Consider the following 70,151-nt stretch of genomic DNA (forward strand, 5'->3'; position numbering starts at 1 on the left):
GTGCTGTCAGCTCTGAGTCTGCTTCAGCTCCTCGGTCCCTCTGCCCCTTCCCCACTGGTTCTGTCTCTCTCTCTAAATAAATAATTAACTTAAAAAAAGAGATTTATCCATGTTCATTCCAGCCAACAGTTTCTGGGATTTCTTATCTTCTCATTAGAAAATCGGTATCATTGTTCGCTAAACATACATTTGCTAACTCAATGAATAAAAGTTACGTCTCACTTGCATTTCATTGAGGGAAGTCTGTCTTTGCAGGCATTTATTTAGCACCCACTACAGTAAGTACTTTACTGGACATTTCTATAGATACCACCCACTTAAAGTTCACAACAGTCTTTTGAGGCAGGTGCCCTTATCCCCTTTCAGTGAACGAGGCAGCTGAGGCTCGGGTAAACTGAGGGTCCCTGCTGAGCTCGGCCACACACCAGCAGTGAGGCTGGGGGGTGTTCCCAACCTCTCTGAGCTCAAGAATACTAACGTTCTGAATCTCTGCAAGTCTTGGCGATCCTTCCGGTGATCCCAGAACTTTGAGTCCCACGCTCACATACCCCGTGTTGGACCAGAAAGCCAGGAGGACGCTGTCCCATTCCTCTCTCAAGTACAAGGAAGCCCCACCAGCTCACAGATCGAGACTGTCCTCTGGGAACTAGCTGGAAAAGAGCCTACCACCATGAGTAGGCGCTCAATGAGGAGGGGTGTCTACCACATAGGGTGGAACCTTAGCAAATGCTCGTTGAATTAATGAATATAAAGAAGGTCATCACTACCCACTCATGATCCCACGGCTCCTTCCTTCATCGCCATTTCTGCCTTGGGACCTTTGCACAAGCCGGAAGTCCCCTCTGGCTGAAATGCTCCTCCTCCCAACTTTTTACCTGGTTAATTCCTACTCGGCGTTCAGGGCTCTGCTCAGAAGTCACCTCCTCTAGACCGAGTTAGGACCCCTCATCTTACCCTTTTGTGACCTCACGCATGCTGCCTTCATCGGTCTTCCTGCCTCTGCAATCCACTGATTTTGCAGATGATCACCTAAGGGCTGTTTCTCTCACTAGACCGGAAGTTCCAGAAGGATACAACCTATCATCTTGTTCACTACTGTGAACAATAATTGCAGTAAATGCACATGTCCAGTCCAGAGCAAGTATCCACCAAATACATTACAGGAACGGAGCAATTTACATCGTGTCTCCTGACATCTACATAATGATAAAACTACACGAATATTTAGATAGGACAACCTTAACCCTACCAATTCGGTGAGAAGATCCTTGGTAACCATTGTTTGGAACCCAAAGCAGTTCATTTGCATCCGTTATGGAATGAGATGTCCCTTCTCTGATTTATGAAACTTGCCCTGAACATGTTTTTATTGATTTTCCAACGCCAGCAACTATTTGAGTGCTGTGCCCAGAGAGGGGGGTGGTGGTGTTAATTCAGTACTCTTGTGACGTTCTTGGGAAGAAATAAGACTGACTGCCTGCCTTGTACAGTTGGGGAATTAGTTTGGGAAGCTAATTTTTCCAAAGGCAACCTTTTTTTTTTTCTTTCTTTCTTTCTTCAGAAGAAATACCTATTTAGAGCACAATCAGAATTTATTCGGCGAAACTTCACTAATTCATTCTCTGCAGGGACACGAATGCCACTGACCTAGTTTCTCCACTGCACCTAAAAGAAGCTGAATTGTCATTTCTGTATAATTAATTCACGCTTCTTGGGAGTTCTCTGCCTAGGAAAGGTTGGGGGCGGGGAGTATGATTAAATGAGTAATTTGTAATCAACAATCTAATTGTTCCTGTTGCAAGGGGATGTGATCTCTCTGATGGTTCTTGATCATTTGAAAGGCGCAGGCACGGAAATTATAAACGTTTTTAAACATCGTGCCATGAATTCCCTCACGAGTTTGTAGCTCTGTTCCGCCTTATAGGTATTCTACAGGAAGAACTCACAAATCCTCAATGTGTGCGTTGAAAATAAATATCCGTGGAAGGCCCACAAGGTCGCTTGCATCGGGACCTCCAGAACACTCACTTCCAACAATTAAGGTCAAAGAAAGAGATCCTTCAGAAAACTCCAGCACGGGGTGTTCTATGCGGTACGACCGGTACATCTTTTGATCAGTTGAGATTCCTGACGGTTTTTCTTGTCCGATGCCGGCACGAATTCAGTGAAAATCAATTAACTCCATTCCAGGGACACAGGCCAGTGGATAAACATATTCACAGCTCCACCACACTCGGACAAAGAAAACAGGACGAAAAACGCACCTGCAAGAGAACTTCTTCCTATTCCCTCCACCTAACTTCCCCTCTATTCAATCAGCAGAAAGAACAAGGAAAATAAAAGGGGGGATCCAAGTCCCTTATACTTTTTTAAGCACATGGTATTTATTAGGCATTAATTGGCGCACAAATACACGAAATGGTTACTTAATTCTCACCCCACCCCCGTAGCAACATCAAAAGACGTGATCGCATGAAGACACTCACGTACAAACATACACACTCGCTCATACTTGGACATACTTAGCCTCACATATTACCCTGTTCTCTTTATTAGGGTCAGTTTAAAAAAAAAAAATTTTTTTTTTAATCAAGAAAGCAAAGCACATTCAAAAGAAAAAAAAAACGCAAACTTGGTTTTGAGTATTCATAAAATTAAAAGCTCTTGGCCAGCTCCCATGCTGGATTTCATTTCATGTTATTACTTAATTAGAATTCCTATTTATAAATAAATAGTACCAGTAAAATATTACATCTGAAGAACCCTGCAATAACATTTTACTTACACGCTTATTTTTTTTTTTTAATACTGTTTTCTGCTTTCAATAACCACAGTTTGGTGTCGGCATCTGGCGTTGGTATGATCACTTTGGAGAAAACCAATCGGCGAGCACGTCTCACCCTTTCTCTAGGAACGGCGGGCCTCGCGTGGCGTCCGGGCCGGGTCGCCGGCGACGGTGACGGACATTTGGAAGCTTGGGGCTGGCTTTGTGTTTTATCAGGACGAATATTTGCTTTGGCCTTTTTGCAACGCTTGTCGGCACAGAGCTTGCTCCTGGCTTATCACAGTTCTGCCCGCGTGTAACCCAAGGCTTTTTAAGTTTTTCAAAGCAAGCTTTCCGGTCGGGAAGCTATAGGCCACGTCCTAGCGACAGACGGCTGGAAAGACACAGAGCTGGGACGACGGGAGGGCTGAGTAAGATAGGAGGCCAGACGGAGTGCAACGCTATGCTGACCCCGCTGGTAAAGAAGAAGGGCCAAGCGGGGCTCCGCGAGGCCCGGCAAGGTGGGAAAAGTCGGACAAAGGCCAGGACGTAGGGAACTTTCTTGAGAACATCACGTGGCAGAGGTAGGTAATTTCTTAGTCAAGGGCAGGGTGGCGAATCTCCGGTTCCGGCCGTGGTGTACGTGAGGGGAACCCCCACAAGTACATATAGGAAACACACTTGCCTCAGACCTCCCCCCCTCCCCCCCCATAAGGGACTGGGTCCCATTAAGAAAATTGAAAGAAAAAATATATTATTATTTATTATATAACAACGTCAACATTAACACTGAGACAGGAAAGACTCCAGCCACACCTTTAGGCTAAAACCCTCGATAAGGCAAAGGCCTTTGGAGGCCAAAAGAAGGAATCACGGAGGACTCCCGGAGGAGGCGTGAACATGGCCGGCCGCCGCGTGGAGTGGTCGTGGCAGGTGGGGTGCATCTTGGTTTTTTTTGTTTGGCTTTTTTTTGTCTTTTTTTTTTTTTTTTAAGTGTTGAAACAACAAAGTCGCCTTTTTTGAATTGTGGTTTCGAGCTACTGATTAGATCAGCGTCCAGGGCTCTCGAGGGCAGACGTGAACGCTGTGGAGGAGAAACGCCCCCCGCGGGGGTCCTCTCTGCTTCCGTCTGTCTCCCGCTCCCTCTCTCTCTCTCTCTCTCTCCCCGGCCAACGTCTGTGACGAAGCAGCCCTCCCTTTAGCTGTTCTCGCTCCACTCTGGCACCATGCCGACCCCGTGCACAGGGTGGTACTGATGTGGGGACAGGGTCCTCGGCACGCCGTGAGGATACAGGAACTCGGACGGCTGAAGGCCGCCGGGGGACTGGAGGCCAGTCTGAGGCCCGCACTGCCTGACCGCAGGCTGGTGGGCCGCGGAGGGCTGGTGCTGGAACATTCCCTCTCCGAGCTGCGGGGAGCCGTGGTTGGCCACGCCAGCCAGCCGGGGGACCAGGGGCCCCGAGGTGAAGTGAGCAGGGAAGGGCTGGTAGGGCAGCCGGTCCATGGGCTGCACCGTGGTGACCGTGCAACTGCTGTAGGAAGGCATGCCGGACCACGTGTTGCAGCTGATGTCCTCCAGGCTGGGCACCGGCTCGCTGGGGGGCACGGAGCTGGCGTACATGCAGGCGTGCCGCTGGGCCGACTCTGTCCTGTAGGAGGCACCCAGGGCCTGCTGCTGGGGGTAGCCAGAGCGGTAGAAAGGGTCCTCAGGGCTGGGCGACGTCTCCATGTAAGGCTTCTTATACGGGTGGTCCGTGGTAGAACATTCTTCATCTGCTAAGACAGGAGGAGAGAGACCAGTGAGGCCCCGGGACCAGCCACCCCTCATTCTGAAGGCGGAGGGGGACCTCGGGCCCAAGGTGTGAAGAATCAAGTCCGGGAGACTCAGCTCCAACCTCCTCTCTGATTAAAAAAAAAAGAAAGAAAGAAAGAAAAGAAAAGACAAGGAAAGGAAAGGAAAGGAAGAAAAGAAAAAAAGAAAAGAAAAGAAAAGAAAAGAAAGGAAAGAAAAAAGAAAAGAGGGAGGGGAGGCGCCTGGGTGGCTCAGTCGGTTAAGCGTCCGACTTCGGCTCGGGTCACGATCTCACAGTCCGTGAGTTCGAGCCCCGCATTGGGCTCTGGGCTGACAGCTCGGAGCCTGGAGCCTGCTTCGGAGTCCGTCTCTCTCTCTCTCCCCCTCTCAAAAATAAATAAACATTAAATAAGTTGTTTCAAGTAAATAAGAATGATAAAGTAAAATAAAATAAAATAAAACAAAATAAAGAGGGTAGAGACCTCGAGCAAACAGGCTGACCTTTCTGAGCTCAGTTTCATCTATAACATGGAAAGGACAGTAACGACACGCTTCTACTTTTCCACTTTTCACGGTGAAGGGAGGTGTTGAGAAGGAGACGGAAAAATACAGATTAAGCAACTTAGTCCAGAGCTTGGTACAAGAAAGAAAAAAGAAAAAAAAACACCCAATAAGTAACAACTATCACTCTTTCCTTCCCTCCGCTCTGGCACGTATGTTCCATGAAGGCGGGACACTGTCCTACCCATCACGATATTCCCAGATTCCGGTACATTCTGCGTGCGCAAAACAGTAATAACACCGTCAACAACAACAGTAAAAACAAACGCCAGCAGCGTTTCCCCTGCCTGGTGCTGTTCCAAGCTGTCTCCGGAAGGTACCCTGTGACGTGGGTTCTGGGATTATCCTCATGCTGCAGATGGCAAAAAGGAAGCACACAGAGGTTCGGAAACTCGCCCGAGGCCTCACGCGCGTGGCTGATCAACAGGGGAGCGAGGGTTGCAATTCAAGGGAGCTTACTGCAAGTCTCTGCCCTGCGGTACTACACTACCCAAAAAGCCATGCGCTAAAATACCCGTGCGACAGATGGGAAGGACAGATGGACACGTCGTGCACACACGGCTGGGTGCTCGGACGCCGCCCCAGCTCCTCTCCCGATGCCTCCGTGAGCAAGGCTCAGTTAACATCTGCAGAGCTGGTACAACGTAACGTCAGTCCACTCCCTTCCCCAGACAGTAGTCCCCGGCGTAGGGCAGTGGAGGTACTTCTGTCCCTGGAAGAGGGTCTCCCTTCGTGACTCTGGGGTCACTGCCTCGTTTGGGAACAAAAGTGCGGGGCTGTGTCCTGGAAATACCCACTGAAATACAAAGTTTGGAAAACAGCACGTGCCTGGCACAGCTTCGCGTGCAGTTTGCGGAGCTCACGGGTCCCCTAAAATCCAGACCCCGAGTTAAGGAGCGGAGATGTATGTGAGTTTCGATCTCGTTCTTCTGCTTAATGCCTGTGTGACACCAGCAGGGCGTCTGCCCTCTCGGAGACTCGTTTTTAGCGTCTCTGAATCCGAGTTAATGCTATTTACCTCACCAGGCAGCTAAGAATTAAATAAAATCAAGCATGTAAATCTCCCAATAGCTTTCGTCAAGAGCAGCTCTTGTTGCAATGGTAACACCACCAGTTGGTCCCTCGGCAGACCTGATGTAGATTAACACGCCTCCAGGTGTTTCCTTTAGGGAGGCAATATTTGAGAACTTCTACCAAGGTGTAAACCCCAACACAGATTCATTCATTCCTTAGCTGGAATTTCAGCCCCCAGCCCGGAGATTTTCCGTCCTCATCTTCCAATCTCTTTCAAATCAATAAATGTTAAGAAATCTGTCTGTCGTGGGGCGCCTGGGCGGCTCAGTCGGCTGAGGGTCCGACTTCGGCTCAGGTCGTGACCTCACAGTTCGTGGGTTCGAGCCCCGCGTCGGGCTCTGTGCTGACAGCTCGGAGCCTGGAGCCTGTTTCGGATTCTGTGTCTCCCTCTCTCTCTCTGTCCTTCCTTGCTCGTGTTCTGTCTCTCTCTCAAAATTAAATGTTAAAAAAAGAAAGAAAAGAAAAGAAGAAAGAAAGAGGAAGAAAGAAAGAAATATGTCTGTCGTTGGGGGGTGTAAAGAAGAAACAAATACTGGAACATTCCTCCCCCTCACTGTGATGGCCAACGGCCTGGCGGTGAGGGCAAAGAACAAAATGGGAAGAGATACGAGTTATTATTTATGTAGCACCTCCTAAGTGACCTTACCCTAATCTCTCAGTAATTCTTCAAGATGGCTGCTCTCCAGCCTGTCTCAGCGGCAGAAACCGAAGCTTGGTGAAGTGACCTTCCCGAGGTCACACAGGGAAGGGGCAGAGGCGGGACTCGAGGTCAGGTCTGGCTTCCTTTGCCAACCACACCTTGCTTCCAGCGCTCCAGATTCCTCATATCCAAGGCCACTCACCCAGTCATCCAACAGAGACGTACTGAGCCCCTACCAAGTGCCAGGCGGTGGGTGGATAGAGAGGTCAATGAACAGTCATGGTCCTGCTCAGCGCACATGGCGGGGGCGGGGGGGGCCCTCTCCAGCCCACCCTGAACAGCGAAGGTGGGAGGCTAACAGCCTGTGAGCCTGTGCACGGGGGGTGGTCCTTGCTAGAAAGCTCCAAGTGACTCATTCACCCCACAGGGAGTCCTTTGGTTTTGCACTGGATTTTAAAACAGCTCCCCAACTCGGATAGGGTGGCCTGAGTTTAGGTTCCACCAAACACTTGCCCTGGTATCAAGCTCGGGAGTGACCCTCACAGGTAGTAAAAAAAAAAAAAAAAAAAAAATCTCCCCAATCAAAACACATCTACGCTGGGATCGTACCCGCCTCACAGCAAGCGCGTTGTTAGCTAGACTCTTTCTGGGACACATCTGGGCCCCAGAGGACGCCCACGCCTGTGTCCAAAAGAAAGGGAAAAAATGCGGCCGCTCTTCCAGGTGCTTCGTCTACATCATGCCAACCATCCGAACGTTCGAAGCCATCCAGATGAGCCGGTGGCCACATTTCTCACCTTTCCACGGGGCATCTCTCTGGCATCTTGAAGACATTGTTACACGCAACCTTTTCTGTCCTCCCCACCTCCTCCCTTGGTCCCATCGTGCCTCCGTGCTTCCTTCCAACCCCACCCCCACCCCCGCCGCCGGATCCATAAATCTGAATGTTTCCATTGTTGCTAGAATCATAACCTTTGGGTTTTCCATTTAACCAGGGCGTTCCCGTTTTCAATAATAAAAAGTACAGCTGCAGGGTACCCTTGGCAAGAGAAAAAAAAACAAGGCAAACTAACCATTCCCGAGTTTCTGATCCCCTTCCAGATTTGTTACAAGTAGAAAAAAAGGAAGAATAATATGAAAAAGGCCGAGGCGCATTTTGGAAAATCGTAAAATTACACATTCCAGTCTTTAATAACCCAAAGATCTGATGCAGAGTCCTAAGGAAAAGCAAAACGCTGGCTTGTTCACGAAAGCGGGTCCTGAACATTCTCACATTCCTCTTGGACCTCATCACATTGTCAAGAAATTCCGAAGCACGGATCCAGATTTCAAGTGGGTCGCGATAAATGGTTTGGATGTGATCCCTGTGTCCTTTTGGGTTGCGGCTTGATTTCCTTCTCTTTCTTGGGAGCCTGATAACCAACCGGTCAACTGCAAAGACCTCTTTCCCAGCCAAGCCTACTTTCCACGGCCCGGGAACGCGCTGTAGTCAGCCATCAAGTCTTCCGTGAGACGGGTCCAACAGCTCAGGTTCAGGAAGTTGAAGAACAAGAATGCTCAGTCGTAGTCCACCTGTCCTGAACCCCGCGGTGTCTCCTGAATTACGGGAAAGCTCTTATGGGATGCTGAGCACCCGTCACCTCATTGCCCCGTGAAAATCCCCGGCCCCTTGCGTCTTTCTGGCGGCTTTTGATTCTGGACCACGTGGCTTTGATGATAAATCCAGACCACAGATTTTAGGGCGCGGTCACGTCTCTGACTCTCCCTCGGCTATGTGACCTTGGGCAAACCACTTTACCATTCCAATTTCTGTTTTTGACTATATAGGAGGCTAATACTTAACTTTGTTGTAGGAATGCACGTAAGAAGTGTGCTTTAGTTTCTATCTTCCTTGCCCATCATGTGTTCAAATCTTAGCTGTCCAGGGACGACGTGTCTACTCTCCTTTCCCTCTGGACGATGGGACAGATGGCCCTGGGAAGGCTGCCCCATGCTGGAGGGTGTCTGGGTGGATTCGAGCCGGAAAACCCACAAGCCTGCTTTGAAATCGCTATTCCCGTTAAGGACATTTGTCACCATTCCCAAACAGGTCACTTCCCTCGCTGACTGGGTTCACTCAGATGAAAGACTATGGTCACCAGCCACTGGGCTGAGTGACCTTGAGCAAGTCAGAAGCGGAACTATAGTTCGGTCCCTCCGGGTCACAAAACCGTGCTCTTTCAGAGGGCTTAGCCTTTCGGCTTTCACGAAACCCGCTGTGTTCAGAAAATACGAAAGGGTGGTAACCTTGACCTGGATGGATGGGTGGGTGGATGGATGGGTATAGATGGGTGGGTGGTTGGACGGATGGATGGACAGATGGATGGATGAAGAATGGTGCGTGTACCCGTAATGTTAGCTCTTAGCCCAACGTGGAAAAGACCGGAATGGTACTGTAGGGAGATCGTCAACTGGGAACCAAAAGACCCCAGTCTGCCCCTCACTTAACCACCACCTGAAAATCATAAATTCATCCACTTGATTACTATCTGTCTCCCCAATGAGAGTACAGGTTTCGGGAGAGCAGGGACCCCGGCCACCTTGCCCCCCGACCCCGGCTTATCCCCCATATTCAGCACAGTGCCCCGGACACAGTAAGAGCTCAACCGGTATTTCTTTGACAAATGCGTCCCCGATCTGCCACTCACCAGCCCCGTGACCTTGGGAAGCGAACCCAACCTCTTGGTCCCCTGTTGACCCTGCAAAATGTTGAGCCCCCTCCCCGCTCAGGGGTTACAGCGCGGGTCCAAGGAAGGAAGCAATGTGAAATTCCTCGAAAAAGCACACAGCGCCGACAAAATGCACCCTGCAAAACTATATCCCCCGCCCTTCCTCCCACCTCTGACTTGCCTTTGAAGGGCCAAGGCAGTATATGGCTTTGCTTTAAATCTTTATTTGGGTTGCCTCTGATATCTAAATGTGGGAAGGCGGTGGGGGGGGGGGGGGCTGTCAGGGTGGGAGGGGGAACAAGAGACAGACAAGTGTTCTCCCAGGCCCCGGGGTCCTGGATTTGATTGAGTGGCGTTGATAAAAGACCTTCCCAGCTCTTTTGGTTCCATCCATCGGGAGAGATAGTTGGGAGACAGCTGGGTCCAAACACAAGAAGCCCTCCGGCCGGCCTGGCCCTTTGACATTTCATTGGGCCTGCCTCCTGGGCTCGTTGGAAAGGAGACAGACAATGAGGGGAAGTCAGATAGTGGGACAGGCAGGGGACCGGGGGGAGGGGGGGGGGCGGGGAAAGCCACCCATGGAGTCACCACTTCGCGGGACTCCCAAACTGGAAGGAAACCTGGCTGATTCCTTATCACCTTACAATGGAGGCTGATGATGAATTGCTTTTTGTCGTCTCCATCTCCGAGGCACGCAGGACAGACAGAGCTTGGCTGGAATGCTGTCCCTGGGAGCTCCCTTTTGGGGGGAGGGTGGCGGGGGGTGAGAAGGGCAGAGGTTTCCCGCCCCCCCCCGGCCCCCACCCCCACTTCACAGGCACCAGCACTTTGCAGATCTCCTGTGCAGCATTAGCCCACTGTGGTCATCAGTTATGTCACCACGCGGGACGACATCCGACCCTCTCGCCACCGTGAGCTTCAGAAGCGCAGAGCGGCGGCCAGCTAAAGGGCACTGCGCCCTTAGACCATCTCGTCCCATCTCACCGCAACCCTACGGGGGAGGTGCTGTTATCACACTCGTAGTTTTGCAGAAGAGGGAGTTAGGGCTGAGAAAGCGGGGGGGGGGGGGGGGGGGGTTGCCCGCAGCCGGAAAGCGTCAGCTGCTGTGACCTCCTGTCACAGACTGGTCGCCACCCCACTGGCTTCGCCCGTGGCCATCTCAAGCTGACCCTGAGCTCACCTGAGGACCCGCCGAGTGCCCTGTGCGGGTCACCTGCTCCCATCACGGGAGGGGGTCCATTCCCCCCCGGCATTCAAAGCCTTCAGACTCTCCCCCGCCGCCTCCAGGAGAAAAAGCATTGACACGGATGCTGCTGTAAATATCGAGCCTTAAAGAAGTGCCTTGATTCTTTTTAACTTCTTCCTCCCCTTCTTCTGGTCTGGCATTAATCGACAGAACTCCCTAATTCAAACCCGGTGAGCTCTTCATCCGTGTGTCTGACCCAGTCTCGGTCTCGAGACGGGTCTCTAGCGGAGGATGGCGTTTTGAGATCGTAGCTGATACTGCTGACCAGGCATGGGTTCAAATTCTGCCCCCCGGGAGCCTTCGGCACGTGCGTTTACCTTTCCGGGCCTCAGTTTCCCCACCTGTAAAGCGGGTGAATAACCGCACCTACCTAGCAGCGTTGTTGAAAGGTCGTGGTGGAGAGCCTGGGCGGGGCACCCTTACACAGAACACAGAACAGCATCTCCGTGCAGGGTCCTGTGGCCCAGGTGACATCCTCAACCCCTGCTGGGGCCTGGAGAGGCAGACATTTTTGCACGCATCTGGTCTCCAGGCCACGCAGCAGCGGACACGCTGGGAGCCGGGCCAGGGGTTCTGTTGGGGTGATATCATTGTTCCACCCTTCGGGATCCAAGGAGTGTGGATGGGCTTCAGATTCAACCTGGAAAACAGCCTCACCCGGATCAGCACCCCAGCCCCGGGCTTGAACCAACGACGGCCTTTCTCTCCGTCAAACTGCGAGATCGGTACACGTCCAATAGTCAAACCGTGCGACTCTCCTCAAGTAACCTCGGCTCACAGAACACTGCCAAAGCATCTGTTTCCATCAGTTGTTAGTGAGTTGGTATATATATATATTTTTTTTTTCAGATGTTCCAGACACTGGGCACTGGAATTCCAAAGGCATTGAGTTGGCTACTGAGGCTGGGAGACACATCCAGGCCACACTGGGCCCGCCGGAGCAAACCAGTGACTGCTTATTGGGTCCACCTTGTGCTAAATACGACAAGCACGAGGGACGCCTGGGTGGCTCAGTCGGTTAAACGTCCGACTTCGGCTCGGGTCACGATCTCGAAGTCCGTGAGTTCGAGCCCCGCATCGGGCTCTGTGCCGACAGCCTGGAGCCTGCTTCGGATTCTGTGGCTCCCTCTCTCTCTGCCCCTCCCCCACCTGCACGGTCTCTGTCTCTCTCAAATAAATAAAATAAAACTTAAACAATATATATATATACGACAAGCCCAATTTCATGACATCCTCACACCAAGCCTATAAGTCTAATCGTGAGCCCAAATCTATAGATTAGAAAAAATAAGGCTCAGAACAGTTAAGTAACTTGCCCCTAACCATAAAAATTTGCAACTGGCAAAGGTAGGATTCATCCCAATTGTATGTAGTTCCCTCCGTCCTGTATCTTTCTCGAAGCTTCACTGGGACGGGAGCCTTACCACCTCCCCCTCCACGGACACACTTCCTAGAGCGACAGCCGTAACCAGAGCCAACACCTGCCGGGTGCTCACCGAGTATCAGGTGCTCTCGGGAACTCGGCACCATTTACAAAGCGAGAAACTGAGGCACAGAGACGCCAGGACACCTGGCTAAGGCCACACAAGAAGCTGGCGGCAGAGCTGAGACTCGAGCCTGGGTCCTCCAGCCCCGTTGCCCACGCTGTCCCCACCGTGCCTGTCTGCCACTCACACAAGCAACGGTTCCAGTAAAGCTGAACTCAGCCACACACCCCACCCCCCCCCCCATGTCAACCACTTTGATTCTGGCTCGAAAAATATGCCACCAGAAATTCCCTTCGGTATGATAGGCCTAGACTCAGATGACTCAGGAAAAGTCCCCATTTCTCATTCGGCCAAGAAAACTACGCAGCGTCTCAGACAGAGTTCAAACCAGATTTAAAGACAAAATGCAAAGGAGAGAAAAACAACCCGTTGTGATTTTTCTCCTTTCTTTCTTTTTTGGGTGTTGGTTTGGATCTAGAAAGGCAAGAAGACGAGCTCAGAATCCACCCACCCAAGAGAAACCGTAGCACATAAACCAAAGCACATCCAACTGTAAGAAAGCTCCCTGCAGCATGGCTCGCGGGAGGCAACGAAAATGCTGGAAGCAACCACCGTGTCTGCCAGTGGGGGTGGAAAAGCAGACGCGGCTTCACCCTTTGCGGGCAACGCTCTCCCTTCGGCAACTAAAAAGCACGAGGCAGCTCTAGGCTCGGGAAAAGATCCTCCGCGGCATAGTCTCAAGTTTAGGAAATGCAAGTTGCGATATTCAGACGGCAGAGCATCAGCCGTTAGAAGCAAAAACAAAACCATTTTTAAGTGCTTGTGCGTGCGGGTGTAAACGAATCAAATAAGACGGGACGTTTCAAATACACTTTCCCCAAGGAAGGGGCCAGAACTGGAGGAGACATGTCAAGTTCTACAGATATGGTTTGAGTGTCTTACAACCTCCGTGAGTTTTTATATTGCTTACGTTTTTGAAATAAGCAAATGTAGTTGTGTGTACCTCTCTTCCCCCAAGGAAAGGAAGGAAAAACAGAAAGGCAAGGTGGGCAGGCAGGGAGTACCACACTCACCTTTCCTCTTGGTGCAGTGATAAATCTGGCTGTGCTCCTGGGGCAGTGGGTATGGGTTGGGCGGGGGCAGGAGATCCTGGGAGGGGCCGGATACACCATTCTCGCACTGGTACTGGGACCCCAAGTTGGACGAGGAGGACAGAGCTCGAGGCTCACTGCTGAAAGGACTGTGGTTGGAGGCTACTTTCTGTCTTACTGTGCTCCTGGGAACCACGGGATATTCTTTACTGAAAGAGAGAAGGTGAGAAATACTGTGGATCAGTGCCCCCCATACAGGTGCCCCCCGCTGGCTGAGCCACGGGATCAGAGAATCCACCAGAAATGTGTCACAGCATAAGAAACAAAGGCGTCTTTGATGAGTGAAGCGATCCACTTGTACTCAAGTGCATCAAATAAACACACATATATTTAGGCACTAACTTTTCATGCCTTATACGTTAGGCAAGTGGGTTTACGTATAGTTCTGTATGTATACTGAAAGTTAAATGAGCTCCACCGCTGAGGAACCCTCTTCATGATCAATGAACACACAGCGTCTTGAAATACTTCAATCTGTTACGTATGTCTTTGAATTCCCTAATTCACAAGCTAAAAGAGGTGAGTAGTCGGGGTCACTTAGGCTTAACTCCCGGGTTTCCATCTTTAAAACAGCGCTCAGGTCTTTGGTCAACATTAGGAAAAAGGTAGTTGATCCTCTAGAATAGTCAGGAACGATCTCCAGGTACCCTAATCTGTGCCTTACAATTTCCTTTTGAGCTGTTCTACTGGTCACCACTGACATCATATTTAACTTCTCCTCCGTGCCTGGGTTGTCCCATCTGTGAAACAAGGATAGTAAAAATCCCCAGTTCAAAGGATCGTTGAGGGAAAAAAAAGAAATTCATACGTGTGAAAGACGGAACAGTAGCTGGCACAGAGCGAGCGTTCAACAAACGACGGCCGTCATCATTACTGTGGTCGTTTTGAGAGAGTAAGGAGAGAGAAAGAGAGGAGGGAAGGCAGAACAGGGCCAAAGGAAACAGAGAACAGAGCACAGGATCTAGGACTGGGCAGGCCCAGGTTCAGGCCCCCCCCCCCATCACTTATAGACTGTGTGCCCCTCTGAGCCTCAGGCGTCACACGGGGAAACTGAGTAGAAGAAAATCCAGTGACAGCCTACGAAGAGCATCCTCCCAGGTGCTCAGAATCTGGTTTCTCACACTTGTCCGGCTCGCACGCGCCACATTCCCTTGCCTTCAGCTTTCACACCAGGAATTCCCACGCCTTTCCTCATAAGAGCTTGGGAATTTCACCAGGAACCTCCCCCCGGGGAAGGAGGGAGCCCCACAGGAAGCCGGGTAGGTGAGGAGTGTCAGAAAAAGAGTCTGCAGAGGAGTCGGGAGGAGGGGTGGCTCTACGATAAAAGGGAGAATTGAGGGGCGCCGGGGTGGCTCAGTCGGTTAAGTGTCGGACTCTTGATTTCAGCTCAGCTCACGATCTCAAGGTTCGTGAGTTCGAGCCCCACCCCGGGGTCCATGCTGACCGCAACAAGCCTGCTTGGGATTCTCTCTCTCCCTCTCTCTGCCCCTCCCCTGCTCATGCTCTCTCTGTCTCTCAAAATAAATAAATAAATAAAACTCTTTTTTAAATTTTAATAAGTAAATAATTTTAATTTTTTAATGTTGATTTATTTTTGAGAGAGAGAGAGAGACAAAGCATGAGCAGGGGAGGGGCAGAGAGAGGGGGAGACACAAAATCCAAAGCAGGCCCCAGGCTCCGAGCTGTCAGCACAGAGCCGGACGCGGGGCTCGAACTCACCAACCGCGAGATCGTGACCCGAGCCGAAGTCAGACGTTTAACCGACTGCGCCACCCAGGCGCCCCGATAATTACTTTCAAAACAGGAAGAACTGAGAGGAACATCTGTGCTCATAAGAAGATTAGAGTCTGACCCCCAGCGTGTGCTCATCCATGCAGGGAAGGGGGCTGCTGACATCTGGAGTGGGGAGAGGAAATCGGGGACAGGAAAACCACAATCAGTGTGCAGGCTGATGGAGGGGTGATCCATCCCATCGTTACTGGAAGGCGACTGGATAGCATCCCCCCTTTTTTTTTTTAATATACAATAATGCAGATCCAGCAATCCAATTACGATGAATTTCCCTAAGAAGTTGACCAGGTCAGTGCGCAAAGACATAAGCCTGAGGCTTTTCCCTGCAGCCCAGGGCAAAACTAGAAATGGCTGAAATGCCCTCATTAATGGCTAAGTAAACTCTGACAGAGCCGAGCAATGGACTATTACACAGAATTGAAAAAGAATGAGGAGGGGCACCTGGGTGGCTCGGTCGGTTAAGCGTCCGGCTTTGGCTTTCGGCTCAGGTCATGATCTTGCGGTCCGTGAGTTTGAGCCCTGCTTCAGCTGAGCTCAAGCCCCACTTCGGGATTCTCTCTCTCTCTCCCCCTCTCTCTCTCTCTGCCCCTCGCTCACTCACACTCTCTCTTAAAGAACTAATACATAATAAAAATACTTCCATCACTGTTGTTTAATACAACTGGTGTTCTTCTGCAATCCACACAATTGCTACGATGCGTCGAATCGTGTTACTCTGAGAAGTGACACGTCAGTTTCACGAGGCCACCAGAGAGGCCCATGCCACCAAACAGGCTGCGACCGCCTCCCGAGAAGAAAAACGTATCAGTAAATCCCAAACTCAGCTGTGATTTTTGCCATAAACCAAACTCTTCTTTTACGAATCACGTTTTTCAATCCGTTTTTCGCCAAGTGCGTTTAGCCTCACTCTGAGCGACGAGATCTGCAAAGCGACGGCAACTGTAGAGCAACTGAAATAAATACTCATTGAACTCAAAGAGGGGCGCCTGGGTGGCTCAGTCGGTTAAGCGGCCGACTTCGGCCGACTTCTGTGCCGACAGCTCGGAGCCTGGAGCCTGCTTCCGACTCTGCGTCTCCCGCTCTCTCTCCCCCTCCCCCACTGACAACTGTCTCTCTGAAATATACACAAACATTTAAAAACAAATTAAAGGGGCGCCTGGGTGGCTCAGTCGGTTGAGCGTCCGACTTCGGCTCAGGTCATGATCTCACAGTCTGTGAGTTCGAGCCCCGCATCGGGCTCTGTGCTGATGGCTCAGAGCCTGGAGCCTGCTTCCGATTCTGTGTCTCCCTCTCTCTCTGCCCCTCCCCTGCTCATGCTCTGTCTCTCTCTGCCTCAAAAATAAATAAAAACATTAGGAAAAAAAATTTTTTAATAAAATAAAAAATTAAAATTTTTTTAAAAACTAAAAAAAAAATAAAAATAAATCTACGTTTAAAAAGAGCGCACGTGGGGTGCCTGGGTGGCGCAGTCGGTTAAGCGTCCGACTTCAGCCAGGTCACGATCTCGCGGTCCGTGAGTTCGAGCCCCGCGTCGGGCTCTGGGCTGATGGCTCAGAGCCTGGAGCCTGTTTCCGATTCTGTGTCTCCCTCTCTCTCTGCCCCTCGCCCGTTCATGCTCTGTCTCTCTCTGTCCCAAAAATAAATAAACGTTGAAAAAAAAAATTTTTTTTAAAAAATAAAAAATAAAAAAAATAAAAAGCGCACGTGAAATCATGTTACGTCCAAAGAGCGCTGCATCTAGCACATTCTGAAGGGTGAGCTGCATTGGCCCTCTCCATCCTTTCTGTGACCCTTAGGAAGTAGGGACTGGTTTTGTCCCCACTTTACAGATTAGGAAGCCAAGGCCCTGGGAGAAGAAGCAACTTGCTGCCCCTGGTCACGGAGCTAGAAGGACCCACCACCAGGACTCTACCCCAGGCGTCCCCTAACGACTTCTCCGCAGGCTCCTGATGGTGTCTTTCCATTCTCAGAACACAGTATACTTTCAGGAGAGCAGGGACCGGGGCCCAAGATTCCTCTCCCGCTTCTCCCACCCCTCGGGGGCTGGAATGATCTCCACCCTGGCCCCGGACTTTGTTTGTCACGCGAAAACACGTCAGAGTAGCCAGGCAGGGGATGCAGAGCATCCACCAAGTTTCCATGAGGGCACAGAACCCTCACGACACCCGGGGGTCCCCTGGCGGAGCTTTCCCGTGCTCTGGGCCATCTCAGAACCCAAGCTGGAGCCGTCCTGAGCAGCCACAACACTCAGAACCCCCTCCTGGGGCCAGAGGCCTGAAAGGAATAGAATTAGCTTTACGGTCCTCTCTTTGAGGTTCCAGCTACGTAATGGAAAGAAGAAGAAAAAGAAGAAGAAGAAGAAAAAGAAGAAGAAGAAGAAAAATTAGAATAATAATAAAACATTACAAAAGTTGTCAACTCTTGCTGGCAATTCTGTTCGGGTCTGCTTAGTTCCAGAGCTGGGCTGCCAGAGCTCCGACAGGAAGGGGGAAATCTCTTTCAGTCGTACGTTCTTAATGGGGAAGGTTATTTTTTTTTAATTAAAGAAAACAACTCCCAAAAAATGTTGGCCGAGGGATTTTACAAGAGAATATATCAATGGACTCCGTGGAATTCTCCCCTCCAGTGCTGCCAACTTGCAAAACAACTCTCTGCAAAGGCCAAACCCTGCTTTTGATTACTGACACTCCCAGAAGTGGGAAAGCCACATTATCCCAACAGCCGCTTGTCCCTCACAGCTTGTTTCTCTGCAAGGCGCTTGAGACATCATCCCCACCGTCAATCAGGAACACCTCCCTCTCGGTGCCTGGCGTGCAACGTCCCCAAGCCCATCTGACAGGTGTCAAAACAGGAGCGTGCAACGGCGAAGCGTCCCCTCCATCGGTACGGGGTCGACACAAAGGGGGGAAAGCGCCGGCAATCCACCAACACGGGGCGGGGGGGGGATTTTCCCCGGGCTCCCCAATGCACCAAAGGAACGCGGTCAGTAGCAACAAGAAGGTGTCTAACGTCCTTGCAGCGGGGAAGACAAATTGTCTTCCTCTACAGCTCGAGAGCGGCAGTGAGGAATCCAGCGCGCTTGGGGCGCCTGGGTTAAGCCTCCGACTGCGGCTCGGGTCACGATCTCACCGTTCGTGGGTTCGAGCCCCGCGTCGGGCTCTGGGCCGACAGCTCGGAGCCTGGAGCCCGCTTCGGATTCTGCGTTTCCCTCTCTCCCTGCCCCACCCCCGCTCACGCTCTGTCTCTGTCTCTCAAAAACCGAATAAACGTTAAAAAAACAAGAAGAAAGAATCCAGGGCACAAAGGGGGTAAAGGTAAAAGTTGAAAAGCCCTTGTGCATCTAGGAAGAGGGCAGCAACAAAGTGCTGGGGGTTTTGTTTTGTTTTGTTTTGTTCCAGCCTTACCCTCATCTTCCGGGCGATGAACTGAAGCCTTACCCTCATTTGATCCGGGCGATATGCCCACCTCACCGATAGGATTACATGCACTTCAGAGGTAAAGAAGCTGAGGCTCAGAGAGGTCAAGCAACTTTCCCCAGATGGCACAGCAGAGGATAAAGCCGAGCTTCTCCCGGGCTCAGTGCTATTCCAAAGCTCTTACCAACTCACTTACACTCGATCGCAGGGAATTGTTGCCTTCACAACAACAGCCTGGGCAACACGGCCGCCCTGTTGCATAAGGCATCCTGGTGGCAGCAGCTGGAGATGGGCTGCATCGGGCAACATCAAGTTCTACTGGTCAACCTGTCAATCCTACCGTTTGAGCGGCCTTGAGTTTACCGAAGGTCACCCCCCCGCCCGCACCCCTGCTCTCTGCCAGCCGCGGCCACATCCTCAAGGACGGGCTGTGCTCAGTCCGGGCTCGCCCGACACAAGCCGGGGTCCTCAGCCCCTCCGCTCGCCCTGGGTGCCGGCGCCCCGCAGAGCAGCTTCTCCCCGGCTCGGGCCCCCGCTCACATTCTGTTCCACGTGAGCGAGTGCAGTGAATGACGCCATTGTCGCCGGGGCTGGGCTGTAAAACGTTACAAGGGAATACTGCGATCCGCGGCCAAACTGCCCGCCGCCAGCTAATGAACGCCCCCGAGAAGGTCTTCCACTGCAGCCAACTGAATCGGCCTTTTCACGGGAGCAGGTGGCAGGGGTGCTGGGTGCTGGGGGGGAGGGGTGTTGTCGCTCCCCCCCCCCGCCCCCAACCCCCGCCAAGCCCAGCGAGCCCTTCTCAAACAACCGAAGCAGCTTGCTGGGGCAAGACTGGGATTGCAAAATCCCTGTCCCCGCGGAGCAAATCCCTCCTCTGCTGGAACCTTAATCTGTGATTAAAATTCCCACCATCCCACAAGGGCCTTGGCGATTTATTCACTCTCTAGTACCCTCAGGGGCGCTCTTCTGATCTCACGTGCGTGGACGCTTGGGGGGACCGGGGACAGCTCAGCCCAGGCAGGACAGAGCTCAGCACACAGAGGGCTTTGCCATTATTTTTATGACTCAGTTCATGCCGCACCAGCACGCTGCAGAAAGCGCGGTGAGAACCGGGCGCGCTAAGAAGTTGGACACCCTCTCCCACCGCTGGTTCAACAACCGGGGCTGCAGGATTCGAGGGGGCACCAAGAAATTCAAAGGCGCCTCTCCCTCTGTGGCTGTGAGCCCCCACCTTACGGCACTTCAGTTTGAGAACTCGGGGCTCCCCGGTTGAATCTCCGGGTAACTGAATATCAGGGTGGTCATGTGGAGTCAGGGCTCTGAAGTCAGGCCTCGTGGACGTGCCTCACCAGCCACAAACGTGGCCACGGTGGAGCTGGCTAGCTTCCACCTTTCTCTGAGCCTCAGTTTTCTGTCTGTAAAATGGGAACAGTAAAATCCACTGCCTCTTGGGATTGTAAAACAATACGATGCGTGGAAAGGCTGAGCCCGTAGGCGGGACACACAGCTCGATGAGCACCAGCTTACAAATCGCCCGTTACTCGATTCTGAAGCAGAGATACCTCCCTTGCCCGGGCTCTGATTGGTCTAGGAACCCCCCCTACTCTGCCCAAACATCAGATATTTAGAACTTGTCAATGTTTCCAGAGAGAGGGCCATTCTTGTTATCACCTCCTCAAAAGCGGTCCAGAGACAGCTCTGGGATCACAGAGAAAGCGCTGAATAGTTTCATGGACCGCTGATGACATCAATCTTTGCCTCAGTTTCTCCACTCACAGAACGGGACGACCAAGGCCCACGTCACATAGCATAGCTGTGAGCCCCCAAAGTAAGAGCTAGGATGTGAGGCTACGGACAGGAAAGGTCAGTGCAAACGAAACTTTCGATGGGGCTCACGGTAAGGGTACAATCCGCCTTGGTTCAGTCTCCTAAAACTATCAGTTTCAACAAGTTTAACCATGTCTTTGTTTTACTAGTTTTTTTTTTTTTTTTTTTTTTTTTTTTTTTTAATGATTTTAGACGGAGGATGGGAAGGTGGAGGGGACTTTCTGAGGTCCGGCCTCGGTCTTTCTGGAAGCCGGAAGACTGGGAGGGCCCGGACTAACAGATCTTCCTCAAACTGCTTCCTATACCAGAGGGGATTGTTTTGAGGCTTTTGTTCTGAGGGGACGCACGCAGGGGCCCCTCGGTCATGCAGAAAGAAGTAAGTCAAGGAGCTGCTGGTGACCTTCAGTTCGAACAACGACCTTGGCAAAGCCACCCAAAAGCAACCACTTCTGCAAGAATGCTAAATGGCCTGTGTACTAATATAAAAATCTGTCTCTCCCCCTAAAAACAGACACAAACACCTATGAGGGAACGGGTCTCTAGGGAGACTAACTTCTTTTTTTTTTTTTTTTTTAATTTTTTTTCTTCAACGTTTTTATTTTTTTTTTGGGGGGGACAGAGAGAGACAGAACATGAACGGGGGAGGGGCAGAGAGAGAGGGAGACACAGAATCGGAAACAGGCTCCAGGCTCTGAGCCATCAGCCCAGAGCCTGACGCGGGGCTCGAACTCACGGACCGCGAGATCGTGACCTGGCTGAAGTCGGACGCTTAACTGACTGCGCCACCCAGGCGCCCCAAGGGAGACTAACTTCTGATGTGAGAACATGACTGGGATGGGGCAGCTGAGATACAGGGCTTAGAGTGAGGATGGCTAGAGATTGGAGTGGGTTTCAAGCTTGGCTGCACAGTACAACCACCTGGGAGAATTAAAGGGAAACAAATGTTCACTCCGGGTGAAATAGTTAAAGGAGATTAAGAATGCATTCACTGTGGGGGCGCCTGGGTGGCTCAGTCGGTTGAGCGTCCGACTTCGGCTCGGGTCATGATCTCGCAGCTCGTGGGTTCGAGCCCCGCGTCAGGCTCTGTGCTGACAGCTCAGAGCCCTGAGCCTGCTTCGGATTCTGTGTCTCCCTCTCTCTCTGCCCCTAACCCACTCGCATTCTGTCTCTCTCTCAAAAATAAAAATAAACATTAAAAAAAAAATGAATGCACTTATTTTCATGAGCACTGAATATATCGAATTGTTGAATCACTATCCTGTACACCTGAAACTAATAGAACACCATGTATTAATTATGCTTCAATTTAAAAAAAGTATTTCAGCAAAGAAAAGGAATACTGACTCCTGAGTCCACCCCACCCCCCACCCCCGCAAGAGTCTGATGTCATTGTTCCGTGGTGCAGCCTGGACTTGGCGATCTTAAAAAGCTCCCCAGGAGAAAGAAGCCTTATGCAAAAAGAGTGCACGCTATAAGCATCCATTTATACCAAATTCTGTAACAGAAAAAACCCACAGTAGAAAGGAAATAAAAGTCGAATTGCTTCTGGTGGGGACGTGGGGGCAGGAATTAATTGGGATGGGGCATGAGGGAAGTTTCTGGGGTGGGGGAATGTTCTATATTACGATGGGGGCTTGGGTTTCATTTCACAGGAATGTGCGTTTGTCAAAAAGCGAATGGTGCCCTTATGGTTTGTGCATTTCACTGTATGTAACTTTACCTAAAATAGAGATTTGTGAGCAAAAATGGAGTCTTAGTTAATGATACGCATGAAGCATAGAGGAGTGGAATATACTCGTGTCTGCCACTGCCACTCAGTATGAAATGCATAAAAAATAAAATTGATGGATGGATGGGGTGGTGGATTGATGGACAGATAGATTGGTGGGTGGATGGATGGATAGATGGACTGGTGGATGGGTGGATGGGTGGATGGATGGAGGGAAAGACGGACTGGTCAATGGATGGATGGATGGATGGATGGATGGATGGATGGATGGAAAGACGGACTGGTCAATGAATGGATGAGCAGATGGATGGATGGATGAATGGATAGATGGACTGGTGGACGGTGGATGGGTGGATCGATGGAGGGAAAGACGGACTGGTCAATGGATGGATGGTGGATGGATGGATGGATGGATGGATGGAAAGACGGACTGGTCAATGGATGGATGGGCAGATGGATGGATGGATGGATGGATGGATGGATGGATGGACTGGTGGATGGGTGGATGAGTGGATGGATGGATGGAAAGACGGACTGGTCAATGGATGGATGGATGGATGGATGGATGGATGGATGGATGGAAAGACGGACTGGTCAATGAATGGATGGGCAGATGGATGGATGGATGGATGGATGATGGACTGGTGGATGGGTGGATGGTAGATGGATGAATGGGTGGATGGATGGATGGAAAGACAGACTGGTCAATGGACGGACGGGTGGATGGATGGATGAATGGATGGATAGATGGACTGGTGGATGGTAGATGAAGGGATGGGTGGATGGGTGGGTGGATAGATGGACTGGCCAATGGATGGATGGATGGATGGATGGATGGAAAGACAGACTGGTCAATGGATGGATGGGTGGATGGATGGATGGATGGATGGAAAGACAGACTGGTCAATGGATGGATGGGTGGATGGATGGATGGACAGATGGACTCATGGATGGTGGATGGTAGATGGATGGATGGGTGGATGGGTGGATGGGTAGGTGGATAGATGGACTGGCCGATGGATGGATGGATGGAAAGATGGACTGGTCAATGGATTGATGGGAGGATGGGTGGGTGGATGGATGGATGGATGGATGGGTGGTCAGATGGCTGATAGGGCAAATATGTAACAAAATATTAACTGTAGAATGTAAGCAGCAGATTTGTGGGTGCTCACTGTACCCTTCTTCCACGTTTTCTGTATGTTTTACAGTTTTCATAACAAAACACTGGGGAAGCACTGCGGGTACTTCTCACATTCAGCCAAAGTTGAGCGCTTACAACAAAGGGTTAGGTTTTACGCAACAGCCCAGCACACGGGATCTATTTCCAGATCTATTTCACACATTTACCTGAACACCCGTGCCCGTTCTGTAGAGCCAGGGGATTACCCAGGTGCGAGCAGGGGACCCCCTCCATCAGAAAACGTGCCAAAGGGCCGTTTCTGAGCCCTCCCTAGAGCCACCGATTCAGAACCTCTGAGGAGGAAACCCAGAAATCTGCTTTTCTTAACAAGCTCCCCACCCCCAGGTAATTTTGATGTCTGCCAAAAGTCTGAGAAGCGCTATTCGCACGTGAATGCGTGATGTGCCCACAGACACTGTCCCTGAAGAGAAGGTATGCCGGAGGGGGGGGCGGGGACAGTGCTGCAGATGAGCAAGAAAAGGTCGAGGGAGGGGTGTTCTCAGCATCCATATCCCTGCCGGTCAACCAGGAGCCAACATGGGACCCCCTTGGGACAAACCTCGATTTCACAACTTAGGCCGGCTTGGCTTCCCAAACACAACCCCCTCTTATTTTCCATAAGTTCACACTTCTCTGGGGGAAGCCGCGTGGCTAGCCAAAAATACAGCAAGGAGTGGGGAGTTCATGCCATCTCCGGAATGTTGTCTTGCAAATCACTCCTCATTAACCGGGCATTCCGATTACCTTTAACCACAAGCATGGGGCTACAAGAGCGCTAAGCCGTTTGAAAAGTGACCGTTTGAGGTTAAGGGCTCAACATTCATTTAAAATCAGCAAGCCGGGGCTGGAGAAGGAGGGAAGGTGCCAATGGAAGGGCTTTAACCTTTTAGGGCGGCGGTGGGGGGGGGGGCCCTGAATCCTTCGAAATCGTTTGCAAATGTTTTTTTTTTTTCCTATTTGTATCTTGTGAGTTGTTCAGAGAGTCCCTGGCTTTCATCGGATTTTCAAAAGGGACCCTGATTAAGAAGCCCAGCCCTGGAGAAAAAGATGGAGGGGACTCTAAGGAGCGCAGAGGCAGGTGAAACGTGGGTTTCCAGCGTGGGTGGGCGGAGCCGGCCTGGGAGAGACAACAGGAACCTACTGGGTGGAGCTGGGACATCCTGGGCCCTAAGCTTTCCTAGCCGCTGGCTGGCTGGGGGGCGGGGGGCTTCAAATCCAGGCCAGCGAAGCAGAGCCTCAGGGTGTCCCGGCTCCAGACAGGCTCTGAAGCCACCACTGTCCATCGAGTGTGACAAACCCCAATGACGCTGCATAAATGGCCCTCTGTGCAAGGTGACCCAAGAAGTGTGGGGGAAGCGGTGGGGAGCAAGGGGGAGTCTCTCCACCCTCAAGGGGCCGAGCTCACAGCCAGGCCTCTGCGACCTGACTCGCCATGGGGCCCTGGGCTGGCCAAGCCGGCGTCTGGCTTCACGAGGGCACGGGCCCCGTCTCAACGTCGGCCTGACATCAGTCCGGCCTCAGTCTGGGCCCCATCCCCTGCCAGATGCCTCCGTGCATGTCGGGGTGGGCTTAAAACACGCGGACACCCTCTTCGACTCTCCTCCCTAGAGGGGGGATCCCTGCGCCTCAGATCGGGCCCCACTCCAGTGAGTCCCGTGCAAGCCACGGGATGCGGCAGGAGTAACACTACGTGTTTTCAAGACCCGGTACGCAAGAGTCTCACGGCTCCCTCCTGGTCCTCTTGGGAGGAGCCGGCAGCCCGGGGAGGAGCCTGACTCCGCGGAGTCCGCCACGCGGGGCGGGCCGCACACACCGGCTGAGGTCCCAGCCGAAAGGCAGCACCAGCTGCCGATCACAGCTGCGTGCCATCCCGGACGCCCGGACGCGTGACTTCAGCTACCTGCCGCCCCAGCCAACACCTGGCTGCAGGCGAGAAGTGCCCAGACGAGCCCTTTCCAAGTTCCCGACCCGCAAATCACGAATGAGACGAGCGGGGTGACTTCCTGCTTCACCCGGCACACATGGCAGCCAGCCACGCCTGGTCTTTTCAGCATCAGTGCTTCTGACGAGCAGCAGCACCGAGCGAGGGCCAGCAGATGGGCACTCTGAGGTCGCCTGCATTTCCTTGGCCCTTTAGCGGGCCGTGGTGGCACAGAGCAAGCGGGGTCTAGCGCTCAAGCTGTCCCGGATTTAGTCACGCACACGGAACAGAAGGCATAGCCTTCCAGCCCGTCCCAGCGAAGCCTGGGCGTCACCTGTTACCTTGCAATAGCAATCAGGATGCGCCCATTATCTCATTCACCCAGGCAACAGCCCTGGAGGTGGCTTCTATAGTCATCCCCCATTTTACAGATGAGGCAGCCGAGGCTCAGTGGAGTAGGGGAGCCCTGGAGCTACTCCATGGGGTGGCCCCGATCCCAACTCCAGAACTTTCCCCCAGTGGACCCCGTTCCCCGGGAGATTCACCTTTGCATCCTCAGGACCCGGCGTCGAGCGAGCCCTTCACAAACGTGTGTTTGCTGAATAACGGATCGACAGATCAGAAACTGCATGGATTAATGAGTCTCTGGTCCTCAGTTTCCCCTTCTGCAAAAGGGACAACACTGGGGGGCAGGCTGTCTCCTGTGGTCCCTTCTGTCTGGAGCATCCTATGCTTCTTGGAGCAGCTGTGCCCCCTAATGCCACCATGTCACTGGGCCACCCCGGCTGGCTTTCAGAGACCTTCAGAACGTGACCCCTACTCTAGACCCCAAGACTTGTAGATCACTGCCCACTTCTACCCTGATCCAACCCAGAAAACCCTTGTTCCCAACAGGGCAAATGCCACTCTTCCCACAAAGCCTGACTCCCCCCCCTCCCCCCCCCCCCCCGCTCCTTCCCCCATCTCCCCTCCCCCCAGGGCTCCCACCTCCTGCCCCCCAGCGGCCTTGGCCTTGGTCCCCAGCACCTGCTGACTCTTAGAAAGTTCACAACCTGCCTGAACACATCTTAAAGACTGGAGCAAAGTTCAAAGAAAGCCATGTTCTATGGAAAACCAGGCTCTAGATCATTTCAAACAGCAGTGAAGCTCCCACGCCTTTCTTGTTAGGATGCGCATTTACGGGTATTTCCCAAATTTCGGCCATTTGCATAGGACCTTGACAAGTTCGACAAACGTTTACTCCAGCTCTACTGCCATTTATTTATTTATTTATTTTAATTTTTTTTTCAACGTTTATTTATTTTAGGACAGAGAGACAGAGCATGAACGGGGGAGGGGCAGAGAGAGAGGGAGACACAGAATCTGAAACACACTCCAGGCTCTGAGTTGTCAGCACAGAGCCCGACGCGGGGCTCGAACTCACAGACCGCGAGATCGTGACCTGGCTGAAGTCGGACGCTTAACCGACTGCGCCACCCAGGCGCCCCGAGCTCTACTGCTATTTAGTTAATACTTTCCCTTAAATAATCAGCCTTCGCCGTCCCCCTTCCCTCCCCCCTTCCTCCTTCTTTAGAAGCAGCCTCTTTCTAAGCAACAGCAACTATAAAATCAGCCTGATGTGCTTGCGTCCCTAGACCTTCTAAAATCATCCATCTGTCACCAGGGGAGGGGTCCTGCAATTGGGGGAATATTGGTTTTTAGGGGAAGATGTTGTTTAAGCCGCAGATTAACCTTGCAGAATAACCTCGGCATATTTTAATCAGCCTGCTAAAAGACAGGATTTTAAAATAATTTTATCGTCCTCTTTGTGCTTTTCCCACAGCTCTCCCATTTTTTTTATAGTAAGCGGTCTTCTTTCTGGAATTAGAAATTGTCCACGGACGTTGCAAAACAACTAAGACCATCTGCATTTTCAAAAAACACCGAGAGCTGGGTGAGAAGAGACAGCGGGGTGAGTGCCCAGACATTTGCCAAGCGAACGCGGACGATATTTATGCGGGCTAACTGCGAGTCAATGTCCGGCCCTCTCCCTTCTCCCAACTGCTGGAATTAGAGGAAGTGTCATTCCTCCTGCTTCCCCCCCCCCCCCCACCCCAAGCCAGCTGTCACCGGGTGTGCAGGGGACAGGAAACAGGATTACAAGACGAACAGGGAGCCTGCCGTTCCGGCCTGGCTATTATCACAGCCGACTCCGGACAGCCATCTTCCCCACTTGTCACTGGGAGTTGGGACCACAGCCCAGAATAACTGCTTAACGAGGGCAAAACTGGGAGTAATGGCGAGTCTTCCCCCAAATGAGATACGTTATATCGAGCGTGGACTAAGAACCAAGTACCCTGTTGACAGCCTCTCATATAACACTTACAAGAACCCTGGAAAATGGAAGCTCTATTTATTTATACCCATTTTACAGATGAAGACGAGGCTCTGCGAGGTTAAGTCGCTCGCCTGAGGGCGCATGCTGATAAATGCAGAGCGAGGATCGAACCCGGGTGGGTTCGTCCGACTCCCAAAGCCTTCTGTTGGACCCGCTCTGCCCTACTCTGTCTCCTTCTCAGGGACCACGTCCACAGTACTGGGCCCATGACCATGTCCACTCTCCCAGCCTGGTTCCCCGGTGCGGCTCCTAACATGGCCACAAAGACGCACGCGGTTCTTAGGCTGAGAGTCCCCTGGGGTCACTGACAGTGAAGCTCTCAGACATCTGTGCTTCCCCACCTGTCTCTCCTTCCACGTCTATCATCCAGCCAATCAGCTTCCAAAGCGCAGGGCCCTGGCCCGACACAGGAAAGCGGTGAGGGGTCCTGGGGACAGACATACACGGTCTGTGGCCAGGGGACACCTCTTGGAGGACGGGGCAGCTCCAAGGAGACCTAGTGATGGGCGGGAGAGGGTCAAGTGGGGAGGAAGGGAGAAAGCCCGAGGCAGACCAGACGTGCTGTTCGAGGGGCCAAAAATAATGGGAAGAATACAGGTGTCGAGCATCCCCTTCCGCAAGATTGAGACAGAGCGGGGGGCACTGGAGGGGGACAGAGCTAGGGAGGAGTGGCCAGGTCGGACAGGAAGGGCGCGGCCCTCCACGAGAAGTCTGGACGACCTCATCCTGAGGGCATCAGGAAGCCTGGGAGTGTTCTAGGCTGTGGAGCAAACTCGTCTGATTCGTGTTTTACACAGATGTCTTTGGCAGCTGCCTGGAGAATGTCCTAGAAGGGTCTAAACAACTCAGGAAGCTGTGGCTGCTGGAACCGAGAGCCTGGCAGGAGAAAGGGGGGGTGAATTTGGACACATGTTAAGAAGGCTGCATCGACGGGACCCGGTGACTGGGTGCGTGTGAGGGGGTGATTTGCAACACCTTCAGTCCATCATCCCATCTGCTCTTGACTTTGCGGGAAGGAGGGAAGATGTGAGGGAAGAACCCTTGGTGTGCAGGCCGGAGCGGGGTGGCTCGCATCCAGTCCCTACCTGCACGGCCTAGAGCCTCACCTTCAGGCCTGAGGTGAGACTCCATCAAAGGCTACAATGCCCTAAAGGAAGCCGACAGGATGGCGAGGGAGTGTGGTCGCCGTGCAAACGACAGCTTGGCGCTGTGAGCCCAGGGCCACAAACAGGTTGACCCCTCCCGGCCTTAAGAGGTGCTGTCAACGTTTCCACTGACCATGGACTTCACCCAACTCCAATTTCCAAAATGCAGACACTCGACGCCAACGTTTTCTAACAATTTAAGAACTGGGTTCTCTTAGCCACAACCACAAAAAATCTCACCACCCCCGCGATCGTGAAGGACCCCAATGATAAAGCGGGGTGGACTTGTGCGCATCTGAAGGTATCGGTGTTACTCACTTTTTAAAAGCGTGCAAAATCACAGCAGGTGACCCCACCAGCTAAACACGGTTTCCGTGGCACGTATTTCCAAACGCATGTTAAAACCCCAGCGCTGCGGGTTTTCCCTCTCCCTTTCTTAGATCCCTTCTGTTTCTTTGAATGGGTTTGTCCGTCCATCTGCCTGACTCACCCTTCTCGTGTCTTCCAGAGAGGATAAGGAAAAACTTCCTAAATGACCTCATTTTATTTTGAAACACTAAACCCACCAGAAGGGGTGCAGCGGGGGGGGGGGGGGGGCGGGGACAGAAACCCCTTCCTGGTCAAAGGAATCAAGATGTATTTCTAATTCCCTCGCCATATGGTAAGTTATTTTGGAAGCGTATCATGAGGTAAGAAAACGTTTGAGAAACTTGGCAAGGCTTGTACAACCCTTTCAAATCAGACCAAATTCCCACTATGTACATTTGCTATAGCCCCTTCTATTCATCATATCAGCGACCGTGACCACAGGATATGTAAAAATACCGAGCAATTTTTATCACCAGCTTCCAATCCCCCCAGTGCCCCGGACCACCACATGGTGTCAGGTTTGTCTGTATTTCACCCCCAGGAAATCAAGTCATTAACTTCCCTTTCATTTACGGAGAGCTGTTGCCAAAAAGAAAATCATTCATCGGCTGTGACTTATGGGAAGAAAGAGAAAGGACTGACTTCACGGGAAGGTAGGCGACAGCAAAGAAAGAGGGGAGAGAAAGTTCTCGCTTTTGTCCCTCCCACCCTCCTCAGGGCAGATGGAGAACATCAAGTTCCCTCGTGCCTCCTCCCCGTCCTGCCCCCCAAAGGGGCACACGCCCCTCCCCCCAGGCTGTCCCATCCTTTAAGGTTTAAGCCGTGGGTGGCTGCTTCTCCCTTTTCTCGGTGGGGACAAAGGAGCCCAGACTTCCAGCTTCTTACCTTTGCATTCTTGACATTCTGTGTAGGTCCATGTCGTCACTGCCCCGGAATCCTTTGGCGAAGGGATTATTCTCAATCTTTAATTGGGTGATCTGAAGGAAGGAGAGAGAGAGAGAGGGAGGGAGAAACTTGGGTTTTCACTTGATGGCTGGAAACGCAGCCTCTGGCAACCAAAGGCAGCAAATTAAGCCAGTCACGTCAACGGAACCCACCACTTCATTCGAGAGGAGGCTTTGAAAAATGTCCTAGATCAGACCGCTTGGAAAAGGGGAAAAAAAACCTGGTTTCGGTTTGCCCATTAAGTGGAGTCATACCCCGCATCACTCCAGCTGCGTTTGGTTTTTAATCCTGCCATGTTGTGCCGCACACACGATCTAGGCCCCCGACACTCGGTGCGCCGACCCCCCCCCCCCCAGCCTGGAAAGTTGTGCGCGTTGACACCGTGTCGCTCCCCCCCGCAGCGTGGCGATCGCCGTTTGGAAAAACTCGACTGCTTCCAAAATTCTGCTCTGCCTCATGCCGGGTTCATTCAGCTTCACAGACAAGGGTTATAGCCAGCCCAGGTAGAAGACGGTGTCTAATTAAATCAATACCAAAATACAGAATGGTAACATACATGATATCTGTCAGACCGCTCCAAACCCCTTCAATCTTCTAGACAAAGAAGCGCGATCCCTGTTCTTGGAAATTTCGGTTGTAATGTACAATACTCAGTAACAGAACAGGGGAAACAGTCCAACCGTATGGACTTTGCTAGAAGTACTTCCTAAAAGCTGTGTGTGAATCGCATGTTTATGCATCAAATCACTTTTTTTTAAAGGAGTCTTTTTTTATGTGTATGTGTTTACTTTTTGAAAAATGTTTTGATTTGTTTCTGAGATAGAGAGACAGAGTGTGAGCGGGAGAGGGAGACACAGAATCCCAAGCAGGCTCCAGGCTCTGAGCTGTCAGCGCAGAGCCCAAAGCAGGGTTCGAACCCAAGAACCGCGACATCATGACCTGAGCCAAAATCAGATGCTTAACTGAGGCACCCATGCGCCCCTATGTTTACTTTTGAGAGAGAGAGAGAACAGGAGCGGGGAGGGGCAGAGAGAGAGGGAGACACAGAATCCGAAGCAGGCTCCGGGCTCTGAGCTGTCAGCACAGAGCCCGACGCGGGGCTCGAACTCAGGAACTGCGAGATCATGACCTGAGCTGAAGTCGGACGTTCAACCGACTGAGCCACCCAGGCGCCCTCATCAAATCACCGTTACAGCCAGCAGGGCAGATTCAGTGACACTAACTTCACTTTCGTTATCATGATTGTACCCTATCTATACGGCACACTGGTCTGCTTAGTATCGTGATCTCAGTCAAAGCCCTTCTTGTTTACGTTTATTTCACACATGTAACCTTCTCTACGCGTCAAACCAGAATCACCAGCTATTCAATAAAAGGAAAACTATTGTATCAAATTCTCTCTGCTGGCACCTACAGAAAGTTCTAAATCCAAGGCCCGCCCTCACTTTGTTGCGAGGGGAGACGAGGCACTTTTCAAGACGAACTTACGCAAATTGGTTCTGCACTCTCTCCCTGATAGATGAACGGAAAGATAATCAAAGCGAGAACACTTTTCTCTTTGTGGTCACATCATATGCCAAGTACACACGAAAAACCTCATCCACCCCCCGTAGTAGCGCTGCAGACTTTGAGAAACTGAGCACGTTTCTTTGAGAAACCAGGAGTAATTAGTGAATGCACCCATAATTCATCCGTGGCACATCCGGGGGGGCAGGCATTCTGGTATGTTCTGTTTTCCAGAAGAGATGGCTTTATAAGGTTTCCTTCCCACCCCAAGATGCTATAATGAGTGTGAAATTACTATATTGTGTATGTGTACATGTGTGTGCGTTTGTGATAAAAAAAAAATATATAAAATTAACGTTTTTAAGATCTGGTGTATGAATCCAACCATAGGACATTTTAGAAAGGCAAAGGTCAATGGTGGCCAGAAGTTGTGTGGGGAGGGAGGGATGAAAAGGCAGAGCCCAGAGGACATTTAGTGAAACTATTCTGTGTGATACTTAACGGTGGACACACGTCCTCATATGTTTGTCCAAACCCACAGGATGTACGACACCACAAATGAACCCTAAATTAGACTCCGGGTGATAACGATGTGTCAATGTGCATTCATTGATTGTAATAATGTCTCACTCTGGTGGGGGATGTTGATGGTGAGGGAGCCTTTGGGAAGGGTGGGGGGCAAGGGGTCTATGGGAACTCTCTGTACTTTCCACTTAACTTTGCTGTAAACCTAAAACTTCTCTTATAAAAACAAAATCTGTTTTAAAACTTTTAAAGTAGGTGTGGGTATTTATGTGTATACACATTCCTTCCCCCCTCATTTCTTTTTTTTTTAAACCATGCCCATTCCTACAACTTCCTGATCTTGACTTGACTCTTCAGAACGAGTAGAAAAGTCTATAAAATCTCTTAGGAAAACAGTCTTTAACATGTGCACTCCCGAAGCCACTTCTGTTTTGGAGTCCAAAGACCCATCCCCTCCTGGAGCTTTTTTTATTTCCCACTCAGGCTTTGTCACAATAAAATGCAACCCAACTGACCATAAATCATGTTTTTGTTTTTGTTTTTTAAAGGAGGGGGAGAGATTCTCAATATGCTAAGTAAATATTCGATCATTTAAGAAGGGAGGGAGGGAATCCTTGCTGCACTCCACGCCCCCAATCCCCCCCCCCCCCTTCAAGTGACTGAAGCCAGTCTCTGGAAATATTGAAGACAGTCAGGGTGTGGTATCGGGGCTGAATTAATGCCTGGTCCATGATGTCACTGTTCCTCCAAGCGCTCAGGACAAACAATTATTATGCAGGGGCGGGGGGAGGGGGGGGAGGGGGGGAGGAAGTCTTTTATCAGCAGAAATATTTTTCCCTGACACCACTCCTTACCAAAAGGTTTACTGCTTACCTACTTTTTGCGCTTCCAAAAGTATGATCGCATAGGACAAACACAATCTGCTACAAGTACCCCTAGGTAGGTTGATCTTACACACATCTGGCTTTGTAGACTGAGTCCAGACGCCCGTAGGTTATTAAGAATCATCACCCTGGAGAAACGTTAACCTACAAGCTTAGCTAAAGGTGGCAAAGTCCGCCTTGTTCCGTATAACCGCCTCTAGGATACGTCCTTCCTGACACACCGCCGTGTGCTGTCGCTCGCTCACTCACGGGCACACAGGCTGATAGAGTCAGACGTCTGAGTTCCACTAAAAAGGCTCCACTGAAACTGACTTCCCTCCAAAGTCAGCATAAAACCGGATATCCGGGGGAGGGGGGGGCGTTGGGGAAAAAAAAACAAATATAAATGCCAGCTCGGACCAGTGAGACAGAGGTTGTAAAAATTAATGAGAATAATTGTTGGGAATTCTTGCTTTTGGAAAAAAAAAAAAAAAAAAACACCCTCGCGAGGGCCAAAAATCTTAATTATGTCTCTCTATTAGGGGTTCATTTCCTGGTCCCAACCAGAAAGCTCATACCTCATAAATACAGGCTCCTTACACAATGATTTAAGCAGGAAGAAAAAATGCCTCTTAATGGCAAGGTAAGTTAATATCGGGGGGACGGCCGCTTGCAAACACAGCCATTGTTGCGCGAGCAGAGAAATGAAATGCCCACGTGACCTTTTTTTAACACCTAAATATTTCTAGGGATCGCTCTGGACGCTGCTGACAGCTTCAGTGAAAACCTTACAAAAACGTGTTTCACAGAGCAAACGTCGTTCTGGACGAGTCGAGTTTTTAAATATCTTTTCCAAGCTGTCAACCATCTGGGGAAATAACTCCCAAATCCAGCTTGGGGATCACAGCTGGGCTGAGGAAATACGTCGTGTCATTAGGAGCCCGGCGGCGTGCGGGTGTGTGACTGCAGCCCAACGCGCGAACCCTGCCACGCACCTGCCTCCGCCTGGTACCCGCATCCAAGCAGAGAGAGGGCATCGTGAAGGCACCGGGCCTTGACACCAAAAATCAGCGGCTCGTCAGTGTCCCGAACTGTCCTGGCGATTTAATCACGCGGATGGCTTTTCTGTCCTTGCTCATTTTTCCAAAGCATAATATGGGGCAAAGAGCCCTTGAATGGATGGCATGTTCGGGGAACGAACCGACTCCACCACAAAGACTAATGTTTGTAGCTGTTGTGCAAACACAGTAAGAGGAACTTCTTTAAAATTTCAGTTTTTCGGAACCCAACGTAGCCAGGGCAGGGCAAAGGGTTTCCAAGCGTGTGTTCTGGAAGGAGCTGCCCTGTTGCAAACGGATCGGTTGAGCGGTAAGTCAGTGACTTCATCACTAACAGTGCTTACTCTTTGCCAGGCTCAGCACTACGAATTTTCCGAGGATTATCTCGTTTGGTCCTCACAGTGATAAAAACAATGCTTGTGTTATCCCCATTGTACAGAGGAGGAAAACTGAGTCCAGGAACTATGCCCAATCGAATGGACTTCAACCCAGGCAGCCCGCCTCCAGAGTCCCACCTTAACCTTATGCAACGATGAGTAGCAGCTCAGGTGGCTCCTGCCCAAGAGGTCTCAACACCTCGCCCAGGTGGGACCATAAGGGAACAAGACAGAGTCCACAAACCACACACAGGTTGGTCCTCTTAGTCAAGTCACACGTCATATATCCACGCAGGGAACGTCTGGAGGGGCCCTGGACTGGACTGGAAAAATGTACTGCTTTAGACTACCTCCTGATAAAAATGAGTGCCTTTGGTACTTTACCACTAAAAAGTGGGGGAAACCTCATATGGGAGAGAGTGACTGCAAGTTCTCTCCTATGGAATCCCTCTTCTGGATGTCAGGTGGGCTCAAAAACCTTTATGGCCCAACCGATTAAAAAAAAAAAAAACCCAGGGGCACCTGAGTGGCTCAGCCGGTTAACTGTCCAGCTCTTGATCTCAGTTCAGGTCATGATCTCACGGTTTCGAGAGTTCCAGCCCCACATCGGGCTCTGTGCTGACAGGGTGGGGCCTGCCTGGGATTCTCTCTCCTCTCTCTCTGCCCCTCTCCCACTCATGCTGTGCCCCCCACTCTCAAAATAAACAAACATTTAAAAAATTTTTTTTAAAAATTCCCACCTGTGAACCCTATCCATCCAGATTCATATTTGGAGACACACATTTTTAGACCCATGAGCACTTAGATACACAATCCCCTAGATTGTGCTCAAAACTCACAAAGTACACACCCCGTTGGGCAGACACTCCTTCAAGTGCACGGATCACTAAATGTATTCACTGGGGAAGATACCTTTTTAAAAACAGAAATCTGGAAAAAAAAAATTGGGGGGCGGGGGGGCGCCTGGGAGGCTCAGTCGTTTCAGCATCCAACTCTTGGTTTCGGCTTGGGTCGTCATCTCAGTTGGTGAGTTTGAGCCCCGCATCGCACCGTCAACACAGAGCATGCTTGGGATTCTCTCTCTCTCTCCCTCTCTCTCTCTGCCCCTCCTCTCCTCATGCTCTCTCTCCCTCTCTCTCTCTGCCCCTCCTCTCCTCATGCTCTCTCTCCCTCTCTCAAAATAAATGAACAGACTTAAAAAAAAAAAAAGAAAAGAAAGAAAGAAATAACAGAAACCTGAGCGTGTCAGGTAGATTCACAAGAGGTCACAATGATAGTCTTGTGGGTATAACATACCTGTCAAATTGGCCAAACTGTATGCTTCACATATCGCAGTTTATTGTTGGACGGTTATGTCTCAATAAAGCAAAGAAAGAGACGGAAAGAAGGACAGAGACAAGAGTGTGCTCATGTCCCCCAGATCTAGCCAGGCTGGATGGGCCCTAAGATCCTAACTACGCAGAGCTTAGGAATCTCCCCCACAGGATCTACTCTCCAGCAGGGTGAGCCTAACACTTCCTGTCCTTTCTGTAGGAGCCTATGCTTTCTTAGAGGAAAAGAAAGAAAGAAAAGAAAAGAAGATCTGATACATGTTTGGACCCTCTGTCAGGTGTGTGTGTGTGTGTGTGTGTGTGTGTGTGTGTATGTGTGTGTGTGTAGATACGTATGTGTAATACATGGCTGTATGTGCATATGTATGAGAGGGAGGGAGGGAGGGAGCAACGTCCTTGCTACTATTTTTTCCAATTTTTTTCCCCTGTGACTGTCACCGCAAAGTTAAACATAGATTGACAGCAGCCATAGAGGAAACAGGTTTCTAACAGCCAGACTCAAATTAGCCTGAAACAGTTTTGCAATTTTCAGGGTATTTGGCCTTAATGTTTTTGCTCTTGCTGGTTTGACGAGTCGGGGCTTGGATCCCAGAAAAAAATCCTCCTTCCCCTTTAAAAAGTCATTGCACTTTGGGGAGAGTGAGTTTTCTTTCTGGAGGGAAGCTCTCTCAAGACCTGGGGCCCCGAGACAGGCCTTGTGGTCTAGAAGGGACCATCCATCACAGCTTGGCCTGGTGACTGACAATCTGAATTTGGAGATTACTATCTTGTAAGTGCCCTGGCTTCACTGGGGCGGGTGGGGGGACACTTTCTGACACCCGGCATGTACTGGACTGACCTTCCCGGGGTGACCGGAGGCTTTAGGGTGCTAAAACCACCCTTCACCCTGCCCTGTCCTCTCCCACCTCTTCCCAGTCCCTGTAACTTCCTGCCACCCTTGCTGGCAAGTGGGGACAGGAGCTGTGGAGAGGGAGGACATTACCATGCCCCCATCTATTATCTCCTCGTGTTGCCCCAGTGACCTGCCCTCACTGATCCCCTATGGGACCTGCTAATTTCCCCTTTGCCAGTCCTCCAATTCAAACCACTACTTAATGCTAACAACCTGCACCCCCACGGTGCCTCCCCCCCCCCCCCAGATTCTATGCCTTTTCATAAGTAGGTTTAAGAATCATTCAGTCCTGCTCTCCGGCCAATAAAATGAATCCAGAGGCACTCAAGTGTCTAAAGAACAGAAATGACCCAAGACAAGTCAAGACGAGCCTGTTCCCCTGGGAGAAAATAAAAGATACTCCCCCAACCTGCGGTTATGGGGTGCCCTGTTCACATATCATTGTCCAGCTTGGAAATACCCGAATCGGGGCCTGGATTTTGAACAGCGTGGGGTCTGTCGTTGACAGGACCCATGTGCACCCTTCCCTGTCTACACCACACTGCAGCCGGCTTCCTGAAAACAAGGTATCCCTCCCCTCCCCAAGCGGTGGTTGTGCAGGGTCTTGTCTAACTAGAGAAGGCATCTTGCAAACCCAAGCCCAAGGCTTCTGGCAACTTTGTCCCAATTCAAGTTGAAATGCATCCAAAAGACAGACTGGAGGAGAGACCCCCCAACCCTCCCCCACCACCAAAAAAAAAAGCTCCATGAAGGGTACCACCGGGCCCCCACCCAAGAGCAGGGAGCCACGTACAAAAGTGACCTTTCTCCTTGGTGATCACTTCATGAGACCAGAGAGATGCTTTCTTGTTGCATTTGGACGCATGGGCACCTGCAGTTTGATAAACTTGTGTCTGATGGTGTGTGCATGTGTGTGTGTGTGTGTGTCTATGTGTGAGAGGGACACACAGAGACAGAGAGAGTGATACAAAACACGTGAACATAGTACAAACATCTGTAGCTTTGTCCCGCCTCAGCCCGCAGTGAGGGAACGAAGAATCCCTTAAAGTCTAAAGGTTCCAGCACGAGACCCCTGCACAATTGTTTTCATGCAAACGAACAGACAGTCCCAGAGCTAGCTCCCAGGTTTCAGCTTACCTTGTGGTTCTGGTAGGAAGTCACCGCAATAAAGGCGGTCTCAGGAAAGACGTGGGTGCAGAACGCAGTATTTTTTGAGCCAAATCCATTATTTTCATCTGCTTTCACGATGTGTAATCTGGGCTGGTATTTGTGCATGGAATTTAGAATAATCTAAAAATCATAAAGAAAACGAAATTGTAAGAACAATCAAAACCCTTTTGTTTCCAGATAAAAAACCCCACTTTCCACCCCTAAAATTCGCCTCCCTACACGGGCTCTCAAAAAAAAAAAAAAAATGTCTGATTTTTTCCCTCCTGTTTTGAAAAGGGGCCAGTGATTTCATTAAAAAGAAACATTTCAAAAATGACAATTTCCAACCAAAAAAGCCCGGGTAATATTCCAGGAATCTACCCAAAGCACACACGGCAGTAAATCAGAATTCTTAATAAAGTTTGCTTAATAAATTAACTCCTGCATAAGGTACTTCCCCCCCCCCCCAAATGGGAGGAAAGCAAGTCAGGAGCAGGGAACTTGTGCCTGGAGTTGGGGCGGGGGTGGGGGGAGATGTCTAAGCATCAGTTTTGGAGTGAAAGGGGAGAAGACACAAACAAACATCCTCCGCCCTGCCCCACCCCCCATAAACCTGCGAGAGATGGAAAAAGAAGAGACCAAGAGTTCGCAGAACTGGAATAAAAATCACCTTTTGTTTGCAGACTGTGCAAAGGAGCGTCAATGAAAAAAAAAAAGAGGATAATGGAACGGGGGGGGGGGGGGACCTCCACGGATGGCGAGATGGGGGGGAGGAAGCATCTCCTTGTCACCCCCCCCCATCTCACCCCCAGCAGAGGAAGGCCTGCTTCCTTCCAGGTTCCCTTTCTATAAGGTCAGCAACATTTCAGGATCCACGAGCCTGATCTCCAGATTTGGTGGGACAGAGAATGGCTGCATCTGCCTTTTGGGGGGAATGCGCTCTTTCTCCTTCCTTTCTGCCTTCTGCGTGTTTGGGGAACGCCCCCGGGGGGTGGCGGGGCAGACAGGGTCTTACGGAGGTAGCCTGAATCCAGCTACTATAGTCAGTATGGGGTTGGGGGGGGGGGGGGCCTCTGCTGGAACAGGGCTATTCCTAGGAGATGAGCATCTTTACTCGGAAAACCGGCCTGGCTGTTTTGAGGACGCCGGGTTTTTGATGATTTCGGGAGGCTGTGAAAGCCAACACGCGTCAGGACGCTCCGAGAGAAACCCGCCGAACCGGCCAATCGCCGCGCTCAACGGGCAGGATGGAACTCGGGCCTGCTTTCTCCCCAGGACAGCCAACTGGAGCGGCCGGAGGCTGTCCCGGTGTCTTGGATATTTGCGTTGATGACCCTGGGGCAAGGTCCTTGGGCCAACCCTTGAGACCCGCCCGGAGGAGGGGGAGGGGAAGCGGAGAAGGGGCGCGAACCCGGGGCCCCGCGGCTCCCCGACCCCGGGCCGCGCGGCTCTAATCTCCGGCCCGCCGCGGTCCGGCCGCCTCCCTGGCCGATAGCGACGCCGGGCTGGGGCGGCGTGGCGACAGAGAGACGCAGCGGGGCCCCGCGCGCCGCCGCAGCCCCCGGCCGGCGCGGCCATCGTCCCGGCTTAGCCAAATTGCTTTGACGGCCGGGGACAGTGTCGAGACATCAGCGCGAGGGCGATCTAATGACTCCTAATTTCATTAGGGCGGCTCTGGACCCCAAGTCCGGAGTTGGGGGGTGGGGGAGGGCTGCGAAGGGCAGTCCAGGGCAGCCCGGAGCACCCTCCCTCTTCGGTGCCCTCGGGAGGACCAGAAACGCTCCAGGGTGCGGGAGCCTGACTGCGGGGCTGCGAGCCTTCCCCGGGCGCCTAGCCCATCGCGACCACAGAAGGCACCGCAGGGGAAAAGCTAGGCGCCCACGTGGGGCCAGAGCACGGTCCCCGCAGCCGCGCACCAGGGTTCCACGGAGACCCCCCCCCCCACAAAAGGGTCCCCCGCACCCAGCCCGCGGGAGGCCGCCAGCCAGGCGGGAGTAGCACGCGGGACGCTTACAAAACCGTCCCGCTTCTCCCCAGCGCTTAAGCTAAAGTCTCGGTCCGGTGCCCGCAGGTGCGCGTCACCCTGGCCAGCTGACCGCCCACGCACGCTCGACGGCATTTCTGTGCAGTGCACGCTCCGGCCTACCGGCCGCTGCGGGCAAACTGCCTGGTTGAAACGGAAAGGAGGCCGGGCGTTTTGTCTAGAGACGCCCCTCTGCACCCCCTGCTCCTTCCCGCCGCACAGGAAGGGAATGGGCCTGCCTTCTCTCTTCCCCAGCGGCCAGCGGCCAGCAACCAGAGGTGCAAGCACTCAATGTCCCCTCCCCACCCCAGACCCTGGGGGCTCAGTGTTTTAGCACTAAGGCCCCACGGGACCAGAGTCTCCCATTTGGACCTTCCCAAACCGTCTCCCCTCTGGATCAAATCCTTGCAAACCCAGCTCCCTCAACTGGGCACCATGTGTTTGTTGATTTTCCCTAAAGAGACCACATGGCAGGACAGAGACCACCCTTGGAATTAGATCAAGCCTCATCTCTGCTCCCACATACAAGCTGCATGACCTTGGGCAACTCCCCTCCCCTCCCATATTTCTGTCCTCGTTTCTAGGCTGCCATGAGGGTCAAGTGTCCTAAGACCAACCAGCCCACTTTATGGTGGAATCAGCAAGCTAAGGGTTTTGAACACTGAATCCGGAGACCGTGTCCTGTCTTGGTGATTAATTATTGCCAATGAAAAAACCTAGAGACATTTCCCCCCAAATCGGCGTTTTGTTCTTCATTTGCTTTTCGTTGGTGAAGGGAAAGCTACTCAAAGCTAGAGAATCCACTAAAAGCTACACAATTCTCTTGGAAGGTGGGGCGGGGGGCAGCACATGCAATGTCCTGCATGCAGATTCAGGGGGTTCACCAAGGCTGCTCTCTCCAACCAGACTCCAGGTTTAGGACCCTGGTCTAGTGTGCCTGCTGCGGGAATTGGTGCCCAGCCCATCCTGGGAACTGGGGGTGAGGAAGGCTAGAAGTGGGGGGGGGGGGGACATAAACCCTAAAGTATCAGCTAAAAGGGGTATCAGGGTTGGTCTCTGGCAGCTTGGCTTCCCCATCCGTAAAAGAGGGAGCAGGTGGCCTGGGGTCTCCCTCTCAGCCAGAATGTCTCAATAATAAGGCAAGATCTGGAAGTGAGTAGGGAAGGTATCTATGGCTCCCACCACGGTCCAGCCTTTGGGCAGCGGGTGCTGCGTACCCACTGGGCTAGAAGGACCGTGTTTTCTGAAGATCTGAAACGCAGCCGCCATCCCTAATCACAGACGGGACTGGGGGCCAGGCCAGGGGTGCACACTTCCCTCTCCGCAAGACCCCGGTTCTCCAGTTGCCCGGGAAAGGTGGCCCCAGAGCATGGGACAGCAGACCACAGAGAGGACCGCACAGGAGAGAGGTGGAGCCAGCGGGAAGAAGGTGAGAGAAATCAGAGGAAAAGGAAGAGAAGGGAAGGCCGGAGCCTGGAGGAAAAGACTCAGGCGGGTGGAGTGGGACAAGGAAAGGAGAGGCTGAAAGTGTGACGAGGCAAGAAGAGAGAGAAACCCTAGGAGGAGAGAAGTGGGGACAAGAGAGACAGACAGAGAGAGACTGGGAGCAGGGGGTGGACCGGAGGAGCCCTCCTGGTACTTACGTGCCCGAATGGGTCCAGGTGGTTGTTAGTGAGCTTGAGTTTCTGGAAGGAGACCAGCTGCCGCATCCAGTGTGCCCCAGTGGCCGGCGAGTCTGGGTGCACGTAAAGGCGGCCCGGCATAGCGGGCTCTGCTTTGCCCGTCACAGACCTAGACCGAGATGGGGCGGAAACCCACCAGACTTAGCGCCCCGTGGTGCTGGCGAGGGCAGCTGACTAAGAGAATGATCTGGAAATGTCCTGACCCTCCCCTGGCATCTACAAGCCCAGGCGCCCAGAACGCCCGTAGCCAGGCGAGCCCCCACCCGGCTCTCTTTTCTTCCACCTTGCTCCTTCCCCTGCACCAGGGGCATGCAGCCTGGCGGCCCTCAAACAATCGGTGGGTTCTGGAAGGCTCTGGACAAAAAAAAAAAAAAAGTCTAAGAAAAATCCTTGAGGGCTTTCAAACGGGCCTTCCTCTTGGAGCCTCCGTTCGCTGGGCAGCCACGGGGAGCAATCCACCCAAGGAACGGACCTCTCCTCTCTTGCCTGTTTGACTCAAATACCACGGCCCGACTTTGCAATTTCATAAAAAGGCATGTTCAAAGCAGGTAACTCATAAAAAATAACTGTAAATGGTTTTATGCCCCCAGAAATACCTCCAGCGCTTGGAAACAATACCCTTTTGAAAAATCCACAACCCGCGGCTGCAGCAACAGATAACAAGCCCTTTACCTCCCGTGAGCCTCAGTTTTCTTGTCTATAAAATGGGGGGCTAAGGGCTGCTGTTCCTTCCTCTCGGGGTGGTCCGGAGGATGCGTGGGGATAGCAGCAAGAGCCTCTAAGGCACAGTCGGAGTTCAGAAGATGTTGCTTCGTTCGGTGCGGGGGAGGGGAGGAGGTTTTTTTTTCCCCCCACTTTCCTCCCTGCTCCCCCGCAACTGCCCACGCCGGTGCCTACCATTTATTGTCTGCGAACTTGTATCTGTGGTCATCCGCGGGAACGATGTCCATGAGGAGGATGTATTTCGTTTTGGGGTTAAGGCCCGTCACCTTCACTTTGTAACTGGGAAACATCCGCCTAGGGGAGAAAAGGAGGGAGACCCAGAAAGTCAGAGACAGAGACAGAGAGAGAAAGAGAGAATTAATGCCAACGTTTTAAAGAGCGCGTCCCCACATTTTAACGGGAGAAGCCACAGTTTGAGAAGCGCTCAGGAGAGAAGTGACCCCCGCTCCGCTCCTGCCAAAATCCACTCCGGGTTTCCCTGGGAGTTCTGGGGAGGAGAAAGGCCCAGAGGTGAGCTGGAGGCTGGTGATTATTTGTAACCAGGAGGAAAATAGAAACCTGGAGGCGAGGGCTTCTAGAGAGAACCAGGGCCTCCATTTCTGCTCTTTGTAAATGCTCTTTTCAGAGCCAGAGACCTCCTTTTTAATCTCGGGGCAGAAGGAGACTTCTTAGGCCAAAAGCTGGCCTCCTCCGTGCAGGCAGGTGCGTTGGCCGCTATGCACCCACATGCGGGCACCGAGGTGGGTGCACACCCGTGGGCACCCGTGTACCTTCTGTCCTGGCTTCGGTCCTCCACCCCCAGCGTAGAGCTCAGCTGGCGACCTTGCCACGAGCCTCCAGCCGACATTTGTTCCTCAATCCCACCACTGTCCCGCCCCCCAACTTCTCCAAGGCACCTGGTGCCCTTCCTGGGAGAGTCTAAGCCCTCCGGCCCTCGGCAAAGAAACTCAAAACCCATTCGGGTTTGGTTTTGGAGACACCGGGGCCTGAACCAGGATGGGCTCAGGGGCAGGCGGGTGCTTCGGGGTCTGCGAGGTTCTGTACCCCCGCTCCCCTCAGCGCGCACGGGGCGGGCTCCAGATTCCCAGCCCTCCCGCGGAGGGGGATGGAGCGCTCCCCAGAAAGCCAGAAGGCGGGTTCAAGGCTGGCCGGGGCAGAAGGACGGGCTGCTGGATCCTGGCTCACCCAGGGATGGCAGGAAGGGGTGAGTGAAGGGAGGCCTTGGAGCCGAAGCCTGGTGGTGTTTATCTGCCTGAGCTCCGCGCCTGCAGGCAAGCTCGAGGGAGGCTTCCCAGGCCTTTTATAGTTAAATCCCCTCAGCTCAGGCTGAGGGGGAGAGGGGGCCCGGGCCGTGTCTTTCCTTCCAGAGCAGATTGGGAAGAAGAACTCAGTTCTTCAGTGTAAACAGAACGCGCCTCCTGGTTCACTCAGGCCGAGCGGGGGAGCAAACGTTGTTTAATTTCAAATAATAATAAATGTCACTGTTGTCAGTTTATTGCGGGAGGCTCAGGCTGGAGAACCAGGGGCATCTGGTGAGGCGGCTCCCCCCTCCCCCCCTTCACACACTCGGTGGCCGGCTTCACGAGCCTGTCCGGGGCGGACTCCGGACTTTCTGCCCTTGGGACACGGAGGGCCCCTGCGGCACCGGGAGGCCTGTGGTGAGGACGTCCCCAGGCCCGGGCTCGTTGCACACACAGTCGCCCCTGGGATACAGAGTTGCATGACCCTCCAAATAGCTTTCCCCAGAAGTTTAGCGTTTCTAGCAAAAAACAAAAAACAAAAAAACAAAAACCCTGCGAGCTTTTAAGAGGAACTCTGGGGTGAGTGTCTTGGCCAAACTGCCGTGTTTATCGGTGTCTGTATATATAGAGCCCGGCCGAGCCCCGGTTCAGTTTCAAAGGCTTCTCCCGCTTTCTATAAACAATGAAAGAGGTAGCGAATACATTCAGCGGTTCGGAGTTTGGCAGTCGGGTGGGACTCTGGAGCCGCTCCAAGGTCAGGGAGGGTGGGACGGAGGGTGGGGGCCAGGAGTCAAGGCTGAGAGCGGGTCTCATCTCCGTGCCGACTCCGCACCTCCCCGGTTCCCCGTTCTCTCTCCCTGCCCGTCCCACTTTCTCCCACGACCAACCCGTCCACTTATTATGGCCCCCAAAGCTCTGGATTCTTCTCCTATACGAGGTGGGAGAAATGCCCTGTTTCGGAGGTGAATCCAACAGGCGTTTCCTCCACCAGCGATGCAGGTCAATGGAGGAATTCTCTAAGCATCTTTATCCAAAATCGGGTCAAACAAAACACATTCGTTCTCTCTCTCTCTCTCTGCTCTGCTCTGCTCTAGGCTCTCTTTTCTCTGCCCCCGTCTCTGTCTCTCGCATCTCCGAGACCTTCCCTCCTTTGTCTCCCCCACAAGTTGCCCAGGCGCCCCCCCACCCCACCCACCCCAGCAGAGGTGGCCAGCTCACCTTCCGGCCTTGGTTATGATCATTTCTGTGCCGACTTCGTGAAATTTCAGCCACAGTTCTCTTTCGTGGAGAAACACCTTGATCCCTTCCATGCCCTAGAGAGAGGAGAGAAAAGTCACACGGACCGGCCCCAGGAGCAGTGGGCCTTCCCTTCCCCCCAGCTGCCCCCCAAACACAGACTTCTCCTTCCCTCCGGAGCCTCTGGGCTCTGAGGCTGAGAACTGCCCCCAGCCAGCCCTGGAGCACCAGCAGCCCTGCCCAGGAATCCCTGTACAAGCTCCGTGTACCTCCCCACGATGCCCTGTTGTCTCCTAACGCCACCAACACAAGGCTAGAGAAAAGTCCCCAACCATCAGGGTCCTCTAGTGCGTCCATGAGAACAGACTTTAAAAAACCAAAACAGAAAAAAAACAAAAAATAACAAAAAAACTGGGGCCAATCGCAAACCCTTTTAGCCAAGATGCAACTAAAAGACAAAAGCAAAAACAAAAACACTCCACCTCAAAAGGCCCACTCAGAACATTCTCACGTAGCCACTCCCATGGGGTGCAAATAGTGCATATATGCGTGTTGAGTCTCACGGTGGTGCAAATATGGCCGTAAGAGAAAATGTAAACTTAAAACTGTGTAGATCGTGTAAGAGGTTCCCACGGTCCAAAAAGTTAATCCTCTGATGCCTCTATTAACAAACCTCCTAGGTTCTCACACCCAACTTCATTCGCTTCGAGCTGTTTTTTGATTACGGGAGCAGCCGAAACCGGTTAACGTTTCCGCTATGCAGCTCAAAGTTATTTTACTGAAGCGACGCAGAAAAATTTCTAGATGAAACCTTCGTTTTGCAATAATCCGCAACTGTCTCAATAAGCAGATTTGCTTTTCCGGAAAGAAAATCGAAGTCCCCCAAACCGTGTACCCACTGTGCTCTACAACTATTCACGCATTTTCCTGAGCCGGGAAGGGGGAAAAGGAGAGTCAATGAGGTAGCCAGGAAGGACATCCATGGAAATCCCAAAGAAGAGCTTTAGCTACGTGCAAATATCTCTTCGGACCAAGTCACCCCGTTTTGCACCAACTGACACCTTATTTAAAATTATGGGAGGGCTCCAGGGGCCGCCTGGAGCACCCAGGGCGCTGGGGGGAACAGGGCACAGAGCACACGGCCTAGGAGGCCTCTCCCCCTCTAACTGGGGCCCAGCTTCCATCCAGGGGAGCCTGCGGCTCCCTGCAACCTCTTGGCACGGCCCGGTGCTCCCCTCCACCGGCCAGAGCGAGCCAGCCCTCCAGAGCCCGGCCCAAGGCAAATAGTGCAACACGAGGGTCTGGGCGGCGGCTCGGGGAAGGCGGGCGGAGGCGAAGGCTAAGGAAGATCTGAAGAAGGGTCAAGCCATCGCTCACGCAGGCCTGAAGCAGCCGCTGACCCAGCCCTTAATGAGGTGCTCAGGGCTGAGCCTATACCTAGTGCAGCAGCAAAGGAATGATCTGGGCTATTGTTAGCTGGCCCCAAATAGCCGGATAATGAAGGCTTCTCTATAACAACTTCAATGTATTTCCAAAATCCTCTGGCCATAAAGATTATCGTCACAATAAAGTGGATTGGAATATACTGGAATTGGGGGGGGGGGGATGCAGGGCATAGGAAAGCGGAATGAGTGGAGATAAAAAGGAAAAGGGGACAATTATGAGCAACGGGCAAGCCACCCTCCTCCCCTCCCCCACAGGAGGGCCTTCGGTTTTTGCAAAGGGCTTCTAGGCTAGCTGTCTTCTTACCTGCTGGGTGAAGGCGGCCTGCGGGGATGACGGAGACTTGTTGGGGGCCCCTAGCGTGCTCTCGGGCTTGGAGTCACAGGGTAGATCTTTCGAATCAGGTTCCAGGGGAGTGTGTGCCAGGCCAAAGCCCTCGTCTGCGTCGGCCATGGTGTGCCTGGCGCCCTGTGCCCGAGCAGGGTCCTGCTCTGAGGCCAGGAAACAGAGAGAGAGAGAGAGAGAGAGAGAGAGAGAGAGAGGGAGAGAGAGAGATTGGAAGTACAATTCTAGTGACAGGAGGGCGCAGCTGGGCCCCAGTGTCCAGCTTCCAGCACCTCCGTTCTCAGCTGAAGAAGGCTGTGGAAGGTCCCGTTATTATTATCGTTGTTATTACTCTATGACCACGCACAACCTCTTGCAAAAGACCCGAGTCAGGCTGAGAGGAGGCGGCGAGGCTCGCATCTCCCCTGCGCAGGCTCCCCCACGATAAGCCAGCTGCCCGTCAAATTTGTCTGGACTTCTGGAAGGGCCAATAAAGATAAGGCCTGGGTATTTTTGGAAGCCATTGGGCACGAACCAAAAACAAAACAAAAACCTAGTGTCCTTTGGAGAACTGTTTTTCTCCGTCAGACTTACAGAAGGACATCACGGCTCTGTGTATTAAAAGTCACAGGAGGCATATTCTCCTGCAGCAGGCAAAACGTCTACAGTAACCCGCCTCTTGCAAAACCAAGAACCTAGAGGGGGAAAGATACGCAGATCAAGAGACCCAGCCCCAAGGACAATTCGCGTTCATCCTTTATCAGTTACAGGCCTTAAAATGAAAAGTCCCTTGACAGTAAGAGTCCTCCCCTTTCCCCCCACCTTCAGCAACGGTAAAAATTAAAAGTAGCCGAACAGAAAAGGCAGGAGAGCGGCCGCGCAGCAGTGGGGAGGGAGGCGCGCTGCTGGGCGCGGCAGGCCAGCGCTGTGCAGGCCGCCGGGGCTGCGCGATCTCCAGGCTTTCTCGGCTCTCCGGCCCAGACGGGCATTTTGACGAGCAGCCAGGCCGAGGGGAGTTTCTCCGAGCTTCAGCCGGGCCTGGCTCGCTGGAAATGCAGGCCCAAGCTCGGGCCCAGGAGGACAAAATGGGTCCCGGACAAATCCTGGGCGGCAGGCGCTGGATCCAACTCGGAGGTCCGACGCAACGGGGAGAACGGCCGGGGTTGCAAGCACGTAAAGGAACAGCTGCAGAACTGTTCAAGCCCGGATGAGCCTGCCTCCCCGCTCTGATCGCTTTCCAATCTCCTCCACGTTTCCAAGTAGGGATCTCCTCCCCCTACACCGGGCTGCACTGGGAAGGGGGCGCCAAGGATGCCCCCCCCCAAAGCTTCGCAGCCGCTGAAGCGAAAGGCTGGGTCCCACCCAGGTCTGCGGTGGCCGGAGACCCGGAGTGCGGCCGACGAGGACGGCTCGTGAGGCCCGACTCCCCAGCAGCTTCCCTCACCACACCCTTGGGGCTTGGGCGAGGCGGTGATGGGAGCCCCGCGGCCGGCTGGCAACAAAAGAACGCGGGGCTGGCGTCGCCCACGTGCGCTGCCTTCCGCCGGGGGCCGCCGGGACCGTCCCCTCGCGCGCCCCGGTCGCGGTCGGCGGCAGCTCGGGGCTGGCGGAGGCAAGCTAGATGCGCTGTGACAGAACCAGGCCGCGCGTCCTGCAAACCTCCCCGCCGCTCGCCGGGCCGCGCGCCTCCCCGCCTGGCTCCACGCGCCGGGGAGCTCCGGGCCGCGCCACATCCCCCGCAACGCCGGGCTCGGCGCAGTCCCGGGCGGGGCGGAGTCCCGCCGCCGTTTCGCGCCTCCCGGAGCCCGCGCGGCCGGCGGGCTCCCTCCCGAGCCTCCCGGGCCATCTGCAGGGACGGTTACCTCGCTCGGTGAAGCCGGTGCATTCACCACATCCCTTCTTGCTCCTAGCAGGGAAGCTGGCGGCGAGGCGGGGGCGCGGGCATGGTGGCTCCGGGTGGGGGGTGGGGGGTGGGGGGTCTATGCCGGGGACGGCTCGCCCAGACTAGCGGCTACCGCTGCCTACAAAGGATCGGCCACCGCTGGAGCCTGCCCACCTCCAGCACACACCTCCTCCGCTTTGCGCTCGCTCGCTCTCCCTAAAGACTTCCAAGTTGTCCGGCGCCAGAAGGGCTCCAAGGAACGCAAGCGGCAGCCTCCGGGAGCACCCTCGAGGGAAGAACCTCAGGGCCCCCTGCTCACTTGCACCCCTCGGGAGGGAGAGTTGGGAGACCGGAGGGAGCTGGGAAGTTGGGAATGGCCAAGGTCCTTTCTGAGCGCCGCTTTCAGGGTTAAAGTTCTGGAATCCAAAGAAAAAGGGCCTCTCTCCCTCTCTCTCTCTCTCTCTCTCTCTCTCTCTCTCTCTCTCAGAAATACAAGCCGACTCAGCTGAGCTCAGTGACGTTGGGCTGCCTTGATGCTTACAAAGTACTGAAATTGCCTATCCAACTAGCTCCCATTGCATGCAGCCTGCCTCTGCCTCTTTCCCGCCCCCCCACCCTCTCTCTCTCTCCCCCTCCCTCCCTCCCTCTCTCTTCCCACTCCCTCCCCCAACCACCTTTTCCACTAGATTTCCCGAACACTCAAATCACAGCACTAGTCTCAAACCCAGACCTCGAGATCACCCCTCCTCTCCACCCCCTTCCCAACCTCCATCCATCTCTGCTTCTCTGAGCTCGGCTCGGTGGCTGCAAAAAAATCCTGCACAAATCATCGCAAACCCGGTCGGCTTCTGCCCGGGAAGTAATCTCGGTGACACGGCTGTGCAGAGAACGGAGTCTGAACGCTACGCTGCACGCGCGCGCGCGCACACACACACACACACACACACACACACACGCCTTGCGCCTCCTCTGAAGCCTGGCCCGCGTTCTCCCTCCAACGCTGACCTCAAGACAGAGCTGCATGACCCCGCCTGGCCCGGCTGGCCGCCGACGGCCGCCCTGACATCTCTCCCCCTCCCCACTCACCACCCGGGCTCTCAGCGACTCCAGGGTGAAGGCAGGGTGAAGGTGCATTGGGGATGGGGACTGAGATCAAAGATGCCAAGAAATTGCCTGGGGCTCCCACCCCCGAGGCCACCAGACCTCCCGGGCTGGAGATGTACGCGCGCGGCAGTACCCAGTTTTATTAAAATAATCAAACAGTCATTGGAGACTGGCTGGGGTTTTCATCTCCACTGGGCCCCTCTCCCTGCCCTCCCCGTCTCTGAAATGTATTATTTTGAGGGTTGAAGAGGTCAATAGAAGCGTAAACACAGCGAGCAGGTCTTAGCCTGAGCAGACCCAGTCTGGAGCACCAACCATTGAGGCTCCGAATAAATGTCAGGGTTCCCTTAGTTTCCCACCCTCGTCTCCTGTACCCCCTCGCCTTATTCTTTTCTGGGGGCTCTGGTTCGAGACTTGGGCCTGCAGGCCAAGGTCTGGGGAAAGGCACTGAGAGGGGAGAAATGCCCTGGAGAGATCAGCGGCCATCTGGGCGTAACACATCGTTGCCAGATTACAAAGTGGACTGTCCATCCCTAAAAGTGGGGCTACAAGGGGTTGGGTGGGGGGGGAGAGAAGGACCAAGCCCAGCATTTGCTACGGTTCTCACTCCGCCTTCCAGGTTTGTTTGCAAACAACCTTTCACCAAGGCGGTTTATTTATTTATAAACACACCCTCACCCTTCCAAAATGTCAGCTCAGAGGACTTTGGGCTTGCTAAGGAGGGGACCCCTGGCCAAAGATGGAAAACAAACGTGGTTTCAGGATGAGCCTAAATCTCCGCATCTCTGGCAAAAGGAAGGGGAAATCTAGAAAGACCTCTCCAATCCCTTTAAATTCTCAGAGATTTGCGGATAAAAGAATTTCCCATAAATAATTCGGAGGCCCCTCCCGGGAGGGCAAATCTGAACTCCCCCAAGTAACTGCCTAGCCAGACTCACTTAGTCGGTGAAGTGCAGTTTGTGCTGGCCACCAAGAGAAACTGGGATTTTGAAACCTCCAAAGGGAATCTGTTCTTGCCAGGTGACACTCCAAGGCGAAATGCAAAGAGTGCATTCTCATTTCCACAGTGAAAAACAGCATCTCTGGGAGGGGGGTTCAGCATGGCTGAGTTGGGGCGGGAAGGCAGGGGGCCGGAGGCAGGTCAGGTGCTGAGAGAAACCTACCCCCCCCCCATAGCTGTCCAAGGAGACACTCACCTCCAAAAATCCCACCTCTTCTTTCCAGCGCAGAAGCCAGCAGTGGCGCCTTGCTGGGGAGTGGGGGGGTTCAGGTGAAGACTTTGCAAAGGACCCCCAAAAGAGACCCCTTTTAGGCCAAGCCTTCTTCCAGCGTCTGTCAAGAGTACTAGGTACCTCCCAGCTCGAGGCTGGTTTGTGGTCTTCGACAAATTAAATATTACTATTTATTACCAGGCATACCCCAATAAAATAAAGAGGCAACCAGGCGATACGGACTATCTCACCAGCCGCTGCACCTATAGGACTTGGAGACGTCACGAGTCACGCAACCGGCCCGCGCGCGCTGTCACGCTCGACTGGGGGGCAGCGGCGGGAGGTTAATTTCTGTCCGTCTTCGCCTATCAGCCCCCGGTCTGAGCAGCCACAAGTCCCAGACGCCTGGGCCGCGGGAATAAATAAAGAAATAAACAAACCCAGCGCTCTCTGGGGGAAATGGGGGTGGCGAACATCAGGCACAAATAGAACCGAGATCGATTTTCTTAGGGAGGGGGAGGGGGGCTCTTGGCGAAGGGAGGTGGGAGCCAATCTCAGCCCACGATTGGGAAGAAATCAAATTGTTCCGAGGTGGAACGAAGTCCCTTGGAGGAGGCACGAGAGTCCTCTTATTATTTAAAAATTATTTTTTTCCGAGGAGGAGCTCTCGGCAAACGAATATCCAGGCGCCGCTCTAGCTGGTTATGTTTGGGACGCGATAACTCAGTGCCTGCTCGCAGACCTGCATACAAGTAATTACCGGGTTATCGCGCGGGGGAAATGAGACCAGGGCGTTGGAGGGAAGAAAGAGGGTCGTCCGCAATGTATCTTACTGAGAAAAAGTCCATTCTGCGGGAGCACCTCTAGCCGGGTCCGGGGACGCAACTCTTCCCAGCGCGGCCCGGCGGGGGCGGGGTGCGAGTAGGTGCAGGGGTCGGGGTAGAGGGGGTGATTTCTGCACAGAAAAAGTACAGCGACCGGGCCTGCAAAGGGTGAGGCGCTCTGTCTTGTTCTGGAATAACGATTATCATTATTCTTGGTCTCCTCAATGGGCATAACCCCTAAGCGCCCCGTGGAGGGATATGCGCTCGAGCTTTCGCGCGCAGCTGGAAACGCGCTGGGTGCAGTTGGGAAACGTACTGCGTAGACGCCCCCGGCGGCGCCGAGGGAAGAGCTAGGCCTGCCCGGGAGCGAGCGAGCGAGCGTCGGGCCTTCCGCAAGGGTAAGCTCCCCGCCAAGGGGCCCAGAGGGAAGCGGATGTCGGGATCTGGCCTTGCCCCCAGCTTCGGGGGTTCCATCCCGCGTTTCGCTGGCCCCTAGCCCCCCTGGCTTTCCGAAGCGCGGCCTGTCTCCAGGTCCGGTCCGTCTGGGGCTGGAGCGGCAGCGAAAAGTCAGGAACGCAGCTGACCGAGCGGCCCCGGGAGCTAAGGTCAGGCCCGCGGGGAGAACGGGCAGTGGTTTCCAGCGCTGGACGCGGGCGCCCGGGGCCGGCCGGGCCGCAGACTCTGCTGTATCCAGCCAGCAGGACCCGCGTCTCTCCTCTGGGCCAGGCCGCAGTGACTTCCCCCAGATTCTCTTTCGTTTCCCAGATTACTAGCTATTATCTTTTCCCCAGTCCGAGGCCCTTGGGGGCGAAGCGTTTGCTCCCAGTTGCCCAGAGTGCAAGCCGAAACCCTTCGCCCGAGGCCTGCGGATGGGTTCCCATTTGATCTCCAGGCTTAGATGGGCCGGAAACGGAGGCCTGGGCCCCGCCGGAGCTGGGAGGAGAAGGCGAAGCTCTGAGCTGGGCGAGAGCTCCTTTCCTTGTGGCTCCCTTCCCCCGCGTTCCCGGCGCGGGTCCCCGCAGCCCCTCGGACGCGCTCGCAAAGGATCCCGCAGCCGCGGCTTCCGGGACCCGCTGTCCCAGACACTGGGGAGGCCCGGAGCGCGGACCGCATACACTAAAGACCTCCCCCAGTTGTGAGCATCTCCATTCTTTCCCCCGGTCGTTGGGCGGTTAAGTTCCAAAGAGCAGCCGCCCCAAGCAGCCTCCCTTCCCTCTTCGGGAGGATCCGCGCTTTCCTCGACCTGCTCCCAGCACGGTCTCCACCGCCCCCCGCGCCCACCCCGCCAAATGCATTTTCCTCAATTTTGCAAACTTCTGGCCCTGTTTTTAATATCACCGTGGGTAGAGGAGTAGAGGGTCCCACTTAAAAAAAAAAAAAAGCCCGAAACAAAACCAACAAGGGGAGACCGCTGTTGCTCTTTTCTCGCTCCTGCCTGTTTTAGGAAAGTTGAGTGTTTCTGAAGGAAAGACAGACCACCGTCTCTTTCCTCTCAAAAAAATGACCTGGCTTACGAAGACACCATCTTTTCCGCTTTTTTTTCCAACGCGTCCCCGCCTGACTCGGGTCTCGTCTCTACCGGAGTCAAAACAGGAGGGAGAAGAGCAGAAAAGGCTGGGAAAATGAGGAAGGATTCCAGCAACGACAGATAACGACAAACCAAAGTTGGGCCGACTCATTTTGCAAAAAAGGCAGTCGGTCTACAGGGGAGAAATTCCCTCGTTTTCTCAGGGGGTCATTTCCCCTCTCGCCTAGTTAAATCTGGCTCTGCTGTATTTTTTCCAGGACCTCGCGGTATCTCCCTTCCCCGTGTTTTAGCCCATTCCTGCCTTTCTTCCCTTCTGACCGGAAGCATCTGGGGAGCATACTGGCTATGGCTATTATTTTAATATCCCATATTCTCCTCCAATATTTTCACCGAGAATTATTACTGCCACTGCTCTTATCCAGGCTGTTCTTCCCTGTGCTTTGGAAACATTCCCCCCCCACCACCGCTCCCCCAAATTTGGCGGATGAAGCCCCCTGCCCCACCCCATCAGGGCAATAAAATGAGATCTAGAAGGTGAGATCTCGATGCTAGAGATTCGCAAGCTCCCAAGGAGCAGAGAAGGTGATTGGGGTGTAAAAGGGGCATCTTGTTCTGGCCCCTCCAATTTAAGCAGTCTTCAGTGGAGGAGAAGGGTGAGTCTCGAACTGAGGGGGGCCTGGAACCCCCTCTTACCCCAATGGGCTGCACTGCGCCTGAGAACTCCATCTGTCCCTGCAGCCTAGAACCTGTAGAAAGCCCCCCACCCCACCCCGTGCAGTCAGCATGTGCCCACAGCCCCAAAAGCCATGGGGGAAATATATACTAAATTCCAGGGCTCTGACCCAGTAAGATAGAGACTCGGGCTAATACCTCCAGGTCTGGCGGGGAGCCTGTCTGGATACCCCCCTCCCTCAACCGGAGGGTGCTGTGGAAACTTGGGAACCCGCTGCTCTCCAGGGCTCTGGAAAGACAAATTTTCTTTGGCAAAGGGAACGGTGTCGTGCTGTCGACAAGGCAGACTATTTTTCTTGTTCCCTCACAAGGGGGGGGGGGAGAAAAGAAAGCGAGAAAGAAAGGGAAATTAAATCCACACGTGTTAAGCTTGCTCAAAGGGCCGGATTCAAAACCAGAGACGAAACCACGGCTCCGGTGCTGGCTGCCCGTGGGCCTCCTTCCAGCCAGCCCGGGCCTCACAGAGCAAGACGTCCACGCCGAGAGGACTCAGTCTGATGTTTCATAAAGCACTTTCTTTAAGGGGGAAGGGGCATGGTTCCTGTCTACGCTGCAGAGGCAGAACTCGGAGCCGCAAAGCAAACAAAGGAGATAGTAGTTGGGACCCTAACACCCCCCCACACACACACCCCTTTAAGAAAGTTCAGCTAGTACCTCCTAGTCAAGCCAGTGATTAGGCAACATTGACTTTAGAGCCAAAATGAGCCAGGCCAGTGATTTTGGAAATCCCTGAGGTCTTGACCCGGCTTTCAGACTTGGACCTACCTGGGTCAAGAGAACCTAAACCGTTGTTTTACTGACCCTGGAACAGCCAGTTTGATCATCTGCATGGCGACACCTCACATCCCTTGCTTCTCTCTTTGGCCGAGAAACTTGCCAGGGCAGCGGCCACAGGCCCCAGCCCCGGGAGGAGCTCGGCACCCGGTGCAGGGGAGGTGGGGGTGAAGGACAGAGCAGCCACGCCGCGCCGCCGGGGAGCTGCGAGTGAAAACTCTAGTAATGACCTTGAGGAGGTGAAGGGACGCGTGTGGGGGTGCGGGGTGACAAGGGGGGGCCAGACCCCAAACTGGAAGGATCCGTCACCAAAACGATTGCTTGGTCAAGACCTCTAATTTTTCTTCCCTTTCAGCCCCGGGCCTTGAGCGCCGCAGCGGGTCCCCCCTGGCCTCCTGGTGCTGGGTTTCTGGTCTTTGGGGGCAGCCTCAACAGAAGGATCCGGAAGCAGGGGCCTCCAGATGCCTAGCTGCTGCCGCGCCATCACACCCGGAAAACCCTGGGGTGAAACTGACCACGGCTTTCGTGGGGTGCAACAGAGAGAGGTTGGTGGCAAAGAAAACTTCCTGGCGACCGTTTTGGGGGGGGGGTGGGCTTGTCTTCCTGGTCGCCATGGCGACCCAGGAGTCCCGTCCAACACTCTCAACAATGGGGCACCCGCAGTACCATCTGGACGCTCCGAGGTCTTCGAGGTTCTTCTCCCACCCATCACTCTGGGGCTCTTGGCTTTCCGGAGCCTCCTCCACAGATTCAACACGGCAGGGATTGAAAAACCACCCCCTTTTGGAAACGGAGGAGAAAATCGAGATTTAGTGCCGTCTTTGCGGGTGGGCCCAGGTCTGGAGCAAAAGCCCCCACTTGGAGTTGACGACAGTGACCTCCGAGGGGTGCGTACAGGGATGCTTTCGCCCAAGCCCGCAAGCCCAGATTTTCAGCCAGTGACCTGGGACCGGGTCAGCGACCAGGAGTGCTGAGTCTCTGTCTCTTCACATATACTATTCACCCCGATCTCTGCTTTCGAGGCTCCCCGCATACATGCACACCACCCCTTTCGCCTGCCTGGATTAACGTCTCAGTGGAAGGAGGAAAGTCAGGAACTAGAAATTTGTGGCTTTCGTGTGGGCAAGGCCTTACTGAGAGAAAGAATACATTATACTCCTTTTAGAGGGAACATTTTCCATTGTGGGTGTAATATAAACAACATTAAAATAGCACGTTGGCCTGCATTGCTTTCTGCTTGAACCTGCAGCGGGAAATACCCATCTTTCTTCTGGGGGTGGGCAGTGCACGATACAGGCGACTTTTCCGGCTCCATTTTTCAGGCAGCAAGCTCCGAGAAAGATCCAGGGCACTGACCGGCTTGGAGGCCATGGAGGGAGCTAGAGGGGGAGAGAAGGCCTCAAGGAGAAGCACTGTAGGCCTGTGGGGGGGGGGGGGCGGGCTGAGACCTAGGGCCGTGGGTTTGGGTCTCGGTGACTCCTCCTCTGGGGTCCTCCCTTCTTGGTTCGCTCTCTGCAGGGGACGCCACCCGTCCCCAGGCTGGTCAGGAAAGACAAAACTTAACTCCTGTCTCTCAGCTTCCACGGGGGGGCATCTAATGTCCCCCAAAGTTCCTGGCTGGCTCGTCAGTGCCCCCATCCGCCCCTTTCCAGGCTGAGCCCCAGGCGGCTGCCTCTCTTTCCTCTCCAGCATCTTGTGTTAATATTTTCATAAAAGTCCTGCTCGAGTCCCCCCCCCCGCCCCTGTCCCGTAGCCACGATGAGAAAAATGTGGGTATTTGAGGCTCAAAAATCTAGCATTTGAGGTGTTGACAGTAGCTAACATTTACAGCAGGCCAGGAGCTGTCGTAAGGTGGTTTCATTCACACATTATCTCTGAAAAGCTCAGTGAGGAGGTGACTCCTGGGGGTCTGGCCACAGCGTCCCTCTGGTGGGATTTGAACCCAGGCAGTGTGACTCCAGAAGCCGGGAGCAACTCTCTTACGAGACAGGGGGAAGGGAGGAGGCCCGTTACATTGTGGGAGCATTTTGACGCATCTGAAAACACATTCAGTCAAACTAAGGCGGCTGCGGAAGGCTTAGCCTTTGGGGTAATGGCTCTGATCTCCGGCACGTCTCCACCCTCTCTCCTCCCTCCCTCGGAGGAAGCAGAAGAGGGTCTGTGTGGGCATCAGACCCAGATTCCCCAGAACTGAGCAGGGTGGAAGAGAGAGCACGTAGAGGTGCGGACAGTCTCCTCCTTAAACCTCAGCATTCTGTTCTCCGTCCTGTTCTGTCCCCAGACCGTGGCCCCATAGCCTCAAGCCAGGACCCACTGGAGGGAAATAGGGGTGCGCGGGAAATGGGGGAGTGGGGAGGGGAAGAGCTGAGCACGACTTCGTTTAAAAAAAAAAAAAAAACGAAAACGAAGAATTAGGTTCAGAGAGGGTGAAGGCTTGCTCGGGTCACACAGCCTTTGCCGAAATGCACTCAGCTCCTCGCCAGTGTCTAGGCTCTGTGCTTTCAGCTGGAGCCCGAAAGGGAACCCCAGTCACTTCCCCAGTGCACACAAAGCGGCGCCCGTGAGTCCGGGGCGGCCAAGGGCGCCCCTCGAAGGCAAGGGCGCAGGGACTGCAGGTGCCTGGGTTCCCCTCCCAGACGCTCAGCCCTCCCTTCCCTCTATGCATCTTCCCCGCTGCACCTCTGGGCGTCCACAGAGTCCCGCACCTCTGGGGTCCCACCGGCGGGTCTCAGGAAGGTCCCAAGCCCTTTCAGGGGCTCCAGATCCCAGACCCCAAGACCTGATGTCAGTCCTGAGGCCTCCCCAGAGGTGGCCTTTCGCTTTTCCTCCTTCTTCTTGCCACCTGCTTGCCCCTGTGCCCACTCCTCCCAGGCAAGCCCCTGGTGCAGCGCTGGCTGCTGCAAGTTAGGAAGGGAAGGACTTCTCTAGAAGGTAGGGACTTGGAGAGCCAAAGCCTGAGAGGAGCGCCCCAAAGGGAGGCTCAAGGGGTCCCCACTCTCCAGCTGTCACTCTTCAGTTTCCTCCACCTGGCACCTGCCGGCCCCTTGGCCGTCCAGGGACTGAGTCTTCCCGCCCCCCTGCACAATTTGCTGTCTGGGAGATTGCCACCTCTCCAGACCCCCCTGTCTCCCCCACCCCAGGATGCCGGCAGACAGACTGGGTCGTTCCCAGTTCCTCCCAGACCACTCAGAGGCCAGGTCCTCGCCACCAACAGCTTTCCCAGGGGCCCCATTTGCGGGCTCCTGGTGCATCTTGGTGAGTGCCCAGGACCCAGGAGTGAGGGCCTGACCCCAGAGCACCTGAATCTGAGCACCGGCCAGGACAGCCAGGACCCAGGACGGATCCTCCTGAATTCCCGACCCCCTTCCCAGGCTCCACCTCCTGGAGCAAAGCTGGAGGTTCGGGGGTCCACCTGGGGGCATGGGCTGCGTGTCTCCCTCCGTGTGACTGAATAGGACGTCACCCTCCAGTCTCTCTGCACGACCGTGTGTCACTTGAGGAGAAAGCGTGTGTATCTCTCTGCTGTTGTGTCAAACATCACGATGGGTCAAGTGGTGTCCCGGGCCCATAACCCAGGCGACGTTCAGCTCCCCTCCGTTTTTATTGACCACTTTTATGATTATTATTTTTACCAACAGCTCTAAGTGGAGGCCTGCGGGCCTGGGCCCCCTGGAAGGCAGCTGAAGTTCCGTCAGGAGGCCAGAGGGGCCCGGCCACAAGGTGGCTGGGCCACCAGAGTCTATATTTGGAAGCAAATCCCACAGGCGTTTCCTGGGAACCGGGCATAGCCCTGAGGACACCGGGGCGGACTGGAAGGGTGGCAGGGTGGCTTGCCCAAACCCTCCCGGGCCTGGGGGCCTGGGGGCCTGGGGGCCTGGGGGCCTGGGGCAGGAGCACAGCGCTCACCCGGGCTTCTGAGCCAGGCCTTCTAATGGCCCCATCCCCCACCAGCCCTAAACGTAGTTTCTGGCCCTAAAAGCCACTTCTGCTCCATGGTGCCCGGGGGGGATTCAGCTTTCCCCCAAGCCCAGTGGCCTGGCCCCTCAGTGATGCCACTCACTGGCAGGGTATGCAGTCTTCAAGAGGTCACACGTAAGGTGTCCCAGGCCCGGCCACTTGGGAGTCACTCACAGCACACACACACACACACACACACACACACACACACACACACGATCACGGCGGGCAGAGCCAACCGCCTCGCACCTGGGGCCAGCGACGGTCGCACACATGGCCCTCGTCATATCTGCCATCACACATTCACGTGCACATCCTCACCGGTTCCATCTCACACGCACACACACACGCCTGTTCCGTCACACAGGCCCAGTCTCCCGCTCGTTGCCACGCACACACACATGCTCGTGGTCGGTCACCCACCACCCCCCCCCCCCGCGAGTGCACGTCTGCCCCTGCGCGGACGTGAACTCAGCCGCACGTACGACGGCAAACGGGGCCCACGGTCGTGCCCAGAAACCACACGTGCGATGGCAGTCCTTCCCCCCCTGAGTCACACACACCAGCCCGCGGGGCCGGGGCGCGCCCGCTCTCACCCACAGACGCATTTTACCTCCGCTCCCGGTCCCCACGTCCACAGCCCACCCCGCTTTCCCCGCCCGGCAGCCTGGACCCTTGCGTCTCCTCTTCTGCGGTCGGTCTCAGTCTTGAAAACGGGAGCACTCAGAGGCTGCCCCCCACCCCCGGCCGGAAGACATACTTGGGTGGGCACCACCATGGATCATTCTCCGAGGCCTGGGGAGGCTCCACTGGAGGGAGCCCTTGATCCAACAGCCCCACCCAAGCTGCGGTCACCAGTTCCGGAGGAGGAAGGACGGGCAGGTCTTGAAGCAGGCGGCGGGGAGCCCACTTCAGATCCTCTGTCCGCGCCCCCCCCTTCTCTCTGCCCCTCTCCACTTGCACACGCACGCTCTCGCTCTCTCTCTCAAAAACAAATAAACATTAAAAGAAAGTCTGAGGATAAAACACCAACTCCTCATATATTTAAGGCCTTGCACGAGCCTACCCCTGCCTGCCCCTCTCACCTCACCTCCTGGCCCCCTTTCTTCCTCCACATTCCATCCCCCTTCTTCTTTGTTCTTCATTTGTACCAACCTTTGTTTCCACCGCAGGGCCTTTGCACACACTATTCCCTCTGCCCCCAGGGGCTCAAGGTTATGCCTCCTATCATTTTTGTTATGTGCCTGTTCATTATCTGTCTTCACCTTAGACTCTAAGCTGCTGAGGACAGAGATCACGGCGCCCATCCCATTCACATAGTCGATGCTAGATAAATACTTGCTGAGTAAAGTATATGAAGGTATTAAGCAGACCCAGGGTCAAAGATGTGGAGGCATAGACAGAAAATATACAAGGTATCAGTGAAGGGCACAGGACTGTCTGCTCCATGCCATAAAATAAGGATGGGGCGCCTGGGTGGCTCAGTCGGTTGAGCGTCCAACTTCGGCTCAGGTCACGATCTCGCGGTCTGTGAGTTCGAGCCCCGCGTCGGGCTCTGGGCTGACAGCTCGGAGCCTGGAGCCTGCTTGGGATTCTGTGTCTCCCGCTCTCTCTGCCCCTCCCCCACTCGCGCTCTGTCTCTCTATCAAAAAATGAATAAACGTTAAAAAAAATTTTCAAATAAGGATAGATGTCTGAAGGGTGGGAAGTTTACAGGTGGAATAAAGCCTGCAACATATTCTTGGCTTTTTCTGAGCCTTGAAGCCCCAAAATGCTTCTTCTCCCCCCTGCTCCAAGTGCCCCCCTCACCGACCCATCCCTCCCTTGTCCTCTGGGCCTTCCTTTTGTCCACCCTTCTATCTGTTCCCAGGAGCCTGGAGAAGGAGCCAGTAGAGTGAAAGTGGTCTTTTTATAGGCTGATAAAAACCAGGCTTATCTAGAAAGCTTTGTCCTGTCTCCCCAAGTGTCCCTAATTGGTCCCCAATGCCCTCCCCACTGGGGCTGCAGACACCCTCCCTGCCTTCTGGCCTCTGCCCCGCTCCCCACTGCCCTTCCCTTCAGTGAAGGATGCCTCACAGGAGACCTCTGTCAGGAGGACTTTTGTGGGATTGGGGGTGGGCGAGAGGAGATGGGGACCAGGGATGCTGTCGGGGGAGGGGTCCGGACTTCTCCAAGTGGGTTTGCTATGCCACTATTTAATGATGCCAAATATATTAAATCCTATACTCTAGCAGCCTCTTAAATCCGTTTACGGCCCATGCTAGACCCTGGGCTATAATAATAATAAAAATAAAAGAAAGGATTTATGTAGCCAGGGTGCGGGGCCGTCACCGACAGAAAAGAAAGAACCGTTTCTAGCTGACCTTGCTGGCCGGTCGCCCACCCTCTGACCTCCTGTTTTTCAGGGCAGGGTGGTGACAGGGGTGGGGAGGCTCCCAGGGGCAGGGAGGAGGAGAGCCGGGGTCCTCGTGGGACAGCGTGAGGAAGCCGAGGGAAATGTCCACTTAAAAGAAACATATGCCGGGCTTCTCTCAGACCCGTGTTTCCAGACCCATCTCTCCATTTCTCTCTTGGGCTCCTGGAGAAGGACTTTCTCGTGTTATAGAACAAGGAGGAACAGGGCCTGGAGTTGAGGAGACAGCAAAGATCTGGGGTGGAAAAGGCCTCCAGAGGTACCGACCCTGCCTCTTTGGAGTCGTGTGAACTGAGCAAGCCTCTTCGCCTCCCCCAGCCTCAGTGTCTCCGACTGTGCAATGGGTCTCATAAGAATACCAGCCTCGGTGGTTGTTTTGAGGGAAAAAGAAGTGATATAGAGAAACGTCTGGAGGACACCGAGGTTTCTGGGGCACAGGACGCAGGGCCAGGGCAGGGGAACGAGGTAAGGACGGCTCAGGGCCTGGTCTGAAGGGCCCAGAGAGCCCTGGCCTCAGTCCCTGGGGGGAGGGGCGGGGAAAGACAGCGGTCGTTCTTTGGTGACTTGAGTATTCGTGAGGTGGGGGCCCTCCCTGTGCTACTTCAGCACCCCCTGTAACTCCGCTAAGGACCCCCGTCGTAACCATTGACTTCCAGGCCCGGTTCCTCTAGGAGAGAGCCCTTCTGTTCATCCCCCAGCTTCCAGAACAGGAAGAACCGTCCACTGTGAATGGCCAAGAGACTGGATGCGGCCGGACCCTCTGGCTTTGTGGTCCTAGTTTGGGTGTCGATGAAGACCAGGGCCCTGGGGCTGGGATTGAGGGTGTCCCATTTCTCGGATAGCTGGGGTACAATGCTTGCTTCCTGGGGGCCCCCTCATCAGGAAACTAGAAGAGATTGGGAGCTTATGGAAGCTTGATTGCATTTAATGACCCGACGTATTTTTATTTTTTTTTTAATGTTTATTTTGCAGAGAGCACGAGGGAGGGAGGGGCAGAGAGAGGGAGACACAGAATCCGAAGCAGGCTCCAGGCTCCGAGCTGTCAGCCCAGAGCCCGACGCGGGGCTCGAACCCGCGAACCCATGAGATCATGACCCGAGCTGCTGTCAGACGCCCAACCCACTGAGCCACCCAGGCGCCCCTAATGACCCAATTTATCGCACCGTCCTGTATTCACACCTTTGCATGGCTGCCTCCCGCACGGGCTCCGGACGTGGCCTCTGCAACCTGCTGAGGCCAATGGCACGGCAACACAACGGACACCTTGTGGGTTTCTGCTCTCTTGTCCCCCTGCCATCTCCGTGCAAAGCCAGGGCTCGCCTGATGGAGGATGAGACGCACCGCTAAGTTAGCCAGCTGTCCCAGCCGGGGCCCTACGTGAGTAAGACAACCCAGCCCAGACCAGGAAAGCCACCTCGGCTGCCACTGACCACAAACACCTTCGCAAACCGCACCCAGCAGACGACCCATCTAGCTAACCCAGAGTCACAGAAGCCTCCGGCGTGGTGCTCCCTTGTTACGTGGCATTATCGTGGCAATAGGTACCTGATACACAGCCCCGATCTGAATCCAGCCCCGACTATCCCCACCTTCCCGTTTTTGCCCAGGAAAGGAGTTTTAAGGTTCCCGCTGCACGGTTTCAGGTCCCGGGTTCAACGCCCAGGGGTGGTTATTTAAAGCATCAGAAATACATTGGCGCTTCTGGCTTCAAAGCAGGGAGACTGGGGTGAACAAAAGAGTGAGGGAGAATTCCTTAAGGCCAGGTGGAGATCGAACCAACTTCCTGGTTTATCAAAAACACACAGACCTGGGGCACCTGGGTGGCTCGGTCGGTTAAGCGTCCGACTTCGGCTCAGGTCATGATCTCACGGTCCGTGAGTTCGAGCCCCGCGTTCGGCTCTGTGCTGACAGCTCAGAGCCTGGAGCCTGTTTCAGAGTCTGTGTCTCCCTCTCTCTCTGCCCCTCCCCTGTTCATGCTCTGTCTCTGTCTCAAAAATAAATAAACGTTTAAAATAAATAAACACACAGACCTGGGCTGAGTGAGGCAGCAGCCGTGAGCTGCGTCGGAGAAAAACAATGGCAGGTGCTCCCTAGCACAGCTTGCTGGGCCACAGAAAGCAGCATCGCCCTCCTCTGGCTCCAGGCCCCTGGTTTTCTCTGGGAAATAACCCCCTTCTTCACGCCTCTTACCCCAGAGGCGGCCAATCAGCATCTTCCATCCGTCAACCACAATGATTGGTTCAGCAACAGGCACGTGTCCAAATTCTATCCAATCAGAGGGCTTTTGCCGGAAAGACAGGGAAGAGGCCTATTTCTACCCACTGGCAGGTGCGAGGGTGGAACCCTACTGGCCGCGATCACCACCAGACAAGAGCCTGCCCAGAGGGGCAAGTGCCCTGACATCTCCGGGCCTCCGTTTTCTCGCGTGTGAAAAGCGGATAATTACTGCGTCCCCTCATGGAATTGTTGCGAGGGGTTAGGGAGATCCTCGATGAAAAGCACCAGGCGAGGGATCTGGAAACGTGAGCTGTTGTGATTACTTTGGTGCAGTCACTGGGCCCGATCAGTGTCTGATATTTAACCAGTAACGAAAAATGAGCAGATACCTAGACGTGTCTCTGTGATGCTTTCCATGCGCACGTGGATGCCGGTGACCGTCTTGTACAGCATTTCCTCCCAGAAGCGCCAGTAAAAACTCAAGGCGGTCTTTCCAAGCCAAGAGACCCCCGACCCTCATCAGGCGTGTTCTTTGGCTGGCTCTCGGGACGGGAGTTTGAAATGAGTCACCCTGAACTCTCCCTGGCCACCAAAGGCACACATGTGGTCCCTGAAGGAGTCACTGCCCTCGACCCTTCTCCAAGGCTGGATTAGTTTCCTACGGCTCCTGTAACAAAGCACCACGGACTGAGTGGCTCAAACAACCGAAATTTATCATTTCCCAGTTCTGGAGGCTTCTCTGAAATCAAGGTGCCAGCAATGGTGTTTGCCTTCTGTGGTGTTTCTGTGTCCAAATTTCCCCTTTTTGTATGGATATCAGTCATATTGCATTAGGGCCCGCCCTAATGACCTCTTTTAACTTAATTACCACCATAAAGACCTCCCTCCAGGGCCTCCTGGGTGGCTGTCAGTTAAGCATCCGAATGGGGGTTGGGGAACCAAGGTCACAATCTCAGGGTTTGTGGGTTCGGGGGCCCCCCCGCGTCGGGCTCTGTGCTGACAAGCTCAGAACCCGGAGCCTGCTTCGGATTCTGTGTCTCCCTCTCTCTCTGCCCCTCCCCCGCTCACGCTCGCGCGCGCGCTCTCTCTCTCTCTCAAAAATAAATAAGCATTTAAAAAATTTTAGAAAAAAAGTAATTTCAGGATTCACCTTATCATATTAAGGAGATAGTTAAATGACTATCTAAATAATATGTGTCACCTACAGGGGCACCAGGGTGCCTCGGTCAGTTAAGCATCTGACTCTTGATTTCAGCTCAGGTCATGATCTCACAGTTTGTGAGAGCAAGCCCCACCTAGGGCTCTGCACTGACAGCATGGAGCCATCTTGGGATTCTCTCTCTCTCTCTCTCTCTCTCTCTCTTCCTGCCCCTCCCCCGCAAACAATAAAATTTTAAAAATATGTGTCACCTGCTCACACCTAAGTAATACATATCACCTACATTCCCTCAACCCACTGAATGCTCAATAATCGTCAGTGATTCCTGTCGCCCCATTTTTCCCCCTTAAGGCTTCCTTCAATCTCAGTTTTGCACAACAGCTTATGTACGCGTCCACTATGGCATCTATCCTCAGAGCCCCGTTGCGCAGGGCAAATTCCCCCAAATTTGTTGCAGGCCGCTCGACTCCAGTCTCGAGGGAACAGTTGGACACATTTCTTTGGAAGGAGGCGACTTCCAGACGAGACATCAGCTCGTGCAGCATTCCCAAAGGAAGTGTCTGTAAAGGGGCGGTGAACCAAGCTGAGAGTGTAAAGTGTCAAAGCCCCAAAGCGAGGGTGTGGGTTCAACAAACACCCGGAGGTACCTAGGTGCTGTTTAATGACACCACAGCTATATGCTGCCCCGGTTGAGCTGTTCTGTCACTGACCCACCCCCCACTCCCGTGCCTCGATTTATATGAGGAGACAGTGAGTGAATCTGTGCTGACCCATCTGCCGTGAGACATCCGTAATGCGCTGGGAGCAACTTACATTTTAACGAAAGAAGATGTTTGTGCAGCCTGCATAGGTCACAAGGACAACATCCTCTTTCCCCCAGATATTAAATGTCTCTGTTTATTTCTATCAAAGCGCTCTATCCTCTTCCACACCCCTAAAAAGAAAGCAAACAGTAGAGGGGTCCAGTAGACCAAGAGGCCCCCAGGAGGTTAATAAGCAGGAAGGGGGCAGCCTTGCTCGGAGCTGACTTCACGGTTCTTCTCCCACGGGATTATGAAGGCAGATCAAAGCGTGGCCCGAGAGCCAAAGCGGCTCGCTTCACGGTGGGGAAATCTGAAATGGGGCTGGGTGGCCAGAGGGTCGAGCTGGGAGTCAGTCGCTCACACCAGCCACAGCCCGATTTCCACATCTCAGTAGCCCTGGACAGTTGCCTGGAAGGCGCATTCACGTGACCACTCATGGATTCAGCGGACATTTCTTTAGACTCCAATACGGCGATGTTTCCACGCGCTACCTAATGTCTCCTTTCATGGACATTAAGGAAGAGGGATAGCAAGAGGTTGATGTGAAAACAACCCAAGGACCTCCTGGCCAAGGGCTTGTTGAGGGACGGCAGGGGCGGGAAAGAGACTCTTAATGCCAAAGCATGTTTGCAAGAGAGCTCAGTAGTCAGATCCCCTGCGAAAGGCATTCGTGTGCCGTGGTCCAGAGCATAGACAGGCCGACTTGGGTGACCACGGGTAAGTTACTAAACTTCTCTGTGCCTCAGTTTCCTCTTCTGCAAAATAGACACGCTAATACCTCCCTTCCAGGACTGCCAAGTGGATTAAATAAGATATTCATGTATAACACTTAACACACCATTGACAGAGGGCTACCAGATGTAACAAAATTACCGTCCTTCCTCTCTGTGGTCCATGTGTAGAACTGAGCAAACCTGCTTCCCTTAACCCACAACAACGTGGTCCGGCCTCGAAGAGGAAAAGAAAACCAGTACTGAATAGGTTGTTCCTCAGCCTCCACGGCTTTATCTGAGATGAAGCAGGGAATATGCCACTTGTAGGGCTAATGCAGGGGTTACACGTAAGGCTGTGAGTGCCTGGCATCTCGGATGAGCACGATTGCTACAAAATTGGGTACAATTGAAATCCCAAGTGGCGAATCAGACCAAGGAGTCTATGGGACTGAATTTGCCAAGCCTTACTTCATGGCTGTTCTTTAACACCCGCCCCCCCCCATTTTTAACTAGTTAATTTATTTTCCATAACACCTCCCCACCTTTAGCTCAAAGGTTGGCACTCAGTTGTTGTCCCACAGGTGTAAGGCTGAGAGTTTTCTTTTCCATCCATTTCTCTGGACCCACCAAAAGACATTTCATAGATGTACATCTGAGCTGTACTTGGAACTCATTTAAAGTTCTAACCCCGCGTATTCTAAACTCAACCTCCAAGGCCACCCAACAGGGGCTTGTAAAATTTTTTTTAATGTTTATTTATTTATTTGGGGGGGGGCAGGGGCGGAGAGAGGGAGAGAGAATCCCAAGCAGGCTCTGCGCTGCCAGCTTGGAGCCCGACGTGGGACTCGATCTCACGAACTGTGAGATCATGACCTGGACCGAAATCCAGAGTGGGACGCTTAACCAACTGAGCCCCCCAGGGCCCCCCAGGGGCTTGCGATTTAAATAAATATTGGCTGAGTGCCTACTGTGTGCCCAGCACTATTCTTGGAGCTGATGTTACAGCAGTGACCCAAATCCCTAAGCATCTCTGTCCTCAAGAAGCTCATTGTCATGCCGATCCGCCACAAACGACTGGGGGGCTTGCACAACTCAGGGTCAACCACATCATCGCTAGCTCTCTCTCAAATGGCGGTCTGGAAAGGAACCTGCAGGTCCTTCTTTTCAAAGGAAAGGGTGGAATCTACCCACATGGAGAGGTAAATAGAGGTACATACGAATACATCGTTGGAGATACCAAAACCTATTTGAGCACGGACGCATTACTGAGGTCCTTGATCCACATCTGCCTGAAACCGACATGCCCTGGAACTTCCCAGTTTAATGGGCCAATGAAATACGCCCCTTTTAAATGTGTTTGCTTATGCCAGCCATTAAACAAAGTGAGTGGAGAATCACACGGGTCCCAACAATTACTGCTACGTTATATTGTATGACCACTCTGTTGCGGGCTCCATGCTGGGCAACAGGTATACAGCAGGGGGTAAGACCCAGCCCCCACTCTTAATGGTCTCGCGATGGTCTAATGAAACGGACAGGTGACAGTCACAATACAATGCCATCTGAATTTTCCCAACCCCTCCTCCCATCCAAAATCTCATCTCACCGTGGCCTGAAGGGGCCAAGTGCACCCTCCTTCATTGGCGACTGTCTCCATGGGGATCACGCCCGGACGCATCCACCTGGGTGAGGAAAGGTATACGCCAACTGCATACCCTAGCTTGCCAACTGCATACCCTAGCTTGCCAGCTGCATATCCTAGCCTGCCAGCTGCATACCCTAGCTCGCCAGCTGCATACCCTCGCTCGCCAGCTGCATACCCTAGCTCGCCAACTGCATACCCTAGCCTGCCAGCTGCATACCCTAGCTCGCCAGCTGCATACCCTAGCTCGCCAGCTGCATACCCTAGCTCGCCAACTGCATACCCTAGCTCGCCAACTGCATACCCTAGCTTGCCAACTGCACACCCTAGCTTGTGGGGGCTGGCGTGTGTTAACACTGGTACGTGATAATCATCAGTAAACGTTTTGGGACTTCATTAAATCATATAAGTAGTCTCGTCGGCGACGGGAAGGGCATATGGTGGTGAGGTGGGGGCTGAGTGACGCGCACCAAGAGAGAATAGCTGGAAAGACATTCTTAGATGAGCATCCCTTCCGCGGGCCTGTGAGACCATTGGAAACATCTGACAACACACACGGAGTCTCGAACCGTAAATCCGGGCCAGAAGCTCCTTAGCACGCGTCACCCTGATGAAAAATGATTGCGGTTCACCGAGGCCTAGGATCTGTACCTAAAGATCACAGGGGGTTCGAATCCCTGGAGCTTAGTCACCCTCCTCGTGAGATAACCACATTCCTGGATGACAGCATTCCGATGAAAGTGCCAAGAAGGCGCAGCCTCACTCTAGTTCCCGCTATTATTTCTTGTGGTTTGCGTCATCACCTTGAATTGAAATAGAGCCTGGGTCCATGCGTGTAGATGGCTAATCACCGGGACCATTTGTATTCTGTGCGTTTATATTCTGTCTGCTTGAGACTCGTAGGCCAGAGCCACCCTAACGACCTACTGTAGGGCTGAAACGGCAGAAGTTTATTTTCCCACAGCTCTGGAGGCTGGAAGGCCAAGGCCAAGGTGTTGGCAAGCTTTGGTTCGTTCTGAGTCCTCTCTCCTTGGCTTGTGGATGGTCTCCCTCTCCCTGGTCGTCGTGGGGTCGCCCCTGTCCGTGTGTTTGTGCCTATGTCCTAACCTCTTCTTCCCGGGCACCAGGCATCACGCCCTGGGCCCACCTGAATAATCTCATTTTACCTGAATTACCTCTTTGAAAGACTTATCTCTGGGGCACCCGGGGCGGTGCAGTCGGTTAAGCCTCCGACTTTGGCTCATGAGTTCCAGCCCTGCGTCAGGCTCTATGCTGACGGCTCAGAGCCTGGAGCCTGTTTCAGATTCTGTGTCTCTGTGTCTCCCTCTCTCTCTGCCCCTCCCCAACTCATGCTCTGTCTCTCTCTCCTTCAAAAAGAAATAAACATTAAAAAAAAAAAAAAAAGGCTTCTCTCCAAATTCAGGCACCTTCTGAGCTACCAGGGGTTAGAAATCCAGCATATGAATTTTTGGAGGACACAGTGTAGCCCCTAACAGGTTTTGACTTACATGTTAAGGACCTCGCAGGCCAGGCACTGTGCACACACTTTACAGGCCTTGTCTCATTTCATCCTTCCCAATAGCCCCATAAGGATGACACTATTAGCCCCATTCTACTGACGAGGAAACTGAGGCTCAGAGTGGCTCACTAACTCAAACCAAGTTACACAGCTGCTCAGTGTGAGCGCTGGTGTTTAAATCTGATCTGGCGGTCACCAAGCCGTGGGTTTTTCACCTTGACCCAAAAATGTCTGGTGGCCATTCTCGACGTGACTTTAGGTACAACAAAGACGAACTTCAGGAGAAACGGTTAATACTTATTCACTTTAATGATTATTCAAGAGGCGCCTGGGTGGCTCAGTCGGTTGAGCATCTGATGGGTCATCCCAGGTCATAATCTCGTGGTTCGCGGGTTCGAGCCCCGCATCAGGCTCACCGCTGTCAGCTGGGAGCCTGCTTTGGATCCTCTGTCCCCCTCTCTCTCTGCCCCTCCCCCACTTGCTCTCTCTCGCTCTCTCTCAAAAATAAATAAAACGTTTTTAAAAAATGATTATTATTGAAAAAAAAATAGACCAACCCACCAAACTCGTGATTGCTTAGGATGAGACCAAAGTGGATATTCAGGTTTAGAAAAGTGGAGAAGAAAGAAAGAATTAAGAAAGAAAGAAAGAAAGAAAGAAAGAAAGAAAGAAAGAAAGAAAGAAAGAAAGAAAATTGAATGGACAGTGCTTGAAAATGGCAAAAATCCCGAGTGAGTTTGACAATGACCGAACTTTGGGAAGGAGTGACTTCCCTAATCTGCAAATTCATACAAGCACATCACAGAGCCACCCCCTGTCAGCTGGACACCCATACACGCATCTCCGTAAAACCTATCTTAAAACCACTCTGAGCCTCAGTTGCCTCATCAGTGCCTGGCCCGTGAGGTTCTTGACAAGTAAGCAAAAGCCTGTTCTGGGCGAAATTGTATCCTCCACAAATACCCACCACAATAACAATAACAGTAACAATAACCTATGTAGTGCCCCACCCCCCGCCCCGCCCCGCCCCCCGCCCAGAGTCATTTGTGTTTCAAGGACACCCATTCTCCATTCTTCTCCCAGCTGATTTACGCAAGCAAAACACTTGTATTCCCTCGTCCTCCTTGCTTTCGATCTCTCTCTCTCTCTCTCTCTGTCTCTCACCCACCCC

At 53.3% G+C, this 70,151-nt stretch overlaps 1 protein-coding gene and 1 long non-coding RNA gene across 6 annotated transcripts; one reads left to right on the plus strand and one right to left on the minus strand.

The window, feature by feature from the left end:
• Nucleotides 1–2,359: 2,359 nt before the first annotated feature.
• Nucleotides 2,360–51,057, minus strand: TBX5 (T-box transcription factor 5). Of its 5 annotated transcripts, none has more exons than XM_027043895.2 (9): nucleotides 50,685–51,057; nucleotides 46,485–46,669; nucleotides 44,718–44,812; nucleotides 42,433–42,552; nucleotides 41,497–41,644; nucleotides 37,819–37,971; nucleotides 30,070–30,161; nucleotides 13,346–13,572; nucleotides 2,360–4,540 (listed from the first exon to the last, which is right to left on the minus strand). In XM_027043895.2, exons 2-9 carry the CDS (start codon nucleotides 46,629–46,631, stop codon nucleotides 3,963–3,965), a joined length of 1,560 nt encoding a protein of 519 aa, XP_026899696.1. In that variant the 5' UTR covers nucleotides 46,632–46,669; nucleotides 50,685–51,057; the 3' UTR covers nucleotides 2,360–3,962. The 5 variants fall into 5 exon arrangements, with proteins under 5 accessions (XP_026899696.1, XP_026899695.1, XP_053061822.1 ...); XM_027043894.2 differs by lacking the exon at nucleotides 50,685–51,057 and adding an exon at nucleotides 48,365–49,007 and having other exon boundaries at nucleotides 46,485–46,664; XM_053205847.1 differs by lacking the exon at nucleotides 50,685–51,057 and adding an exon at nucleotides 48,365–49,007.
• Nucleotides 51,058–51,061: 4 nt separating this feature from the next.
• Nucleotides 51,062–55,766, plus strand: LOC128312374 (uncharacterized). The gene is made up of 3 exons (XR_008291592.1): nucleotides 51,062–51,451; nucleotides 51,766–51,921; nucleotides 54,913–55,766. It is a non-coding gene; the product is annotated as an uncharacterized LOC128312374 (long non-coding RNA).
• Nucleotides 55,767–70,151: the final 14,385 nt, after the last annotated feature.

Source organism: Acinonyx jubatus, chromosome D3 (genome assembly GCF_027475565.1).
Source record: "Acinonyx jubatus isolate Ajub_Pintada_27869175 chromosome D3, VMU_Ajub_asm_v1.0, whole genome shotgun sequence".
In the NCBI taxonomy this organism is placed as follows: Eukaryota; Metazoa; Chordata; class Mammalia; order Carnivora; family Felidae; genus Acinonyx; species Acinonyx jubatus.

Coding starts and splice junctions, on each gene's coding strand:
- TBX5 (XM_027043895.2), bottom strand. CDS start 46,631: ATGGCCGACGCAGACGAGGGCTTTGGCCTGGCACACACTCCCCTGGAA. Junction 30,162..37,818: donor CTTCCTACCAGAACCACAAG/GTAAGCTGAAAC, acceptor TCCTTCCTTCAG/ATCACCCAATTAAAGATTGA. Junction 4,541..13,345: donor TCACTGCACCAAGAGGAAAG/GTGAGTGTGGTA, acceptor CTCCTGTCTTAG/CAGATGAAGAATGTTCTACC.